Consider the following 68,850-nt stretch of genomic DNA (forward strand, 5'->3'; position numbering starts at 1 on the left):
AGTTAACAGCTTCCAATTCCTCTTAGAATCAAATCCAAAGTCCTCCACATTCAGTACTCCATCACCTGCCCCGTCCCATCCTATGCTAGCCTCCCGCCGCCTTCACTGACCGGGCCCTGCTGCTGTGAGAGCCTTCACGTCTGCGGGCCCCGCCCTTGGCTGGCATGTCACCCAGTGCCAGCAGCAAAGCACCCCAGCACTCAGTGGCTTCCAACAACCCTCCCCCTGCCCCTCGTGATTCTGAGTCAGCTGCCTGGGTGAGCCGGGCTGGGTGAGTGCTGGCGCGGGGCTGGGACACGTTTCCCCAGCAGGTTCCTTCCTTGGGATCCAAGAGTAGAAATACTGCTTGATCAAAGCAAGTTACTCCTGGTCCCCACCTGGCAGTGGGGGGCAGACTCCACCTCTTGACAGAGGGACAACAGAAACCACGTAGCCCTTTACAATCCGCCGCACAGGATGCTTTTCCTGAGCGGCTCCCTGTCTCCCCTCCTCCCGGGGCCTCTCCTCGCCCCCGTCCCCCACCTCACTGGGCCGCCACCTGGTTCCAGGTTCTTCCAGTCCTCACGCTCCCTTCTCACAGAGCAGGAACTTGTTAACTCTCATCTTCATCTTTTCTGCACAACGGGGGAGACAACCAAGTTCAGAAGCCGGGCGGTGCAGAACACTTCACTCGGCAACAAGCACTTGAGCAAAAATGATCTAAATAGAAGTGAGATTTTTTTTTTGTCTTTCCTGTCCAGACAAAAAAGTGAAAGATCTACTTTGTTAAGTTCAAGGGAGACAGTTACTTGAGGCTTTTCCAAGTTAATTAATTCAGAGCTTCAGTCTCCAACAAGAAGATACCATTAAAAAATTAACTTTTTCAAGATCACCCCAAACACAAATAATCCTTCAACCAAATCTGGTCAGTTATTTGTCAGGAAAGCTTACCCAGGATAAGGCTGGGGGGCCCGGGTCTCCCTGTCTGGAAGTGCAGGCGCACTCAGTGAGCAGCCCTGCCCATTAGGACCCGCGTACACGGGGTGGCTCTGGGCACCCACCGCTTCCAGCAGGGGCCAGGTGTGGCTGGACCGCCAGGATCAGGCCTGACCCCAACAACCCAGGTACAGAAGGTGGTGCTATAAAGAATAAATAACACTTTCCATATAGTCTACTCATAAAAAGACATCAAGGCATTAGAGTGTTTTCCATTTTATTTTTTAAGAATGACAGACCTACTCCAGCATTTTACTCATTTTATTTAAATAAGGATAAGGCTACTTGAAAGCCTTTACATACAAAAATGTACATTACAAGGTTAAACTTTCTGTACTGAGTTACAAAACTTGCACAAGCATTTAATAAAAGAGCACACTTGAAAACATTGACCATTTTGGAGCCTCTAAAAATGATGAAGTTCCACAGCAGTACGCAGAGGAAGCTCTGACACACATATGACTTAATCTACTGGCAGTTTTACTTAATGTAAGTTTTTAAAAGGTCGTTGCTATTGAATGAGTCTCTAGATCAGTTTCAGAATCATCCCTCAAAACTGAAGTCAACCAGAACACTGCTGCGAGCAATGATTACAGCTGTGAAGAACTTTAATACTAGCAGAAACGTGATGGGCTTCTAGTCGTGGGAACCAGCCTTGCCCAGTGCCGGCAGCCACCCGGAGCAGCAGGCCGCCCGGGAAGGCGCGGCGCTGCACAGCCCGGGGGCAGGCCAGCGCCCTGGTGCTACGGGGCTTCTGCAGACCCGCCGCGTCTGTGGTTCTGGCTCCAGCCCCAGGGAACCAGCGGGCCAAGGATTACAATCTGCAAACCTAGGCCTGGGGCTGAGGGTCTGCAGAGCAGACAGTGGAGGAAGGAGGGGAGCAGAGAGTGAGACCACAGGAAAGGGGATAGGAAAAGGGGGAACCGGGGACAAGAGGGAGCGGCAGGGAGGAAGGAGAGCACGGGCCACGGGAGGAAGGGACTCGATGGCCCCCCGCGCTCTGCCCCCAGGAGAGTCCAAGCAACCAGATCTGCCCACATCAGCAGGCGAGGAGCCGTCCGGGTGTTTGCTGCTCAGGTCGAGGCCTGGAATCTAAAGCCTGCAAAGCGACACGCGAGATGCCACCGTCTGCGGAGCCGTGTCCACGCCCCTGGCGGGTCGGTGCCCGGGCGCTGGAGTTCGTGACACAGCACTCGACACAGGCTTTTCCCACTCAGAATAGCTCGGGAAGGCGCTGCGTGAGCACTGACTGAGTGTTCATAGGATAAACTTCAATTTGAAGCAACGAGGTTACACAGTACAGCTGTTATTACCAACCTACTCTGTAAGTTAAATACGCAAATTAAAAATTAATTTCACTGAGTAACTAAAAATAATTTTCCACTGACTTAAAACCGTCAAATGGCTAACTCTCTCAACTAAGAGAGAAATGCAGATGGAAGAGAAAACTGAACAGAAAATACAATTCGGCATTCTGCCCTAAAACCTGCGCTTTTACAACCTTCTTCAGTGCACAGTATGTACAGGATGACGGCTGTCCTTCAAAAATGTTACAAACGCCAGCCCCGCAGACAGCCACACGTTTACCACTTCACCATCACATGAACAGTTTACACAGCCTTAGCGCCTGTCAGTTTTGTCTTAGGTGTACAGATTTACAGTCTGGATAAAGGCAGAGAAGCTAAAAACTGCAGGGTTAAAGTTTTAGTACAGTACTTACCTGCAAGGCTGAATTAACTTTTTGTAAGGCTATTCAATAGCTGAACCAAGAAGCTTGTTTTAACAAATCAAAGGCATGAATTGCTGTAAAAAGTACCTAGAAGCCAGACCCCAATGAGAAGAGCAACCACACAGGGAGGCATGCACGCTGCCCCCGCCCTTGGTTACAAACACCGGCAGAAAGGTGGGCACGGAACCCGTGAACACAAAGACCCTACTCCCCCAACTCTCATTGCCCAAGGGGGTGACGGCACATGACACAAACGACACCTCCTCGTGTGACAGTGCCGGAAGCCCGTCTGGCCGCGGGGATCTGACTCAGCACCCCCTCTTCGCCGAGTCCCCTCCCCGCCAGGATTCCTGGACTCTCCCGTCCCAGAATTCTACCCCCGTTCCTCTGCTGTGACCTCCCTGCCATCAGGGACCACCTCTAACGTGACTGCTTCACCTGGAGACTTTAAGGACAGCTTCACTCTGAAAAGGTTACGCTTCCAGGAGCTGAGGGAGCTCCCAGACGCGCAGGGGGCGCGGGCAGGGCAGGACCGTGTGGGGGCCGGTCTACTCTCAACAAGCCACCTCTGTTATGACTGGACAGAAGGAGCAATGGCAGGCACTGATGACCCCTTTGGATTTTTCTGGAAAGAAGGACGGGAGCACTTCGAGGACAGCAGCGCTGCCTGCCAGTCCTGCCTGGGCGACTGGCAGCACTACAAGCACGCTTCCTGTGGTGAGCCTCGAGGATGGGCTTGGCAGGATTTATTAAAATATTGCGATGAACTCTTATTTCTTTTGCATGGGAAACGAAAGAAAGCTTCTAAAAGATTTGATTTTTAAAAAAATCTCAAATTTCCCCAAAGACCAAAACAGACTAATGAAAATAATTCCTAGAATTCACTGAATGCTTTATACCAGACTAGCAGCTAATTATTAGACTGGAGTCAAATAAATGATTTCTACTAAACTGATTGTTTAAAAAGAAATTTTTTCCTAATCAAGGCATGAAAGGCAAGAATTTTTTCTTTTAAAGGAAGGAAGGGAGGGAGAAAGAGAAAGGAAAGGACTTTATTTTTTGAACCTAATTTAAACCTCTTAAGAAAATTCCACAATAATCAAGATCTCTGTAAATACTGTCAATATATGTGAACTTGTGTGAAAAACTACAGTTACAGTTATATTTACATTTTTGGAAACTTCCGCTCATGGCCACGTAACGTGCTGTATCTTCCTCTTTGCTTCTGGGGGCTTCAGGCTATTCTGAAAAGACATGAACAGAAATCAGCTTAGCCTTGCAGAAACGTCAGAGGATGCCCGAAGTGAACATTTTAAGTCACCAAGGCTGGCCACTCTGCACCTGGTGGGGCAGCTCCCGGAGAGAGGAAAAGGGGCCCAGCCCCACTCCCTTTTCCAGCTCTGGTTCCCAGATGTCTACACAGCGGACTCACCCAGGGCTGGGCGCTGATGATCATGCCCTGGCCGGGGCCTTCTCCCAGGGCCAGCCCAGTCAGCACCCACTGCAGGTGGCTGAGGGGCTCTGACCTCTGTTTGGGTTTTCTGGAAGCCCCCCCAGGTGAGCTAAGGTACAATCAGAGTTGAGAACCACTGACCACTCCCTCCCTGCCGAGCTCTCTTCTCCCCCAACTCACAACCTGAGACCTTAATACAAGACTTAAAAGGAAAAAAACCCACACCTCTGAAAGAGTAGTAATTTTCTAAGTAGAAAAATATGTTTTAAAGAGACTGGAAAAGAAAAAAATCATGGAAACTCACTTCCAGCAATACTGGAGGTCTGGCCGGCTCCCGGCCCCCTCCTGCTCCCACAACCGTGACGATGCTGGACCAGTGTCACAATAAGGCTGCGCTCGGGGTCAGACAGGCCCGCACTCAACTGCAGACTGGCTGCTGCTAACCATGGAACCCGCGTGAGTTTATTTCAACAGCTAAGCTGCTGCTCCTGCACCCGTGAGGTGGGAGTGATGACTGTGCCCACTTGTGACGGTGGCGAAAGGAGTCACGGAGCTGCTGAGGGCCCTGGGCGGGCCACACACACAGGGGCTGCTGTTTTGAGTGTCTGAACCACTCTGAGTTGCAATTCCTCTGACACACAACTTGAAGATACTAGAGCGCACGGGCAGAGGGTCCGTGTCCCCTCAGACTCTTACGCTGAAACCTAACCCCTGAAGTGATGGTGTCTGGAGGTGGGGCCCTTGGGAGGCGATCAGGTCGTGAGGGTGGAGCCTCATGACGGGGATTACTGCCCTCATGAGGGACCCCAAGAGCGCCCCGCACCCCCTACCACGCGAGCACACAGTGAGAAGCAGGGGACCGTGACCCAGGAAGTGGGCCTTACCAGACCCTGACTCTGCCGGGGCCTTGGTTTTGGGCTTCTGGCCTCCAGAACTGTAGGAAATAAATGTATACTGTTTGAGCCATCCAGTCAACGGAATTTTCTGTTATACCAGCCTGAACAAACTAAGACAAGGAATAAAAGCTATAAAACTGCCGGGCGTTTAAAAGAGAAACACTTCTCTGAGAAACCCAGGGAAAGATTGAACACATACACACAATCTCATCATCAAAGCGAACCGTGGACCCACACGGGTCTGCGTGAGAGAGCTGAGCGCTGAAGTCTGTGGGCGCACGAGAGGGCCGCACCTGCAGAGCCGCCCCGTCCTCCCAGGTGGTGAGGGGCGCATGCTGAAGACCCCGGTGTGGCTTGGAAGGGAGTGCCAAACAGACAGACTCAAGGTCAAGCTGTAAAACACGACTTAATCCACGGGTGACCCTGGACACCTCAGTTAGCATTCTGAGCCTCACTAACAAAGGAATATTCCTTTCAGCTCCAAGACAGATAAAGGATCTCGATGAGGAAAACTGAGAAAAAGTGCCTAAGAGACTCTCTTTTTACACACTCTAGGCAGAAATAAACCGAGTGCACTTTAAAAAGTATTAGCATATCATCATGGATTTTAAATTCCAGGGCCTCAGTCACATGACAAACGAGAGGTAAAAATAAGAGACAGATTATTGAAGGCTTCGAGAACGGCGTGAGGCAGAGCGGACCGACGGGCCTCCGCCAACACATCTCCCGTTGGCATGGAAACCCGACACTCACCGCGGCCTCAGCATCCTCCCGAGGGGCAGCTGCTCGCTTTAACTTCACCGGGGTCGTTCCAACGGGCGACAAAGGTGGCGACTTCACGGGCCCCGGAGGGCTTTTCCTATGCGTTAAGTCATGGTTCTGCTTAGTGTCATTATTATTGTGTTCCGTCTTATTGTTCGTAGGCAAATTGGAAGACAAAATTAGGGGTGAAACACTTGCAGAGGAATCTGACAATTTCCGAAAGGCACTGCTGGGGGCACGTGCCGGTGGCGGGGGCCTGGGCCGGCCGCTGTCCGTGTCCTCCGTCCTCCTCACCTTGATGCTCGCGCTCGTGGAGCTTCCCTCAAGCATGACAAGGGCTCTCTTTCGTAGACCATCGACGGTGCCACTCCTGAAACTGAAGAGATGTGTTCCTGAAAAATACCGTCTGGGTGGTAAACCAGTCCCCTGGAACTCAAAAGCTAAAACAATGACCAGAACAGACTTCCTGGTGAGACTCAGCCACTGTAAGTAGGACCACTGGAAATAAAATTTTCTGTGTTTACCCTAAATGAAATGATACTTGTCTAGTGCTCTGAAGTTTAAAATATTTATTTACAAGAAATTTAAAATTAGCTTTCATGTATACATAAGATGCAGGTACTTTTAAAACATCAATCCACCAACTAACCCCAAAACTTAAAACATGATTTCCTAGTAATTAAAAAGTTTTAATTTTTAAAAATCACCATTTATTGATAGGGTTATCCTGATGTATCAGTGATTACTTAGAGAAGGTAACAAACTATGAAACTATACCAAACTACTGTAGCAGCAGTCTGCAGACAATGAGACAGGACACTCCATTCCATTCATTAAAGGCCTTTAAAGCCAAGGCATTTTCTAAACTAACTGTAACTGTAACATCTGTGTAATTTTAATTTTGAAATTTCCTGAAATTTAAAACTTTTAAACAGTGTACCGGAAACTGTATGACTTTGTCTTCAATTCTGTTTTGTTCAAAGACCTCAGAGTCTTGCCTGACCCTACTTTTTTTCTCACAATTCAGTAAACTCTGTTGATTCTACCTCCAAAACATGTGCCACCCACTGCTTACCAAGTCCACTACCTCAGTTAGTCACCTCCGTCAACCGCCTGGGTTATAGCTCAGCCTCCCAAGTGGTTTCCCAACCTCAAACCACTTCTCAGTACAGCAGCCACAGTGTCATCACTCTGCTTAAAATCCTCCAGTGGCCTCTTGTCTCAGCACCATGCCAGGGTTCTTACAAGACGGACAATCCTCTGCACTCACTCCAGGCCACATCCTCCCAGACCCTCCCTTGATTCTCTCGCTAGGCCCTGGCGGCCTCTTTGCTGTTCCTGGTGGACCGTGTGGACGCGCTCCTGCCTGGGCGCCCGTGTTCCGCCAGGAGGGCCAGCTCACCCCCTCCTGCCTCAGGTCTGGCTGAAGTGTCCTTTCTCAGGGAGGTGGTCCCGGCCACTTCACCTAAAACTGTAACCCCTCTCCCTGTGTCACTTGTCTCCTTAGCACTGATCATAAGGTAACGTACTATGTAGTTTACTTTTTAATTATGTTTCCCCCAATCAAAACATAAGCAGGGAATTGTCAGTCTTACTCCTGCTGTAAGCACAGTGCCTGGTGCTCAGGAAATTGCGGCTGAGTAAATCAGTATTTTTACCTACATTTACCTGGGAAAAAAGGAAAGCAAAACTGTTCAGTCATGTAACATGATAATCAGAACCACCAAAAAGTACCTTTTAGTCTCATTTTTTGTCTCATGTTGTTCCCTTTTCTTTTCCATCATTTTCCCCCATCTGTTCTTTGGCAGATCTCTCCGAGGCAGTGGTATCGCGTGCTGAACGTAAAGATCAGTAAGGCTGTCTTTGTTTACTCTCACGTCATTTTCAACAGCTATGTTCTTCTGTGGAAAAGGAAACAAAAGTAATTTCAAAACAGCATCCTTCATTTTAGTAACGAACTCACGACCCACCTAACAGGGTAACAAATACTACTACTGAGACAAGCAGCATAGAGCACTCTCAGTGCTGGACACGAGCCTAGGATCCTACAGGAGACGGCAAGGAGCAGCGCTGTGAAGGGGCTGCGCTCTTCACACACTCAGTTCAGCCTCATCTTAAAGACAAGGCCACGTGTCCTCGGTATGACAAGGGCTGCTGTCCATCCTGCTCAGCCCACACACTGCGCACAAAGACTGTCTCCAGTAATGTCATCTTAAGATTTGGAGGGAAATAAAAATGGGGGAGGGTCTGGGGAGACCAGATAAAAGAAAGCGAATGATGACAATTACTACATTCTGTGAAAACCTTGCCTACAGTGCTGCCACCGCGACCAGGTGAATGGGCTGGGGACTCGCCCTGTACACTATTCCCCTTCCTCCCCCAACAGTGCTTCTTAAACTGAAGTTAACCACCCAGACTTCAAATAGCCCTGTGGATGGGAACTGACGACGGTCCTGACAGCAGCACATGGTCAGAACAAGCAGCCCCTCACATCTGTGCCGGCTCTTTCAAGGAACTTCCAGCCCTGCCCAACCACCCCTCTCTGCAACACTTCATTCCTCCTCATCTTCCAATTTGTTCTCAACGTAACAGAAGACATATAGCACAAGGCACAGGAGCAGTCACAGACATAATTTGGATTTGGGAAGGAAAATAAGGCTGGAAATGACATCATGGGCTCAAAAGCAATTCAGGAAGGTTGGAAACATTTACGTTCAGTACAACATAAGCAAATCAAATCCGCGTCCTATGATAAACTTAACCCTGTTCTTTTTATTCTTCAGAATTTAAAAGCACAAACTTGTTTTGTTTCTGATACTGGACCATTCTTTGTTATCAATTTTCACCCTGTACTCACTCAGAGGTATGGGGAAGCCCCGGGGGTCCTCTTGGACAACAATCCTGGAGAATCCACAGGCACGTTAGTTTGGGAAGCACTGCTCCAGGACAGTGGCTCTCAAACTGTGGTTTCCAGGCTAGCAGCAAGAACTTGTTAAAAATGGCAACTTTCAGGCCACACTCCAAAACTTTGGGGATGGAGCCCAGCAGTCTTGTTTTCACAAGCCCTGGGATGATTCTGATTTACTTAAGTTTGAGAACCAGAGGTGAGAAAGGGAACATTCCCTATAATAATCTACTGGAGGGAGGGGTGCTTGAGGAAATCAGAGAAAGAGTACTGAGGCGAAAACACAAGGAAACCAACAAAATATGCCACCTAAAAGCCCCAAAAAGCGTTCAGTAATTCTCTACCACTTTAAACAGCACTTATCGCTGTTCTTGGTCGCATTTTCCGTCTGCTGTCAGAAGCCACATCGGCTGAAAACGAGCAGACGCTGCATGGAGGGCCTGGAACCCCAAGCTGTCCTGCTGCACCCCCCTCGACGGTGAGGCCTCAGGTAGTCACCTCGCCGCTCCGGGGTTCAGCTTCCCCTCCTTGAATGCGGTGAGGGCGGAGGACGGGAGGCTTCTCCGAGGCCTCCCCCTTCATTCCTACCGCACGACCCTCCCTGGCCCCTCTCCTCCGCAGGCCCGTGCTCACAGCCAGGCCGCGGGGGTCGCCAGGGACGCCCCTGCCCGAGCCGTCAGGGCCCCAGCAGCTCCTGACCGTCTAAGGACGCGTCCTTCCTGGCTGATCGGCGGCGTGGGGCGGCCCGGCCGGTCCCCGCGCGCTTGGCAGCGGGCGTGTCCGGCGCCGCCGCCGATCACCCGGGCGAGCTCAAGTCCAAGCACCTCCGCCGAGCAGGCCCGTCGTCCCCGCGCGCCGCACCTGCTCCAGGGTGAGGAGAAGGAACTCCTGGGACAGCAGCTCCGGGTGCAGCAGGAGCTCCGAATCCGCGCAGCCGCGGCCCGCCACATCCCCCGCCATCGTCGTCGCCAGGAGACCCCGGCCAGCTACCCACAAGGCCCCGCGAGGAAGCGTCCCGGAAGTGACGCGCGCCGGGCGGGGTCCCGGGTGTGTCGTCACTCAGGTGCGCCACACGCCGGGGAGCACCCCGGGAGCGAAACAGGTAAAAGGGCTGTGTGCCGAAGACCGGATTGGCGTTTCAAGTCAGGCAGGAAGAGAGGGAAAGGCGACGTCCACCGAGCTGGCCACGATTGGTTGCGCCTGGTCGCGCCTCCTGTGACGTCAGGGGCAGAGACCAATGGGAGTCCCAGGACTGTCTCGCGGGAAGGAGGTGTGGGAGGCCGAGATACGTTACCTCAAATATATCGCTTGTCGCGTCTGGGAGCTTCTTGGTTTTTTCTTTTGAGCGTTTTATGGCTTATTTCCTAATCCTCTGACTCCCTGACGCCCCGGCGCCTCGCACGTAGTAGGCCCTAAGGTGTGTGTTCCCTGAAATAAGACTCCGAGTGAACCTGCTCACGTAGGGAGATAGCGGCCAGCCGAGGAGCCGGCGACACGGCCGCTCTCTCGTTCGGGTTCCGCACCTGCGACAGGAAGATGACAGCGCCCCTCCCAGTGCTTCGAGATGGGAGCCCAAGCAGGGGGCGGCCCCCCTGCTGCCAGTATCTGGGGGTTTGCGGTAGCTGTTGATGGTCCTCCAGGGAGAGAGGTGGCAAGATGGGGGGGCGGGGGGAAGAGCTCATCAGAGCCTGGAAACGTGGCTCCCCGTCCTTGCTGTGTTCCTTCTCCCTGTGGTTTCCAGGACCAGTCACCTAACATGACGCCTCAAGCTCTTCATCACCAAAAATGTTTTGCGGCAGGTAAGATCTGTACTCCCCACCAACTCAGTATTTCCCAGTTTAAAACTAAAATCAGTTCCCTGCTTAAAACTAAATCCATGTAGATAATTCTTGGTGCCGCTGAAGCAAAATCTCAGGGTAGAGGCAGTGTCCCCTGGGCAGAAGAAAAAAATCAAAGAGTCAGAGAGGATGGAATAGAATAAGGTTCTGACAGCCCTCCCCACTCCAGGGGAAGGAGAGACTATGATTTCGGTAACGCCTACCCTCACTCCTTCCCAGGCAGTGCCTTGGAGAGTGGAGCCTCAGAGAATATGCGGTCTGCTGACTGTGTGTGCGGGTTTTTAAAATTTTTATTTTTATTGAAGTGTGGTTGATTTACAACGTTGTGTTTCAGGTGTACAGCAAAGTGATTCAGTTGTACATATGCATATATTTACTTACTCAGTTTCTTTTCCAATATAGATTATTACAAGATATTGACTATAGTTCCCTGTGCTATATAGTAGATCTTTGTTATTTATCTGTTTTATATACAATAGTGTGTATGTTAATCCCAAACTCCTAATGCTGACTATTTTAATCAGAGTTTCCAAGTAGGAAGTAGGGTGGGGGAGAATTTGCATTTCTAACCAGTTCTGAGGTGATCTTTCAAATACGTCTAGGTAGAGAGGCCACCTCACAGAGACTCCTGCAACATGGAAGGACAAGAAAGACACAGACATCCCTGACCCTCAAGCCAGGCAGTAATCGGAGGGGCCAGGCTTGTCAGCACGGAAACCAAAAGACTGAAAACCAAACACCAAAGTGGACAAAGAACATCTCAGATTTTGTGTGGGGGCCAGTAATGTAAGGATCTGATGTCTCCTGCTTCTCCTCATCTTGGGACTTCAGAAGTTCCCTAATCTAAGCACAGCCCTGAGGAAAGGGGCTGGCCTCCACTGGTAAGATTATTGTCACTGTAGCGGAGTGGGGGCTAAAGTAGAATAAAGTTCAGTTACAGAAAAAAATTCTGTTACACATTTGAGTTTGTAGATTAAACTTTTTTCCTGCTACGGTATTACCTGTGAGTGTTATATAGTAACCATAAATGTTTATGTTTAATGATGCGAATTTTCCTTTCACTCAAAGATCATGAGGTTTTTATTAACACTTTGATTTGGTGCCTGTAGTTGACAAGTCAAAGCTGAGGGAAACCAACAAAAACTGCCCTACCTGGCATCATCACCTCACTAGGTTATGAGTTCCTCTAGGACAGGGTCCGTACACTTCCTTTGAACCTCCCAGCTGGTCCCTAGCATGCCCCAAGCTTGCACTTAGTGCCTCAGTCAGTGTCTTGAATGAGAGAATCATGAACAAAATTTATACTGAGAACTTGGGTGTTGATTCTCCTAGTTGGTGGTGTAATGTTTAAGATATTTATGTTCTGAATATTTTATCCGATATATTGTCAACAGTACATCTGAGCATAAATGAAATTAAGGAGCTTCAAAGTGAATATAATAATTTAGAAAACACTTCACATTTTGGACCCGTGTTTTTAGCTATTTAAAACTACAGTTCTGCTTTGAGTTTCAAATAATTACCTTCAGTACCATGATAGTATTTTTTGTTATTGTCATTTCTCATTCTTTTTACAATCAGATCATACTGAAGATGCATTTATGTACTTAAAATACTGGCTTTCTTGTGGAACCCATCTCAGAGCTCAACTCTGTGATGGACTCCTTGAAACAGTGTCTCTTTCATCTTCGGGTTCTCAGCACGTAGCGCCACACCTGGCACATAGTATAAGAATAGGAAGTGTGTGCTCACTGGATGTGAGTAAGCCTTTCCTGATCCTCAGACACGTCTGATAAGGTGGGTATGTTTTCCACATATCTTATTAAATCACTGGTTCTCAAAATTGTGTGAGCATTAGAATTACCTGGAGAGCTTGCAAAAATAGTTTACTGGGCCCCACAACCCAAGTTTCTGACTTAGGAGGTTTGAAGTGGGGACACAGGAATTTGCATTTCGAACAAGTTTTAAGGTGATGTTGACACTGTTGATTTTGGAACATGCTTTCTAAACTACCGCACTAAATTAAGCTGCTTGAAGGCAGGGGCTGTGTTTTCCGCATTTCAGAATCTCAAGCAGCCTCTGCCCTGGTACCTGGTACATGGAGCTGCCCAAGAAGTGGTTGATTTGAATAACAGTTCCAAAAGCTTATTGAACTGACTCTAGATTACAAGTATATGAATATACGTGTATGTATTATTAAATGAGCTAATCTTCATAAAAGCTTTTAAAACATGGCACGTAATAAGATGTGTCTGCTTTAAAAGAAAAAAAAAACCAAATGTAACCTTTCTTTGCTTAACCTTATCTTGTAAAATGGTACCCAGATGTGCCAAATGTGTACTCTAAATAAAAGAGCTTATAAATTCAAGTAACAGAATCTTTGCATTAAAAGCTTCTTTTAAAGATGAGCTAGTTTATTGAGCATCAGAAATTTTAAAAAGTAGTTGAGTGCCTCCTATTTGCAGACAGACAGCAAGAACCTGAGGGACACACTTGTTGCCCTCGGGGGCTTAGAGCCACCAAGGAAGTGAGGAACCCAGTGTAAGTGTGAGGATGTTAAGTTTTAAGGTGGCAACTATTAAAGTGTTCTGTTGTATCTGTTCAGCTCTTAATCCTCATTAGTCTATTAGAACACACTTTTTCCATATTCTGTAAAATACTCTTAACAGGATTAGTATGGGCCCATGGGATATTTTAACAAATATTAATAAATAAAGTTAACTAATAATTCCTTTGAAAAACATGACTGATAATTCCTAAATGCAGCCAATTGAAACAACGAGGAACTTAGAAGCAGCCTGCTGCTGATCTTTGCATGTTTACAGAATAACGTGGAGGGTCCTGCCATGTGTGAAATAGACACCCCAGAAGGGTCAGCAAGAGAAATGTTTGTAGATGGAATAACATGCACAGGTGGGGTTTGCCATTTTAAGAATCTCACGGCAAATCCTTTCAGAAAGGAAATAGTTATTTCTGAATGATCTCCTGTCACTCCCCTTTTTGGTTAACACATTTTCACGCCTAGATTTTTAAAGCAGAACTCAAACGTGGTCATGAACCATGTGATCAATAGAACTTAACGTTATACGTGAAACATTTTACGGAGTTGTTGGGCTCTGGGTTCTTATCACTGCTCTGTTCTTACTACCGTGGAATTTGGCAGAAGTCTTTCCCTTCTTGACTCTGTTCGCCTGGGTACACGTGGGGGAATTAGTGGTGCCTACTTTGTAAGGCTACAGCAAGGTTTAAGTGAGATTACCGCTGTACGGCGCTCAGCCCGGTGTCCAACAGTCACTAGGTGTTAGCTTTGCAGCTAATCTCACGCCGGGGCATGGTAAAAAGTGCAGAGTGGATCCTAGGCCCAGCTGGCCAGTGATGACCTGACGGCCAGTCACGTATTCTCCGGGGCCTGGACAAGTGGGGAGACGGGGCTGAATTTACCCCGAGGTCCTCAGCTCCCTGGCTCCCTTGGCTGCCAGCCTCCTTAGACCTTAGTCGCAGGCCCCTGAAGCACAGGTAGCTCTACACTCAGGAACCCCGTTCCCTGCCCAGAGGCTGGGCAAGGGGCACAGGTCCTACTGGGTCAGAGCTGATGCACCATCTGGGGCTGGGGCACGTGTGTGGCCATGAACTCAGAAGGGAAGTGGGTAAAAGACAGGCCACGAAAGAGTAAATTCCTTCATTCAGCTTTTTTGGGGGGTCATTTCTTTTTCTGTCTTTGAGACAGAAGCCCACAGAGTAGACTCTGGTATCTGCCTCCGGGTGTGGGATGTCATCTTTGTTTTGTAAGCCCCAGGTGCAGGGGGAACCCTGAGGCCACAGGTGGGTTCCAAAGTCAGGGAAAATCATTGGGAAAAATAGGCTTTTTATGTGCTAATAATCGAGCTCTGACAGCTCTGGAGGGAGCTTTTGGGTTTTGACTGTATTGAAGCGAGGCTCATGGATTCACCCTGACTAGGACTTTTCGCTGCGGCTTGATCCAGGGGAATAGCTACCCACGGGTTTTCTTTCCTAGAAGGGGTAAAGCAGTGCCAGGCCTCGGCGCTTCAGAAAGGACCCCCGGATCCTGGGCCGCTGTGGGCCCAGGGGGCGGGGTGGCCGGACATCTCAGCTCCTCAGGGGCCACCAGCTGTCAGCTCCTTGTCCGACTGTGTCAGGCGGCAGCGCGGTCCAGCCCTTCCCAGGCCTGATGGACGCGGGGCCTCGTTTACTCGCTGGTTGGGCCGAGCTTCCCGAGCGCCGGCACTGCCCAGCGCGGCCGCGGTGCTGGAAGCGGGCGGGGAGCAGAAGGCACGGCCCGCGGGGGCCCCCCGGCCGCGTGACCGACCCCAGCGCGCGCCGGGCAGGCTTGCAGCGAGCGCGCGGCCGGATCGCCCCGGGCGGGAGCGCCAGGCCCCCGCAGATCGGGCCGTGCGGCCGGAGGAGCGCCCCGGGCTGGCCAGCCCAGGGCGGGGTCTCTAAACGACGCGGGGCCGCAGGCCGGACGGGGCCCGGCGCTCCCGCCCTCGGCCGCCCACGTGACGGGAAGCGGCGGGGCCGGGCCGGAGCTGGGGCCGGGGCCCAGGAGCGCGCGGCCCGGAGCGCCGGGCCCGGAGCGGCCGGAGCGCGGGCCGGTGAGTGCGGGCTGGGAGCGCGGAAGGGGCCGGAGGGCGGCGGCCTGCGGGCAGGTGCGCGGGCAGGTGCGCGGGCAGGTGCGCGGGGCGACGAGGCAGGGACAGCGCCCGGAGGCCCGGCGGGGGCGCGGCGCGCGTGTGTTTGGGGCAGGGGAGACCGGGGACCTCGTCCCCACTGGGCTGGGCGTTTAGTGTTCTCGGGGAGGAGCTCAGAAGGACGGCACCCCGGGGCCCCTCGCCCCTCCACCCGTGTGCGGACCGGTTTTATCGCTGTGATCGACGTTTCCTAGAGCTCTCGGGATTGAAGAGCCGATTCCGGGTCACTTTCGGGCCTGAATATCTGGCCTGAGCTGGGAGACTGGGCAGGGTGTGACGGAAGCAGGGAAGAGCGCGCCCCTGTCCTCAGCCCAGGGGGCGGCGGACAGCTGTCTCCTCTGGCATGGAGGTGCGGGTGGAAGTTGGGTATTCCACCTGCCTCCCGAGTGTTAAAGGGATGATTTAAAGACCGAGGCTGTAGTCTGCCGTTGTGCGCACCTGTCATTGCTTCTGCCGGGGGCTGTTGGGTGACTCTCCCAAAGCCCCCCAGGCCCTACCTGGCTGCTGGAAGTGGGGGTTCACCCAGTGCTTCTTATTGCAAATGGACTGGGTCGGTGCCTGGGTCAGCACCTGTGGGATCAGGGTTAGTCCTGGCCCAGGTGCTGGCAGAGGGCAGGTAGTGGCACTAGGGCAGGGGAGGGCACTGGGAGCTGTGTGAGGGGCGTCTCTGCAGCGGGAGCTGGTCAGCCCGGGCTCAGAACCCAGGACTGGGGCCCTGCCGTATCTGCCAGCCCCTCCTCTGGCCACCTTTCTCTGTTGCTCAGCGAGAAACTCCAGCCCTGTGGTCCGATAGGAAGGAACATCTGGCCAGCTGCTTCCTTTTCTTTTTTCCTCCATTTCTGCCAGCCACGCAGCTCAACGGTCACTGAAGCGGCATCTGGCGTGTGGCCCTAGAAACAGTGCATTCTGGAACCCCCGAAGGTGTCTATCCTTTGCCTTCCCAGGCCCGGTTCCTCTGTGCTGCTCCGTGCTGGTGGTGTGGGTGAGCATGGAGCTGTGGGTTCAGACCCTGACCCGGCCCCTTTCTAGCTGTGAGCTGTGGGCAGTTTGCTGGACGCTCTGCGTCTCAATTTCCTCAATCAAAAGAGGGGAAAATACGAGAAAAGATAGATGCGTCCCTTTAAGAAAATGTGCACCTGGTGCAGGGCTGGGACTTCACAGGCGCTTGATGAATGATCGTTAATAAATACACTGAGGATGCAGGGCTGGCTGTAGCTCTCTCAGCCGTGAAGGCAGGGGTCTAGTGCTCCGAGTCACTGATAGCCCGGTGAGCGCTGTCCTCTGACGTTAGCCGCCTCGCGGGTTCTGAGCTCCAAGGCTGTGCGCATCTCTGTCTGCATTTTATGGAGACACAGCGGGAGAGGTGTGGTAGTTGCCCTCACCTGCAGGTATGCACTCTGCCTTTTCTCTTCCACTCAGGTGGTGGGCGGCAGTCCCCTGGGCCTGGAGTCGGGGGCTGCCTGTCCACCACTGTGGGCTCCCAGGACACCTCCACCTTTGCCTAGACCTCAAGCAACAGGGATGTGCGGGGGCCCATCTGCCCCCAGGCAGCCCTCGCTGACAGGCTTTGAAAGCTCCTAGCTCACTGTTTAAAAAATGCTCAGTCTGTGGGGTGGGTCTATCTCAGTGGTAGAGCACGTGCTTAGCATCCCTGAGGTCCTGGGTTCAATCCCTGCTACCTCCATTAAAAAAAAAAAAAAAAGCTACATTTTTCAGGCTTGATTTGCAGCTGCATTTCTGTTCAGAAAAAAAAAAAAAGAAAGAAAAGAAAAGTCATTATTTTGGCTTATTCCTTCATGCCGATATTAAAAATTTGTGATCCTTAAAGAAAACTCTAGGAAGTTTTATTTAATGGGTTAAACATCTTCATCTTGGTCCGAATCCAGTCCCCATTAGAAATACATTAAAGTGATTATTTGTGGCAGCCAGGTGTTTGGATACTGCCCAGTAATTTGGCCCAGACTTTACAGCTCATCTCCTCTGTGGCCACCCTGACTTGTCTTTATTTAAAAAAAATACTGTACTACTGAGCCTAGAAGTCACAAGTTAATTTGGGGCGCCCCAGCTGAGCTGGAGTGCTTCGTGCAGGAGAGCAGGAGCGGCCATGAGCGTGCTGTGAACTCCTGCAGGTGATTTGAGATCCAGGTCTTCTGGATAGTCAAGTAGCTGCTGTTGGGTGAATTAAAGATTTGAGAAAAATAACGGATGCAAAAGAGGACAATTGCCTAGCATCGAGTCTGCCCTCAATAATTCTTATGGCTGTTTGAGGGCCCAGTGTTGAGGAAGACGTTACAAAGGAAATGCCCTGGGGATGCATGCGCCCCTCTCCTCCCTGCCCACCTCCCCTGCCCTTCCCGAATCCTGGCTTCTGTTAGAACTGCTAATGTTGTTATTATCGGATGTGTGTAATATGTACAGAGCAACACACATACACCGTGTGCATGTATGTGGTGCATGTATACATGTGCTGTGTGTAAATGTGTGTATGTGTGTACAAGTACATACATGTGTATTTAAATAGTTCTGATTAGTAGCGCCCAAGAAAAGGGTACCAGCTCTGAACAGTTACCCACAGGTGTGTGCTAAGATCCAGATGACAGTATAGCTATGTATCGTTTCCTTCTTTTGTAAGATACTCTTTCAGGTCGTCAAAACAGGTTTGTGTGATGGAACTAGTCTTATGATGTCTGTCACGTGAGTGCAGAAGATGACATGAAATGGTTGTCCAGCAGTGTCTTAACTTGCAAAAGAGGGGAGAGCTGTCCTTGGTACAAGTCAGTGAGTGTGTGGTTGCTTCCTGGCTGAGTTCCAGGTTGAGTTGTCGAGCAGATGGCTGTGAGGACTTGGAGGAGAGCAGGGGTTGCCCGGGCTAGGGGGCCACGGATGTCACATAACTTGCTGCCTGCTTTGGTAAGATGGCCGGGTTAGGGGAGACGCATGTAGACATGTCACTCTCTAGCTGAAGTTCAGCGAGGCAGGGCTGACGCTGTGCTCCGTGAGAAGAAAGCGTTCATTTGTGGCAGAAGTTGTCTGTGGGGCGAGGGGAGGGGTAAGGCATTTTGGCAGCAGAGAAACCTAATGAGGCAGGACGAGTTTGGGTACCAGGCGTCCTTGTCTAGATTCAGGATGGAAAGTGGGGCCCTGCTGGTGACCAGGGCCGCTCGGGAGGAGCTGCAGGAGGACCTCGCCTGTGGGCGTCACACCGCAGGGCTCCCATGTTTGGAGCTGTTTGATTCTCATCAGGGATCTTAAATCACACTTGTCCCCTCATGTCGATGGAGTGGAAAGAACATGGTTCAGAAACAGAAGTTGAGGTCAGGTCCCCATTTCCTCACCTTGCGTCTGCGTAACCCTGAGCAGGCCACCCAAGGTCTCTGCGTGTCCACAATGATATCCACCCCTCAGAGCGAAGCATCCCACCACAGCCAGGGCCCAGGGGCTCTCAGAGAGGCCGTGTCAGGGCCACAGTCAGTTGCATAGGCTCTCAGAGGCGGCCGTGTCAGGGCCACAGTCAGTTGCATCCATCCTTCATCCATACCTGGAGCAGCCTGACCCCTGGGCAGGCAGTGGGCTCCGCAGTTAAGGGCCTGGCTGGACTCGCGCTGTCCATGGTCCTTGAGCCTGTCCAGAGCTCCGTTTCCCCAGAAAATGAGAACCCTTGACAGGGATCCTGGCACGGGAGGAGCCTTCCAGGATCCGTGGTTTCCCTGGGGTTGTGTTAGCACCACCCTGTCCTCCAGAGGAGCCAGAGGATAACAGAGGAAGCGTGTCATCCGCCTGGATTCCTGTTTACAAGGAGCAGACAGGCCCAGAGGCTCTAAATGACTTGCCCGAGATCTTAAGCAGGGGACCAAGCCACCGGAGCTCCGGATGCCAGGTTAACAGGGTGGAGGTATACTCTGCCCTGCACCCACTCTCCCGGGGCTCGCCGAGTGGCCAGGTTCGCTCCGGGCCTGGCCCTTCCAGAGGGCACCGGGGAGGCCTGGGCTCTCCCCCGCTGGCCAGGGCTCCCCTGTCTGCTCCTGGGGCTTCCTGTGTGCGGCGGATCTGGGCCTGGAGGGAGTCAGCTCCTTCTGATCCCAGTGCAGCCTGAACCCATCTATGGGAAATACTTCAAATCGGCAGAAGTCCCCAACTCTCCTCCTTGAAATGCGTTCTCAGGAGGAAAGACTTAATTTGTAGTATTGTTCATGCCTGTAATTTTAAGCTAGGATGCTCAAATTGAGAAAAATCACCTCCAAAAGTAACTCAATGAAGAAGGACCATAAAGTCGCTCCTGGGGCACTGAGTCAGCCAGCTGGGACCTCCCAGGGTCCGTCTTGTACGCCTCGGTGGCTGGGCTGACACTCAGACAGTTCTGAGCATCTCCCTTCCTGCTAGAAAAGGAGGTTCCCAGCTCCGCTTTCTCTTTTTGGTCACCGTAAGCGAGTTAATACAGCAATAAGCTGTGATAACATTTAACTTTTTATTGTAACTTTCTGTCTTGAGGTCAATGGCCTTACTGAAGAGTCATTAATACTGCAGCTCACAAAGGCCCCCACCCAGCCTCCCCTGTGATTAGGTTCCGTGTGACCACAGCACAGTGATCAGAACCATCACGGTAGCATCAGCACCACTGACCAAAGGCCCCGGGTCTCTGCTGGTGGGTTTTTTCACCACGTGCCACTGTCCTGCTTCTCACTCAGTCCCGCATGTGGCATCCAGGGCTGTGCCTGCATGGCCTCTGGTCTGTGACAGTCCTGTCTTCCCTCGATTTTTATGAGCATGACACCCTCAAGGAGAGGCAGGGTTTTATAGATGGTCCTCAGTTCGGGTTGGTCTGGCGTTTTCTCGCCATCAGGTTGTAGGGACAGGTTTTTGTCAAGGATGCCGTAGTGGCAACAGTGACATTTAATTTAATTTAATGTTGGAATGTGTTCCGTGTCCCCCCAGACAGCAGGAGCGCCTCTGAGGAAACTGCGCTGGATCCCAGTGGCTCTCGTGCTGGGGACGGTCGCTGGCCCGTCCACCCTGCGCCTGGGCCAGTGGTCCTCTTGTCCCCTGAGAGGGGTGCTTCCTCTCCCTTCCCCAGGCCCAGCCCCTAATTACCCAGTTATTTTACCTTGAAGAGTTAAGAGGGATTCCTTTTCCACCCTGGAGAGGCCAACTGCAGTTTAAACAACAAAAATTTCAGGGGCAGGGGGTTAATAGCTCCATGGTAGAGCACGTGCTTAGCACGCATGAGGTCCTGGGTTCAGTCCCTGGTACCTCCATTTAAAAAAAAAATTCGTCTTTCAGATGTGAACTAAGTTTGTGAGACACAGATGTTGTTTAAGAGTGTTATTCCTACAGCCCATGAAGGCCACGTCAGAGCGCCCATGGGGTCTCCCATAGGAACTAGAGGAATTGGACGTGGTCAGCAGCTTGCTTTCCGTAGAGGGACTACCATTAGCCTTTTATTTTGCTAGTTTACTACCAAGAAAGCCCCTGAAGGTAGCTTGCAGTGAAAGAACTTTTGCTGGCAAGGTTTGCCTCTTCATAGCCCAGAAAGAATTTTGAGGCTGTGATTTGGCTGTTCATTCATAGGACATAGAGGTTTCTGGGCCAAAGAATAAATGTGTGTCCAGTCACACCTACCTGTCCTCCTCTGTGCCTACTGCAGGGTGGCCAGGGGAGCACGGGCCGGCGTGGGGTAGGGCCTGTGTAAGCCAGGAGATGGGGATGGTCAGAGCTGGTGTGTGGGGCCGAGGGGGTGCAAATACAGTGGCTGGACACTGGGCAGCAGGCCCCTTGGTAACTGGCCACGCTGTTTCTGCTTTATTTAGCAAGCTGACCTGAGTGGAGCTGATGCCAGGATGCACTCTCCATCTGACTGAGTCTATCCCTGACTTTCCCAGACTCCCCTGGTCCAGCACCTGCTCAGCCTTCAACGCTGGGTCTGGGAGAAAACCAGCCCCCGCACTTGCTTCTCAGTTTACCCAGGAAGTAAGGCGAGGTGTCTGCGGTGCTGACAGCACCCCTTTCTGTCCGGCCCCTGCCTCCCAGCCCCATCCTCCGGGCCCAGGCTTTCTCTCCTGACCCCGTGGAACCAACGTAATGCCCTGGTGACATGGAGCCAAAAACAACTGATTGAAGCAGGGGCGGTTCCGCGTCCCCCCAGCCCTGCCCAGGAGGGTGATGACTTCGTTAGTTCCCCTGTAGGCTTGGCTCTTAGAACTCACATTTTCGGTTTTCCCAAAGAGTTCCCCCGTCTTGGGTCCTGCTATCTGTCTGTGGCTTCAGGTCCTCCCTTTTGACTTTATGTCTGGGTGATCTGTTCATTGCTGACAGCAGGGTGTTGCGTCCCCTACTGTTACTGTCTCGTCTGTCTCTGCCTTCAGGTCTGTTTGTATTTACTTGTTGTATTTAGGTGCTCCAGTGTTGGGTGCACGTAGATTTACGGTTGTCACACCTTCTTGCTGTGGCACTTCATCATTCTACAAGGACCTTGTTTGTCTCTTGCTACTGTTTCTGGCATAAAGTGTATTTTGTCTGTTGTAAGTGCAGCTGCGCCCACTTTCTTTTGGTTTCCCTTTGCATGGAGTATCCTCTTCCATCCCTTCCCTTTGAGCTTGTATGTGTCTTTAACGCTGACGTGAGTCTCTTACAGGCAGCATATCGTTGGGTCTTGCTTTTCTAATCTGCGCAGCCATTCTGTGCCTTTTTACTGTGAATTCAGTCCGTTAACGTTTAGAGTCGCTGTTGATTTGGGGAGACTTCCTGATGTCATCTTACTAGTTGTTCTTTGGTGGTTGTGTATTTCCACTGTTTCCCCCTCTGTTTCTCGCTACCTGTGTACCGTGGAGGGGTTCTCTGTATCCCCTGTACCTTCTGTGCGTCTGCGCTTGGGTTTTGCTCTGAGGTTACCCTGTTGCTTACACAAGGCATCTCATAGATAAAACAGTCCATTTTAAGCTGATAGAAACTGAGATCGTCCCCAAAGCCTTACCCTTCACTCCCGCCTTTTTTATTTTTGATGCCTTTTTTTCCTTCTTTTTAATTGTATGTTAACACATTAGGGTAGCTGCATTTTTAATACTCTTTCCCTTCATACTCTAGTTAAGTGATTAACATACCTTCTATTCCGCATTCCCCTTTCTGAGTCTGACCAGCCTTCTTCCCGTCTCCCGCAGACCAGCCGCAGCCATGATGAACACCAAGGCCTTCACCCTGGTCCCCGCTGTGGAGCGGGAGCTGCTGCAGGGCGACAAGGAGCGGGTCTCGCTGGAGTGCGTGGAGTGCTGTGGCAGGAACCTGTACCTGGGCACCAGCGACTGCTTTGTGCACCACTTCCTGCTGGAGGAGAAGGTCTTGCCCGCTGGCACGGCCACCTTCACGGCCACCAAGCAGCTGCACAGACACCTGGGTTTCAAGAAGCCGGTGAACGAGCTGCGGGCGGCGTCGGCGCTGAGCCGGCTGCTGGTGCTGTGCGACAGCTCCATCACCCTGGTCCACATGCTGAGCCTGGAGCCCGTGCCCTCAGGCGCCCGCATCAAGGGCGCCACAGCCTTCGCCTTGAACGAGAACCCGGTGAGCGGGGACCCATTCTGCGTGGAAGTCTGCATCATCTCCGTCAAGCGCAGGACCATCCAGGTGTTCCTGGTGTACGAGGACCGCGTGCAGATCGTCCGGGAGGTGTCCACGCCGGAGCAGCCCCTGGCCGTGGCGGTGGATGGCCACTTCCTGTGCCTGGCGCTCACCACCCAGTACATCATCCTCAACTACAGCACGGGCGCCGCCCAGGACCTGTTTCCCTACTGCGGGGAGGAGCGGCGGCCCATCGTCAAGAGGATAGGGAGACAGGAGTTCCTGCTGGCGGGCCCCGGGGGCCTGGGTGAGCAGGACACCGCGCTGCGAGTGCGAGCGGAGTCGGGGCGGCGGTGGGGGGGGGCTGCTGGCGAAAACTGGGTTCTCGTGGGGGCGGCAGCCAGCGTTGAGGCGGGATGCGGGCGTGTTTCCTTCCTCTTCCTTGGATGGCTTTGAGTGTCGTCTTGTGGAACAAAGGAAGACGAGCATGGAATCACTTCCATGTTGAGCTGAAGAGGGGCCAGGAGATGGGTCCGGGGGAGAATTCCTCCAGGGGGTAACGACCGAAAGCAAGAATCTGTAAGGCTACTGGGTCAGATTCTGCCCGGTGGGCGGGCTTCTCACTGGGCGGCTTTCACTCTTCATTCTAAGAAGGAGCTGAGGCAGCTCACATAGACGTACTTTTCAAACGTGGAGGCGCCAGTGTCGTGTCCCCGATTTTCTCTTACTGGCTGTGACTTCATTCCACCGAGTAGTGCCCCGCGGCCAGCTCCTCGGAGGGGCTTCGGCCGTCTGGTGTGGCCTTCCTGAGGCTCCGCACCGGCTCAGAGCACTCGGAGCCGCTCACTTCCTCGGTGGCCTGTGGTCTGGGCAGTGCGCAGTGTGTGTGTCTGTGAAGTTCGGGGGCTGATGAGAGTGAGGCCCCCCAACACCCGCAGTCTTCAGCCGGGGAGAGTGTGTGTGTGGGCGTCTCATTTCACAGTGATGGCACATACGTATTTCTGAGAGTGACAAAAATTGACGTCATAAACTGGGTCCTGTACGCTTCTTTTTAAAACAAATTTTTTTAATTTACTTTTTGTTTTTTTGGGGGGGGGAATTGGATTTAATTATTATTTTTTATTTAATGGAGGTACTGGGGATCCAACCCTGTGCCTGCTAACCATGCACTCTACCATTGAACTACACCCTCCCTGCCTAGTGTGTACTTCTTGATTTTTATTTTTTAAATAGACTAGTTTCTAAGCGGTTTTAGGGTCACAGCAGAACTGAGCAGAAAGTACAGAGTTCCCATGTCCCCCCCTCCCCAACACATGAGCACCCTTTGCGAGCAGCACACTTGTTACGGCTGTTGAATCCACACTGAGATGTTATGCTCTCCCCAGGTCTGCAGTTTACACCTGGAGTCACTCTTGCAGTGCCCATTCTGTGTGCCCGTTACTGCGATATCGTTCAGGGGGTTTCACTGCCCTGAAGCCCTCTGTTCTCCACCTGCTCACCGAGACCCCAGCCCAATCCCCGGCGACCACTGATGTGTCCGGAGCACACGTAGTGGGAATCACAAGGCGAGGCCTTTTCACGCTGGCTTCTTTCACTTAGTCGCGTGCATTTAAGGTTCCTCCATGTCTTTTCGTGGCTTGATAGCTCTGATTTTTACTTTTTGGGGAAAATAAAATTTATTCCACTTACCTTTTTCTTTAAAAAAAATTCCAGTTTTCATGAACATTTTTTATAATGGGAAACACGTATACATTTTTTAGCCTTGTGTCTAATCAGAAGGAGAGACAGGTCGACATCCTGGGGGAGGTGGTTCTCTTCAAAGAACAGTCACGCAGGGTCCTCACACACGTAGCATGTTATTACCTTGTCTCTCCCACCTTGAAATGCAATGAAGGGGGGTAGTGTTCTGCACCCAGACACATCTACAAAAAGAAACAAAAAGCAACCACGGCTGTGTAAGGCCCGCCTGACTTTCCTGTTTCGGCAGGCATGTTCGCCACGGTGGCCGGGATATCTCAGCGCGCCCCAGTGCACTGGTCGGAGAACGTGATCGGGGCGGCCGTCTGCTTCCCGTACGTCATCGCCCTGGATGACGAGTTCATCACGGTGCACAGCATGTTGGACCAGCAGCAGAAGCAGACCCTGCCCTTTAAGGAAGGACACATTCTACAGGATTTCGAAGGTACCCGTTTACACGGAATGTTAACCACTCTTAGCTGTCCATCTCTTGCGATGGTGTTTCTTTTCTTTTTTAAAAAATCTTTTTCCTTTTTGTTTTTATTTTTTTGAGAGGGAGGTAATTAGGTTTATTTACTTAATGGAGGTACTGGGGATTGAACCCAGGACCTCTTGCATGCTAAGCATGCACTCTATCCCTGAGCTACACCGTCTCCTCTTTTAAAGCTTTATATGGGGCAAATCCTCAATCTTACTGATAATTTTCCATGACTGAGCTCTCCAGCCTCACTGGACTCTACTGTGTATCTACTCAACTGGTTTTCCATTTATCAGCACTTTTGGGTAAAAAGAGGCAGAACATTTTTATATCTTATACTTTGGAAATGTGTGGAGAGTTCACCCTTCCCAGACAGTGGACTTCCTGGGAAGGAGAAGAGGGGAGTGTTAATGACGGCTGCAAGGGCTCTGAGTCGGGAGAGCGGTGCTGAAACTGGTCTGCGCACCAGCCCGTGCTCCCATTTGGGGTTCGCCATGTGTTTTCTCCCCTTTCCAACGGTGTTACATTTCTCCCCAGGAAGAGTGATTGTCGCCACAAGTAAAGGTGTTTACATCTTGGTTCCATTACCTCTGGAAAAACAGATTCAGGACCTTCTAGCCAGCCGCCGAGTGGAAGAGGCTCTGGTCCTGGCGAAAGGCGCCCGGAGGAACATTCCAAAGGAGAAATTTCAGGTGTGTAATCAGCCCGGCCCCAGGAAACGCACCTCCCTGCCACCAGTCAGAAAACGCCAGGGTCTGAGTGCACCAGCCCCTGCAGACTGCTTCGTGCTGGGTGTTCAGTTTCTCTGCCCGTCCACGTGGTTCAGGGAGGGAGGCAGGGGCAGCCCGTCGGTGGCTGGAGGAGTTCCCACTGCAGGCAGAGGTGAAGTCAGGTTTGGAGCCTCTGACATAATCCCGGGCTTAATTCTCCAAGTCGTATCTCTAATCAACGTTCCTCTTCCAGAGAAGAATCAGGGCTGGTTGTTACCAACCACAGGAGGAACCTCAGGTTCATTCATCTTCCAGTTAGGAATTTAGATTTGCTGGAATGCAGGTGAATTTTTAAAGTTCAGATTTGCATTATCTACAGGAAAAGCTTCGTGAACTATACCATCTCATATCGCTGGAATTAACTTCCCAGGGACAAAACTTCTTATGCATTTGAGAAGCACTAACCTGAATGGAGTTGGTATGAGAAATATAACCAATAAAACAACCTCAGAGTATTCTCATGTTTCCCTAAAAATCGCCCCTTGATCAATCACAAGGTTAGTTCAGGTCACGCTTTGTATCTGAGAATAGAAAACATAGTGTTGGTGTGTGCACACTTCAGATGGACATCTGAATTGATCATTAAAAGTTCTCATGAATTCAAAGAAAGAAGGAAAGAAGGAAGAAAAGAGAGAGGGAGGGGGGAAGGAAGGAGGAAGGAAGGGAGGAAGGAAGGATGGAAGGAAGAAAAAGGAAAATAAAGCTCTCATGAGCTCGTAGAGATTCCCTCATTGTTACCCGTTGGTCAGATTTTCACGACGTGTGACAGTTGCAGATGAAACCGTGCTTTCTGGCCTCCATGGGGGTAGATGTGGAAGCTGAGAGGAGTCGGGACGTGTAATTTATGGTCACAGGGTAGAAGCCGGTATCCCGTCTATATTTAAATATTGATAAATTTTGCATCTTTGTTCCTCACTTTTCAAAGTGAGATGATCTGTGAGCGCTCAGCAGAGGGCAGCATGAGCAAAAAGAAGAAACCAGTGGATTGAGAACCCCTTGTCTTCCGAGAGCCCCTCCTCCTGCGTGTTGTCCCTGCAGGGTGGGTGGGGGCCGAGCTGAGAAGGCCCAGGCCCACGAGAGGGGTCCGAGGGTCCCTGCTCTGCCTGGCGGGGGTGCTCCAGCCCCCTTGCCCCTCCTGTGAGTGGGCCCGGGAGCTGGATGTGTGGACCCTCCTTGCGCACCCACAGGCTTCCCTCAGGTGTGTCATATTTTCTTAAAGAAGCTGTCCGAGTTCTTTGCTTTTTTCCCCCCATTTTGCCAAGAGCAGACACGCAGTGGACATCAGATGATGTCAGTGGTCGACATGACCTCTTTAGCTGACATCTCAGTGGGGTTTTTCCTTCTAACACACTCCCTGCCTTCCTTTGTTCCAAACTCCCACATCGGCCCTGGAGACACACCCCCAGTGTGGCCCTCGTTCTGGGTTCAAGGTCACGGGTGGCTGCTGGGGACCCTTCTCCTGTTTTGCCTGAACTGCTTTGACAGCCTCCTTTCGGTGTGTCTGTCGTCCACCCTCCACACTGCCACAGAGTGATCTTTCCAAAGTGTCCCCCGACCCTTAGTGGGCGCCTGGGTGCCTGCCGTCAAGCCTGCACCTGCAGCCTTTGTGGTCTGGCCCTGCCCGCTTCCCCAGCCTCTCCCACCGCCTCCAGTGCCCTGTAACCTGGGCCCGAGCTGCCGGCTGCCTCAGAGGGCGGAGGACCAAGGAAGCCCACAGCTCTGCGGCACTGCACTCTGCCAGGGTCTTAAGACATTTTTAATCCTCAAAACAAGTCAAAAATAACCATGGCCGCAGCCCAAAGACAGGAAGACATACAGCGGGGCTGGTTTGCCTCTGGGCATTCGCTGGGTAGATCCGGGCCAGGCCTCTGATGTGGTGCCCACCCCACCGCCCCCCGACCTCATCCCCACCACCGCCCCCCGACCTCATCCCCACCACCGCCTCGTTTCACCCCCTCCCTGCCCTCCCTGTCTTGTCTACTGTTATTTACGTGCTTTCCCATCACTGGAGGGGACTTCCATCAAACACGGCTGCTCCTCCTCCTTGCTCAGACATGCCCTCTGCTGAGCCCTTCCCGCCCCTCCAGGCAGCCCCGGGCCCTCTGAGCTTCCTCGGTGTGTGTGAGCCCGTGACTCGCTCCGTCTACCCCTCTGCTCCTGTGTTCCCAGCCCGGTTCCTGGTGGTTGCCTCCTGTTTTCCCCCCGGCATCCTGCTCCTGCCTGGGGCTGGACCACGGAGGAGTGATGGATATGCAGTCAGAGCTTTGAACTGGTCTTCAAACGGAGCCGGGCCGTGTGAACCATGAAACAGGAAGGTGCTGTTTAAAATAGATCCGTAAGAGAGAAAGAAAGCAGTATTGACAAAAGAGGTTCAGAGATGACTTCTCATGCATATGTATGAACATGTATGTGATTTTAAGGGTGAGATGTGACTCTTACAACCATCAGGTGCGTGGCTTATTTTACTTTAGGAAGCTTGTGATGAGATGCTAGACCCCAGGCTCAGAAAGACCAGAAAAGCGGAGGAAAGAGACCAGACGTTCGGGAGACGGGCTTTCCACGGTTCGCCTTTCTCTACATTAGAGCAGGTGTTGGCTTTGCTTCACTGAGTTCTGAACTCGGGAGGGATTTGTCAGGAAGCCTCACCGTGGGGCTCGGATTAAAGGAGGGCACCTGTCCGCGTGCATCTGCCACGTCTACATGTAGCGCCCCTAGACCAGAGCACAGAAGGTGACCCCCAGTCATGGAAATCGGGCGTGTTAGCAGAAGGAGTTTCTGTTCCCCTTTCGGAAGGGACGTGTAGGTGGCATCTGAGTCCTCCGGCCTTGAGGGAGTTGTCACCCAGCGGGTCTCTCCCTGCAAGCCTGGGTGTGGATGAGAGTTCTCCTCCCCACCGCGGGGGTCCCTTCCATCCTTCAAGCTGTGAGGTTGGCCTCTTGTCTCTCCTTTCAGACGCGGGACTGGCCTCTCTCCCGACTGATCTTCACCCCGCTCCGGTCTGCTCATTGCTCGCAGCATCAATAGGCCAGTTTTTAGGGGAGGAAAGTGATGAGCAAGCTGTGCCTCCCGAGGCCTCGCAGGGATTTCTTGGGGCCAGGGAGGCCCTGCTGGGCTTTCGAGAATGAGCCCCTTCGAAACTGAAGGGAGGGAGTGGCGTTCAGGTGCCCCCACACTCTCTAGCCCTTTTCTTCCCAGGGGAACAGCACGAGATCTGCCCGGCCCTGGACGGGCCTGTGGGTGGAAAGAATGAGGCTGTGGACTCAGAAAGATCTGGTTTCGATCCTGGCTCAACCACTTACACGTTAGTAACTTAGGGCTAGAAACCTTAGCCTCTCTGAGCAGAGGGTTCCTATCTGTAAAATGGGCGGAGCGAGTGACAGTGGAGGGGGTTTTTGTGAGACGGATCAGGTGTCTGAGAAGGACGGGTGTGAGCCCTTCATGGCACGTTTGGTGGGATCCCCAGTGAGGCCGTGTGGCCCTGGACCTCTGTCTGCAGGGAGGGTTTTTATTGCTGATTGTATTTCACTTCTGGTGACCGGTCTGTTCAAATGATCTATTTCTTCCTGATTCAGTTTTGGTGGACAGGATGTTTCTAGAAACTTGTCCATTTCTTCCAGGTTGTCCAATTTGTTGTCATAGAGTTGTTCATAGTATTCTTTTTAAAAAAAAAAAAAAAAGGCCCAAATGAACTTATTTATAAAACAGAAACAGACTCACAAACATAGAAAACAAACTTATGGTTACCAGGGGGAAAGGGGGTGGGAAGGGATGAATTGGGGGGTTGAGATTTGCAGATACAAACTACTATATATAAAGTAGGTGAACAAGTTTATACTGCATAGCAGAGGGAACTGTATTCAATATCTTACAATCACCTACAATGGAAAAGAATATGAAAAGGAATGTGTGTGTATCATGATGGCTGAAGCACTGTACTGTGCACCAGAAATTGATGAAACATTGTAAACTGACTAGACTTCAATTAAAAATTTTTTTAAAATAATAAAAATAGAAACAAAAAACAAAGCAAAAAAAAAGAAAATAATAAAGGCAGTTCGTTGCTTAAAAGTAAAACCTGACAGGTGGCTATTCAAGTCAGCAGCACTTGGTAAAGGGCAGGTGCCCTGCAGGGTGCGGGGGTCCTGGGGAGCATGCTGAGCTGGATGGTGGGCGTGCCTGGCCTTCAGGGAACTGGCGGCTTATAAAACAGCAGGCTGGGTTGGGAAGGGGAGGAACTGAAGCCTGAGGGTCTTAAACACAATTGGAGTCTTTCATTGTGAGGCGATGAGGGCGTGGGCGGTGGTGATGGGAACCGGTGAGGACGGAGCAGAGACAGGTGCACAAGGCCCCTCAGACAAAGGTGGACCAGGTCAGGCAGAGACAGGGAGCAGGTGGATTTAAAGACACCACAGGCATCTTCTGTAAGTGTGTTGCTATTTCTGGAAGTTCCCGGAGCAGAGGGCTCTGTGGTCAAGGTCATGTGGGTAGGACTGGACCAAACAGAGGCAAAGGGCACTCTCAGTGCCGGGCCTGTCGGATTGTCGGATCGGCGCGGGCTGCGCCTCTCAGGAGGGGTGGGAGGGGCGGCGCAGCTCCGGTGTGGGCAGGAAAGCCCGTTTCTTTTCCTGCTTGTTATTAAATGGGGTCGACCTTGAGCTCTGAGGGACACTCAGAAATGCTGCTGTGAAGATTCAGTTTCACGAGAGTGGCGAAGGGTGGGCAGCTTCTAGACTATACGAAACCGTGATGTTGTTAAAATCGACCTGAGCAGCCGGAGATGGAGGTGGCCCAGGAAGCCACTGGAATTCGAGAGGAGAATACGGATGGGACGTTGGGCGAATGCACACAGAAGCAGGAAGGCTAGTGCACAGGGGGCAGCTGTCTCCCAGGAGTGAGGGGTCGATGGCCATGCAGATGTGTGTACTGAAAACGCTTTCCTGTAAGCCTTGTTTTTGCCTTACCGTGGAACTTCAGGTTTGTGCGTCATCATTAGCACGCAGCCTGGATGGCGATGAGACCCTTAGCTGCTCCGCCATGATGGCTCTAAGGCACGTCCTGTCTTTCCTTGCAGGTGATGTACAGGAGGGTTCTGCAGCAGGCGGGCTTCATACAGTTTGCACAGCTTCAGTTCCTGGAAGCTAAGGAACTCTTCAGGTAATTGGAGGTGTGGGCGGCAAGCCTTCTGTTGTCCCTGTGGTCAGAAATGCGTGGTTCTGCGGCGCCATGGTGGCGCAGCCACAGGTGCTGTGCTCTGGGGAGAAGTGGTTGTGCCATGGGCTGGGGAACAGCACCAGCAGCAATGGCTGAGAGGCAGAAAACGTGCAAACGGACAAGATAATTAGTTAGAGCCGAGTATCTGGTGTGGATGGGGGTTTGACGCTGGGGTCGGAGGGTAGCTTGGGTTTGGTTTAGGAAGCATCTTGGAGGCCATGTTAAGAGGTGTGAAATTTATCCCATGGGTCACGTGGAACCTTTGAAGGTTGGGAAGGGCAAGGGTGTAAAGATGAAACGAAAGACCAGTGGCAGGAATCTGGGCGTGCGGAGGAGAGATGTCAGAGCTTCAAGGGGTGGAAGTGGGAACACCATGGGAAGCACAGATCCCTGTCCTGCCCCAGAGGTTCCCATTCGTGAGTCTGAGGGGCCCTGCCTCTGTTCCTTGAGAGGTTTGGTGCCCGGCTGGGCAGAGAGCTGGAGCTCAGAGATGCCACCACATCTGTGATCATGTCGAGAGGACGTGCAGGCTGGGCAGGAGGGGACAGGAGAGGGGCCAGCAGTGACTTGGAGGACGGACGTCCCTGAGGATGGCTTCCTGGGCCTTCCGAGGTTAGGACACCATGCTGGCCATTTGAGTTGCGTCCTCATGGATTGCCCAGAAACCCTGTCCCACTCGCCCCAGAAGAGACAGCACTGGTGGCTGTGTCTTTTGTAGGGTCACTGATGAGGAAATTGTCAGGTGCTCGAGTCCCTCCTTGCGGACCATTGAACAAATCTATAGATAGTGTCGTGCCAAGAAGAACGTTGGCCTCGGAAGGACCGGGCCTGCCTTTGATCAGACTGGGCTGTGCTTTCCCTGGGTTTCCAGGGAATTGATGTGCCCTGAGCACCGGCTATGCGAGGCTTCCGGCTGCCGTGCCCCCATTCCATCTTGGGGCCGGGTGGTCGGCACCTGGGTCAGTGGTGTTGGCTGTGCGTGCAGCCGTGGACGCGTGTGCAGTGCCCGCTCCCTGTGGGCGTGTGCAGGCATGCATGCCCGTCCAGTGGCGTCTTGTGTGTCTGCGTGCTCTCTCTCCATCTGCCGCATCTAGTCCGACACTGTAATTGCAGAAGCGGCCAGCTCGACGTGCGGGAGCTCATCTCCCTCTGCCCCTTCCTGCTGCCTGCCTCCTCGTCCTTCACCCGCTCCCACCCTCCCCTGCACGAGTTCGCAGACCTAAGCCAGCTGACCCAGGGCGACCAGGAGAAGGTGGCCAAGTGCAAGCGCTTCCTCATGAGCTACTTGAATGAGGTCCGCAGCACGGAGGTGGCCAACGGCTGCAGGGAGGACATCGACACGGCCCTGCTCAAGCTGTACGCGGAGGCCAACCACGAGAGCCTGCTGGACCTCCTGGTCACCGAGAACTTCTGCCTGCTCCCCGACAGCGCCGCCTGGCTGGAGAAGCACAAAAAGTGAGTGTCCTCCCCCCCGACGCCCCCGCCCCTCCTCTCCCTCTGAAGCTGATGTGCAGCTGACAGGCTAGCATGACGCCCGAGTCCCGGGGACCCGTCACGGGACAGCCGTGGCACAGTGACCACCAGGCACCCAGATTCTGCCAGCCTCATCACGGTCTGCAGACCAGCCGAGGGGTCTTGGGGGCACTGATTCTTGTACCAGTGCCTTCGTGATGGGACGTGTTCAGAGGCCTAGAGAGTCACGGGAGCGATCATTATATGTCCTTGTCCCCGTCTGGGTGGGATTCCCTGCGGGAGATGCCACGTGCGTGTTGGGAAAATGAATAGGGCACTTCAGCCACTGGCGACCAGGTCAAGTGGATGGATGGACATCGGATAAACAGACAGAAGGGGAGCCTTCTTGGTCTTGTCGATGAAAGGTTGCAGACTCAGACTCTGCCTTCCTCGCCCGAGTGAGCTGGTCGGCCCCCACCCCCTCGCCCGGGCACGTGGGCCGTCCGTCTGCAGGGATGGCTGGATGATACCCGGCCGCATCCTCCCGGCCAGTGGTCTGATCCTTCTAGGCCTTGGTGGGGGCGGGGGTCTTTAAAAATGAAGGGACTGGGTGCTCCCTGAACTCCACTGAGCAGTAAGACTCTGTCTGTGGTTTCGTTACACATTCGACAGGGAGGAAGTGCCGGTGAAATCCCGCGGAGACCACGGGGGTTGCGGTCCAGACCCCCCTCAGATGCGTGTCGTCAGGGGCTTGTGGCCGGTCTCCATGTGGGAAGTGGCTCCTTGAGCTGTTCCCCTCAGTTTCTCGAATGCACTATGGAGTTACTTATTTAGGAACCAGAAGAGACACTAAAAACGCAGTGACTGGGGTGGGCGGGTCAGTGTCACTGTCTGAGGGCTCCAGGAATAGTTCAGTGTCTGGAGAGTTTGCTCTCCAGGGGAGGAAACCTGACGTCCCCCTGGGGCAGCTTGCTCTTGTCACCTGCTGGGGAGCAGGGGTCTGGGAGAGGACACACCTGTTGCTGCCCAGGCAATGCCCGTGTTACCCTGATCCTTTCCACTTTTAAGTGAGGAATCAGGGCCAGGGAAGGTCATCTGCTTGCTCGAGGTCATACAGTCCGTAAGTAATGAAGCCTGAATTGAACCTCGGGGCCTAGACCTCGGGGTCCCCCCAACTCTGTTCTCTCTGATGCTGCAGACAGTGGCCTTTGTTGCCGTCCAGACTCCAGACTCCTTACCCCTTCTTCCTGCAGGGGCTCAGACAGCATCCCTCCTGAACCGTTCTTTTACTACCTCGTGAGGAGGTAATAATGGTTAACTGGAGAGAGATGAAAGTATACTGATATTTGAAGCAAATTGTAAAGCAATTCCAACTGTGATTTTCCATAGTATAATTACAGTTTTATTTTTTCAGCTGATCTCAGATTTGAAATATGCTCTTTTTTGGAAATCGAGAGAGCCTACATTTTAATACCAGAAGTGAATAAACAGAAACGAGGATCTTTGCGTGGCTTGAGACTTACTGCTGGGCTGAGTGAATAGAACACAGGGGGCCAGGGCTGAGGACGGTGCCGTGGGGGTGCCGCCCACAGTGCGGGTGGGGAGCGGGCACCCTTACCTCGTGCTTTCTTTCAGATACTTTGCCCTGGGACTGCTCTACCACTACAACCACCTGGACGCCGCAGCAGTTCAGGTGAGTTCCAGAGCATTCGATCATTATTTGCAAATCACTGCTACTTAATTCAGTGCCACTTAAAAAGAAATCACAAGTTGATAAGAGACCACTCTTGTCTGAACTACCACCTTTTTTTTACAGAATTTAAAAATAATACTGTTTTACAGAAACAGACTCATAGACATAGAGAACAAACTTACTGTTACCAGGGGGTAAAGGGGGTGGGAAGGGGTAAATTGGGAAGTTGAAAATCGCACGTCTTGGGGAGTGGTGGAAATGTTAGCTGTCTTCATTGTGGTGGTGGTTTCATGAGTGTAGACTTGGAGTCAAAGATAAAGTTTTTATTTCTTTTTTTTTTTTAATGGAGGGACTGGGGATTGAACCCAGGACCCATGCATGCTAAGCATGGGCTCTACCACTGAGCCATACCCTGCCCCCCAAATTTTTATTTCTTAAAACACCATGTTCTAAGAATGATATAAGGGTATTGATAATATTAGCCGAGCTGTAGAGAGAGATGTTTACAGAATTGAAATCATATGGAATAAATCTCTGAACGGGGCAGAATTTTTTTAAAAAAATGACACATTTCAGTGGTTGTGTGAATAGTTTGGGGAGTTCTGTGTTGAAAAACCTAGTACCATAAAAAAACATGCGTGTGCTCATATCAGAAGGCCAGTGTTTACACTGCCCGCCAGCTTCTTGGGCCGCCTGCTGGTGGTGCGGTTCAGAAGTGCCATGTGGATGGGTGGGCGAGGTCTGCAGCTCGGGGGATGATGGCAGACGGGCTCCTGGGCAGCTTCCATTTATTCTGCCCCGTCGTGATGCCGTCTCATCCAGAGGCTCCGAAAGTCAGCCTCGGTGACGCGGCAGGGAAGAGAGAGCAAAGGGCTTCCGCTGCCAGAGTCTGTCCTGAGCCCCTGGGCAGAGGGCAGTGGGGCCACCAGGAGACAGGACCCCAGAGCTTCTGAGAGCACATCAGACCATCAAGGTCCAGAAAGGTCTTCAGAATCAAGACGCCCGGTGCTGTGGGGATGCGGGTGCCTTTCTTCCGTGTCCACATGTTCCCAGTGATTTTTTTTTTAATTTCATGGAGACATTTTTAATACCTCCACGTCTTCCCAAATATTATATTTACTATTTGTATGACTGTGACCTCATTAAGAGGGAAAGAAAGAGAACTTTGTGCTCTATGTTCTTGATTTCCTGAACCATCACCTCCATATTATTTTTTTTTCTCTGAAAAAAATTAAAATAGATTTAAGCATTTAAATTTTGTCTTACTGGGGGGAGGGTACAGCTCAAGTGGTAGAGCACATGCTTAGCATGCATGAGGTCCTGGGTTCAATTAAAATAAGTAAACCTAATGACTTCCCCCGTGCCAAAAAATGGAAAAATAATTTTAGAAAATGTTGTTAATTTAAAAATAAATAATGGAATATTATTTAAAAAAATTTTTTGTTCTACCATGTTTGCATACTAAAAGGCCATAGAAGTAAAGCCGTGTGCCCTTTCTAAGTGAGTTCTCAAAGGTGTGTAGCCCTGCGTTTGTGCTCTGCCCTCGTCTGCAGCTCTGGGTGAACATTGTCAATGGGGACGTTCACGACGCCACCCGCTCAGACTTGTACGAGTACATCGTGGACTTCCTCACCTACAGCCTCGACCCGGAGCTGGTGTGGAAGTACGCCGACTGGGCCTTGCAGAAAAGTCAGGAGGTTTGTGCTGCCTAAACGGGTTCTTTTAGGGGCGGCAGTAAGGGGTGGGGAGTTTGGTAAAAATGGGCAAAAAACTAGATTTTAGTGGGAAAACAAGTTACGTTCAGCCCCTCTCTCTGCCTTTTTGTCCCCGTCTTTCACAAGTGTCCCGAGCTGGCTGGATCCCAGCTCTCTGGGAGGCTCCGTGTCTCCGCGCGGGGCGGCAGCCTTTGAGGGGAGCAGACCGCCTTCCTGTACGCAGCGTCTGCACTGTTTTCTGTGTCCTCATGCTTTGGGCAGTGACGTTCCCGAAAGTGGACAGCACTCGGAGTGAACAGAAGACGGGGACTCTGAAAAGCACGATGACTAAATTGCTAACCCTTCTTCCAGGTTGGAGTTCAGGTTTTCACCAAGAGACCCTTGGACTCACAGCAGAGCAGCTTTAACCCGGCTGATGTTATCGCTTGCCTTAAGAAATACCCTCAGGCTCTGGTTAAGTACCTGGAGCATCTCGTCATGGACAGGAGGCTGCAGGTGAGCCCTCAGAGCGCAGGCTGCCACGTGCCACCATGACCAGAACTTGGCCGCGGGGCCGCCGTGACCTTCCATGTTCCCAGCGCTCTGTCTGCGCTGGGGCTTGTGGGTGGTCCAAGCAGGAGCTGGTGAAGGAGACCCCAGGCCCACGTAGTGACTTTTTCCATCTCTTGTCCCCTCAGCACACGTTCTTCTCTTTTCCTTCCTCATGATTATTCTTAAAGGAAATGAGAAAACGGTCCCTTTTGGGAGAATACCTAAGTTCCTTACTGCTCAAAATGACAAGTGACCCTTTCTGTTTTCCCGTGGATTGTAAATTAAGCTTCTCTGTGAGGTGGTTTCTGGAGCCATCGCTGCAGCCCATGCGTTCTGTCGTCATCCTGGGGTCCCCCCCCAAAACCTCACACATGTGGTCTGGCTGGGGAGATCTCCAGGCTCCCCCGTTGCAAATGCTGAGTGTCCGCTTGGTCCCCGTGTCCTGCAGAAGGAGGAGTACCACACGCACTTAGCTGTCCTCTACCTGGATGAGGTGCTGCAGCAGAAGCCCGGCGCCACCGGCCAGGGCACAGAGGTGACCGAGATGCAGGCGAAGCTGCGACACCTGCTCCAGAAATCCGACCTGTACCGCGTCCACATTCTGCTAGGTGAGCGGTGTCTGCGCAGCTCTGTCTGGATAAATGTCACCGGGGGTGGGAAGCGGGGCGGAGGGCTCGATTTGGGGGGTGGGGAGGGTGGTCCCTGAGCCTCTGCAGCATGAAGTCAGCCTCCTGGCGGGCGGACAGGGCTCCTCATCCGTCCTTCACCCTCTGGAAAAGGTCACGGGCCCTTCAGCTGATAACACAGAGGCCGCCCTGGGACATCTGAGTATCTGCTGGGCAGACCTTTGTCTGAACTTCCCTATTCGACTTCGAAGCACTCGGGTCAGTTCCTCCAGCTCTGATCACAGCTCCGCCCTCGCTTGGCCGTTCCAGACTCAGAGGAAAGCAGGCAGAGACCCGGAGCGGGTTCTGCTTTTCATTTCCCCCTAGGACAAAGACCACAGTTTCTATGTCATGTGAGGCCTGCTGAGCGGCACCCACTGGGGTCCGTGTGTCTCTTGCTCCCTCGGACCCCACAGACTTTCCTGGGGGTCCTTGCTGGGTTAATAACGTATTTCTCCTTAGGAGCATTGAACATTGCTTTCTGACCATTAGCTGCAGTCCATTCTCACTGGTCACAGTAGTTACATCCTGTAAAGTCTCCACAAACCATCCAGGGACCCAGACCCATCACACCCAGAGAAATGCAGGGTCGGGTTCCTGAGAACCTCTGGTCACCACGTTTCTGTCGACTGATCAAAACGTAACCTTGTGGATGTGTTTCTGTTTAAAGACGCCTCATTTAATGTACATTGTTGACTTGCTGACCCCAGGCTCAAGGCCAGCAGCACAGGACTCAGGCCTGAATGACACTTGTGTGACACGTGTACTTTCTCTAAAAGGCACATCACAGCCCTTCCTGTGCTTAGGAACACGGGACGGCATGGCGGCCCCACACTTGGGGCCATCCCAAGTGGTGAAATCACCGCCGAAAAGCACAAATGCAGAAACGGGGCACCAGGGGTCCCACGAAAAGTACACTTGTTTACAGGATGAGCCCCGCCAGGAACACATGGCAGGCAGCTCACATTTCTCGCCACCGAGCACGTGTCCACAGGGACCACAGAAGCACCTGGAGTATGACTTCCAGGTTACAAATGAGCTTTGGCGAATCTGCGGACAGCGACCCTGAATGCTGAGGGTGGTCTGATCGCCAGGCACAGGTCACAGGGCTCAGCTGACATCCTGACACTTCCTTTTGCAACAAGCCTGTGACCAAAGTCCTGTGATTTGTCACCATTTTCACAGGAAGGTGCATTGACGCCTGGGGAGTTGCATCCTGCCCCCGCCCCACAGCTCACGGGCTGTAAGGGGCAGGCTTGGCAGTGTGCCCAGACAGACACCCCCAGGCCACCTGACGGACCCAGGGTCAGCCATGAAATTGAAGTTGTAATCTGGACTAGAGGGGTTCAGCACACCTGGGGGGTAAGGTGCTGCTGTCTGAGTTTAATGAGTAGAGGGCTTTCTGCTTTCGTCAGAAGCTACCAGAATTCCTGGGAAGACAGCAGTAAGGGTGGGCCAGATGGGGGCCTGGAGCTGTGATGCTCAGTGACCCACCGCAGCCTCTGAGGTCGTGGTCATTGGTTTTACTTATTCTCCAAACTCCGTGTCGTGCACTCTGAGTTCTGGCCATGCCTGTGAGTGTTACTCACACCTAGAGGCGAAGCATGAAAATACAAGGAAGCCTCTTAATCGTCTGGGAGGCAGTTTTGGGGTGTTCGGGTGCCTGAGTTTGGGGGAGTCTGGGTACCCAGGAGGCAGAGCTTGGGGGTGTCTGGGTAGCCAGTCTTGCTCTGCTCACACTTAAGCTAAGGGCCCCTGGCAGGACTGACACCGGGTGGCGGGGGCCTGCTATTTCTAACTGGCGACTCCCCCGGCAGACAGGATCCGGGGTGCCGGGCTCCCCATGGAGCGGGCCATCCTGCACGGGAGGCTGGAGCAGCACGAGGAGGCGCTGCGCATCCTCGTGCACGAGCTGGGGGACTTCGCGGCGGCCGAGGACTACTGCCTGTGGCGCTCCGAGGACAGGGACCCGCCCTACCGCCGGCGGCTCTTCCACCTGCTGCTGGGCCTCTGCCTGCGGCCCGGCCCCTCCGCGCACGAGCTGGCCGTGGCCGCCGTGGACCTGCTGAACCGCCACGCCACCGAATTCGATGCCGCCCAGGTTCTGCAGCTGCTGCCCGGCACCTGGTCGGTGCAGCTGCTCCGCCCATTCCTGATGGGGGCGGTGAGGGACAGCGTGCACGCCCGGAGGAGCGCGCAGGTGGCCGTGGGGCTGGCCAGGTCTGAAAACTTGATCTACAAATATGACAAGGTGAGAGCCCGGCCCTCCCAGGAGAGACATTTTGTTTGAGGTTGACTTTTCCCGGGAAAAGATGCTCTGTCTGTTTTTTTCTGTTAAGTTCAGCACATCAGGTACGCGGTTCTGCTCATACAGAAGCAGGTCCAGAGCAGGGGCGGGAGCTGGGCGGCAGGTGTGACGTTGGAGCTGCCTCCCTCCCCTTTCAGACCCTGACGGTCTAGAGCGCGTATGAGAATGGCTGACCCTCACGAGGACGTGCCGGGTGCCAGGCGTTCCTGTGCATCATGACGCCACCGCGTCAGCACAGCAGTTTCCTGCAGAATCCGCTGCCGTTGTCTCCTCTCCCAGAAGAGGAAGCATTGGCACCGGGAGGTCACACAGAACGTGGAAGCACCCAGGTGTGAATCGCGGGCCAATTCAGAAACCATGGAGGGGAGGGGATAGCTCAGGAGTAGAGCGTGTGCTTAGCACGCACGAGGTCCTGGGTTCAGTCCCCAGTACCTCCATTAAAATTAATAATAAAAAGAGATAAATAAAAGTAAACCTAATTGCCCCCCCCCAAATAAAGAACTCCACATTCTTGGCCCCCGTCCCTGTAACAAATCCCGCAGGTCGGCAGGCTCAGACAACGCACGTCCAGTTCTCAGGGGCTGTGGGCTGGGAGCCAAAGGTCAAGGTGCTGGCTGAGTTCCCTACTCCTGGCCTGCAGTCAGCCCTCTTCTCACTGTGCTGGCACAGCCAGGAGTGCGCGCCGGCCTCCTCTGTGAGGGCCGTGATGCCATCACGGGGCCCTGCCTCATGACCTCCCCCAGCCCCACCTCTGGGTACCACCACGTGGGGCAGAGGATTAGGGCTTCCACATAGGAATTTGGGGGAGATACAGGCACTCAGTCTGTGACAGCCCCAGGCTCATCCAGAGGCTTCTCTCTGGTGAGGCCCGAGCTCCCCAAGGCCAGCAGACTGTCCTTCCAGAGCAGGAATCCGATGTGTTCCTCCCGCTCAGCCACCTTCCTTGACTTCCCCGTGGAGGAGTCCAGAGCCCTGGAAGAGCCAGCCTCCCTCCTCGGGCTGCCCCTGCCCCCCTCACTGCTCCCAGGATGTGCGGAACCTCCCAGGGACATGCCGTTTCACACGTACGGCCTTGTACCCACCTCTCCCTCTGCCAGAGACATTCCTACCGCCTCCTCTGTGCCTGGGGGATGCCTGTTCGAAACCCAGCCTGAGTCTCTTTGCCCTGTGAAACCTTCCCGTCCCTCTGAGCAGGCCGGCACCTCACTCACCCACCCACGTGCCGTGCGCACACAGCCGTGGTTGTCACCCTTCACCGTCAGGCTTTGGGATCTTGGAGGGCAGGAATTTCCTGTTTGTCTCAGTGTTCCTGAGCCAAGCCTGGCGTCTTAAGGGCATCGAATAAATGTTTGTTGAATGACTGAAGAAACTAATTAGGTGAATTGACCACACTTTGACCCTGCCCTGCTGATAGGCTGAGCTGCTGCGTTGACCAGGTCAATTGTGCAGAGAGGCTTTTAACTTGCAGAATTTCAGTCCCGTTTATCAGACAAGGAGGAATGGAGTTTGTTAGTTTCATCATTTACCTTTAAAGAAAGATTCTGTTTCCTGGGGCGTCAGGAATGGGCACCAATCGACCCCATGACTTTGACGAAGTCTCTTCTTGGTGCCTTACTTTTCTGGTTTGCAAACGAGGGGAGCAGGGAATGAGATGACCTGAGACGTCTGGTCAGCTCCGACCGGCGTGACTTTGTAACAGGTCGTGCCTGACGGCATCAGGGCTCCGTGAACGTCTGAGAGGGTCTCGGTGAGAAGTGCCGTGGCCAGGCCGCCATGACTTTTGTGAGAGAAGCAGGCAGTTTTGTAGCTGTTTTTTTTCACTTTTCCATTTCCTGAGGATGTTTCTGTTTATTTTCATGTCTCAGGGCCTGTTTCGAGAGGTCGATATCAAAACAGCCCCATCAGAAGTGATAACAGCTCTGAAAACCAGTGTCACTCACGTGACAGGTGTCCCATCTTTCTTTCTTTTCACAGATGAAACTGAAGGGAAGCTTCGTTCGGCTCTCAGACAAAAAGCTTTGCCAGATGTGCCAGAACCCCTTCTGTGAGCCCACGTTTGTCAGGTACCCGAACGGGGGTCTGGTCCACACCCACTGTGCGGCCGGCAGACACACGAACCCCAGCTCCCCCAGCCCTGGGACTCGGACTTGAAAAGACCAGCCGAGGGCTCTGACCCAGCCTGCCGGCTGCAGAGCGCGGGGACCATGGTGCCCACGTCGCTGTGGGAAAGGGACGGCACCTGGCACCAGGGGACCTCAGTCCATGGGGAATGACTCTTGGCGGCTGACCCCCTCCATCAGATGTAAGTGGACAGTCCCCAAAAGAGAGACAGGCCTGATTCAGGTACATCACAACCCGGAACAGAAGTCTACTCTGGAAGGAAACGGGCCTCCCTGTGCCACCCAGACGAAGTGGACCCCCACCCGGCGCCCTAGTCTGTAGGCGCACATTTGCACTGGAAACGTTTGCTTGGGGGGCGCCGGGGACCCTGTCCTAGTGGGTAAGTGGCCAGGGTGCGGGACCTCCTGAGTCCTCTGCCTCCTCCCGCGGAGGCGTTCTCTGACCTCACCACTCGGCCACCGGCCCCTGGGCCTCCGGCCACCCCATCATCTGGCGGGCTCTGCCTTTGTCCTTGGGGACACCGACCTTAGGAAGTATTGTTCCTTCCCACCTCCCGCCTGGCTCTCGACTCCTAAAAGATTCTGCCTTGGGGACCCAAGCACTCCCTTTCGGGTAAATTCATTCACTTCTGGCCACCTCTTGAGTGAAGACCTCGAGAAGCTGAGGTCGCGTGGGGATATGCTTCCGGCGTGTCTGGACATCCATGGCGGGGACAGGGACCCGTGGCGCATGGTCTGTGGGGGTGAAACTGCAACACACATGTTCTCCGTTTTATTTGAAGTTACATCCTCTCAGTGATTTCTCTCTTGGTTGGAGATTCACCTGTCATGTTCCATTCGGGATGCTTCCTCCTGTTCAAACACATCCCCTGCTGAACACTCGGGAAATGAAAAGGGAAACAAACATTCCGGCCACAAGCGGACGTGTTCTCAGGGGCAGCGGGGGGCCACCTGCACCCTGGGCAGGGTGGACGGTGGGTGGCGGCTGCCCCCCACGCGAGGGAGACGGTACCCCTCCCCAGGGCAGGCCCGCGCCCCGCGGGGCGGCCCAGCCGGCGGCCTCACCGCCCGGCACTTGCCGCGCATGCGCCATGGTTTCCCGCGCACACAGGACGGGCGCCGCCCGGCACCCGAGACCCGCATCCCTTCTGCGTTTCTGCCCAGCAGCGCGGAGCAGCTGGCGCTGCTGTTACTTCACTGCCCTCTTCTGAACCTCCTCGTGGGGATTCCTGATTCTGTCAGGATCTAAGAAGAAAGACACTGTACCCCCCCCCCCCCCGTAAGACTTGCACCAGTTTGTGTGTGTGGCGGGAGGACCGGGGGTGCGCCCTGTCGCTCAGCCCGGAGCTCACCCTCCGTTCTGCAGAAACGTTTTCTGTACGAGTAACGGTCAGCGTGCTCCTTCCTCTTGTGATTCCAAGGGGGCCAGAAGCAAAGGCACCCGCACCCTTTCCTGCTGTGTCTCCATTTCTAAAGAATAAACGGTGAAGAGGTTCCCCCCGCTCGGCCGTGTGCTGTCAGCAGCTGAGTCCGAGCCGCGTGGGTGCCCCCTGCGGACGCCTGTGGACGGATGGGCGGTCGTGTTACCGAGTCCCTTCTCGTTACCACTTGGGAGTCTGGGTGCATTCCTCAGAGAACCGGCAACACACAAAACCGCACTTTTAAAAGCACTGTTTCTCTGCCCGAGGTGGGTGCAGTCCTGGAAAAGCCTTCTGACCGCTCCTTCCTAGCTTAGAGGCGCCAGCCTCTCTTTTCTCTAAACATTGTTCAGTATTTTGCAGTATTTGTTATCCTTTAGAAGAACGGGGACTGAAGTTGACCAGTTTTCTATCTCCACTGAATAACGTGGCGGAGTTCCGTGCCTTTGTGCAGGACTGCCTCCTGTGTTAAAAACCAGACCCTTCTCTAACCTTTCTCTAACTCCCTCAAGGCCCTTTTCTCAAATCGTATTTTTAAAAGGCTGTTTTGTGACCGAGCCGTTGAATAGAGCGATTAGAACTGCCGCTCAGCCCTTCCTCTCTCAGGAGGTTCCGTGTAACCGTCTGCGTTAAAACAGCAGGAACCAGACTCAGCTGATGTGACTATTCCAGGGTCAAATCTCAAACTCTCTGAGCTGTTGGTTTCTCCGGTGCCCATGTGGGCGCGTCCTGGGGCTGCGGATCCTCGGGCCTACGCTCAGAGCCCGAGCACCTGTGCCTGGGGCCCGGGAACGTGCTTCCCGGGGCTCTGCGGGCCGGGGCCGCACCCTCGAATTGCCGCCGCCACACAGCTTCCCTCCCTCGGAAACCTCTGTCCTCGTCTTTACCCTCTGCCCCTGGTCAGCTCCCAGATACACAAGATGTACAAATGTAAACTTGTTGATTTGATTAAAATTCTTTGCATTCTTTTTCTTGTAATTGTGTTTTTACATAAAAATTATCCAGGTGAGGTGATGGTTTCTGCTCGCAGGGCACTTCACCTAAGGTGTTCTAGAACTGAGTCGTTCAGACCTGGTGGTGCCTCCCAGCTCCTGCAGGGGCTTGGACCGGCCGCCCCTCGAATCCTTTGCTGTGACTGCACTAAATTTGAAACTATGTGCTTCTGACCCTCTGCTGCATCGCCCTAAGGTGACTCAGGCTACCTTCAGATGAATTCTGCCCTGTGGGGAATCTCCTTTAATGAAGGAGATTTCTGGTCACTTCTCGCATACGTCACCATTTAGCCAAATGTTCGGAAGGAAGACTGCCCCCCTCGGGTGTCTAGCCCCACATATACTCAAGGAACGTGACTTTGTTTACATCTCCCCTTCTCAATTTTAGTTCACCCCTTAGGACCTCGTTCACAGCAGGTCTTTTGAGAAACCCTGCCGAGTGAATCTCCCAGCCTTTTTTGTGTTCTTTCTTTCATTCCTGGGGCTGGACTAGCCGAGGGAGGGGTGCACACAGCTGAGAGCCCCGAACTCTTCTCACCCACTGTGCAAGCCATCGGGCAGGCCAGTCCCAAATATGTGTGGGTGACCCCAGTCTCAGGCTGGTGAGACCGGGGTGCAGATTGTTGGGGTGATTCTCGGGGAGTCTGAGTCTCACCAAGTCAGCTCTCTGGTCCCCATCTGCAGATTTCCCCGCCCATGTTGCGCCGACCATGAACAAAAGAGGAAGCTGGAAACCAGCCAGGGTGGCTGTGTTCAGACAGTCCAGAGCAGCAACTTCACTCTCCTTCTCGGTCCTGCATCGTTGGCCTGGACGGCTCGTCAGCACATTAGAGATTAAAGGGGGGCTTCAGCCGACAGACCCGATGGGAAGGAGAGGCTGTGAGAAGATGACAGGCCAAGGGGCGGAGAGAGACGGACGGGAGACTGATGTAGGATGTGTCGACGGGGGAGGTGAAGGAAGCCTGGCGCCCGACTCCACTAACCCGGCTCTGTATTGTCGCCCCCACGTTGACCATTTGCCCAGAGCAACTGGTGTGCACAGTGGGGTGAGGGTGGTCATTCCAGGCCATCGAAGCCAAGCTCCTGGCTTCAGACGATGCTGCATTCTTGTCAGCCGACCCTGAGCTCTTAAGACCTCACTTGTGGACAGTGAGCTTCTGACACATGTTTCCATCCTTGCCATCGAAGGAAACAGCTGGGTCGTCAGGCAGGCTGACAGCACGACTGAAGGTCGTTGCTGTGTGTGTCCAGCCCTCCCGCGGCCCAGGCACTCACCAGGTCCTCCTGTGCCCCCTTTCATGTGGTCCTCGCGGGGACTCGGGCTGGGGGTTTCCATCATTTAGGGGGCAGGGAGTCAGATGCAGAATCACTTGCTGGAATCCCACAGAGCAGGCGGCTGGGGCTGGGACGGCGCTGCCCGGATGCACGCATCCTTCTGCCCCGCATGGGCATTTCCAGGAGATCGGACACCTGAGCCCTGGGCACTCAGCGACCTCGGGCCCCGCAGGCTGGGCCGCCCATGGTGTGAACCAGCAGAGAAAGGACACCAGGGCTCCAAGTAGCCAGGTAGGGATGAATATAAATTTGTCTGCTAATGTCCTAGAAAACTTTCACTTTTATTTCACCCCACCAGCAGGGACCAAGATTCAACATGACAAGCTCGTAGGTTTTCCATGGTGGTCAGCATTAGGATGGCACTTCTGAGACTTACTGGGTCTCATTTTTCGGAGGCGAGTCTCTTCCCGTGGAGCCCGGGCGCCGGCCTCCAGGTTTGGGTGAACCCCAGGGCAAAAGAGAAGATGGAAACCAAACACGGAGAAGCGGTGGTTGCCTGTAGGCCTGAGTGGGGCGGGAACTTGGTATTTGCACCGTGTCTTGGGACCGAGAAGTTCTCCACGAGGCTGGAGACAATCAGGAAGGTGGCAAAGTGAAAGTCAGAGGTGGAGCTGGAGTCACTTAGCAGGGTCGGGAGGCTTTTAAAATGTGGGCGCCTTCTCCTGACCCCCACCCCTCAGTCTCCCTCTGTTTCACCTGTAACATCCTTCACTCATTGCAGCTCGGCGAGTGACTCAGGTTCTACGCTTCCCGAAGTGGTGGTGTCTTGGGAGGTGTTGGCCCCCAGGTTCTTGCCTTATTAGTCATGGCCTTGGTGCCAGTTTTGGCAAGAACACACTCTTACCCACCAAAAGAGCAATAATACTTTATTTAAAATATATACAAAATTATTACTTTGAAACATATATATTACTGTCCAACAGACATCATAGAACACTGATTGATGTAAATTTTGGTACCTTCATTCGTTCAGCTTTGTGATTTCTCTTCCACTCAAGGCTCCCAAAGAACATTGTCTTAAATGCCCACGGGAGGGGAGGCGCCCAGAGGCCCGCCCCCTTGGTGGCCTGGCTGTGCTCTTGGACACCACCGAGGCGGTGCAGCTCTGCCTCGGGGGAAGTGAAGGCAAACCCTGGCCTTGCTGGGGGCCCCGGGGACACAGGACGAGCGGGACCCACCTCCATCAATCACAGGCCATTCCTCCTCAGTCTGCCCCGGCTTATGGAAGTATATGCTGCCCCGGGCATATAAGGGTCTGGGGTGTCTGGGTCTGGGCATAAAAGGAGGGTGAAGGTGGTGAGAAATGGTGCCAATTATTTTCTGGAGAAGCCCTCCTTTGGGCTTAGATGAACGTAAATGATATTATGTTTCTTTCCTGCCTCTGGCACCGGAGGAGAATGGAGAGCTGGCCTCTTAATACAACCTTGGAAATGAGAGGAGGAACACCGGGGGCTTCTGGGCTCTGAGTTCTGATTACTCGGAGACAGTCAGACACCTGCCCTTGGGCACAGCCATGCCTCATCCTTCCCCCTTGTCCCCCAGCGCCCTGCACCACACAGGCACTTACTAAATGCTCATCTTGCGGATAAGCAAATGGAAACGGGAGATCTGGTGACTGTGAGGCATTCGCATTTTAGCATCGGAGTGTCTGAGAGACGGCAGGGACATCGGACACCATCCAGACCTGCGTCCTCGCTTGGCAAATGGGGAAACTGAGGCCCAGAGAAGTGGGGTGGCACGAGCGAGGTCCCTGACTGGTTCCTGATAGAGTTTAGTCTTAGAATCAGATTTTCTATATCTCCTTAAATTTCTCACTCTTCACATCGGAAACTGTAAAGAGAGCTCCGTGGACTCAGCCACGTGCCCCGAACTCAGGAGAGTCATGCCCAGCCCTGGAAGCTTCTGGGGGGTATGGTGGCCCTGGACACAGGCTGGGTGTCCTCGAGGCTGCTTCCCTCCCAGGGTCCCAGTCCTGCCTGGGCTGGGGGACCGAGGTCCCAGGAGGCAGCCCAGAGAGCAGTGCTCAGACTCACTTGGACCTGAGTGAGGTAGGAACACAGAGGTCAGTGCGGGCTGCCCGGCGGTGAGGGGTCTGTTCGGCCCCCGCTGCAAGGCAGGTCCCATGCTGGAGGGAGGGACGGTGCAGCTCGCTAAGACCCCGGTCTCAGGGCGTTGTGGGAAAAGTGTAAACAGAGCCCCCGACCACTTCTGAGACTGAAAGCAAGTCCTGAAAAGATGTATCACAGAAGGAGGAGTGTGGTTCCCGCCCACGGGGACAGGTGGAAAGAGGACAAGGGGGGCGGGGGACCAGTGGTGGGAAGGAGAGAAGGGGTGGGGGTGTCATAGCAGCCAGTGAGGTGCTAGGCTTCAGGGGAGGGTCCAGGTGGGTGCAGCCAGGGAGGAGGGTCCCGATGAGCACGGGCTGGCACGGGCCGGGGCTTCTGTTTCAGCTGAGCTGACCCAGAACATTCTCTGGGCTTCCAGCCATCAAGGCCTCCCACGTGTCACACAGGGAGCTGAATAGCACAGGGGCCCCTCTGCTTCCCAGTGCCACTTTGGCATCATCAGAAATGCACATCTGACCAACAGCAAGAACTCTGCCTGTGCCCACAATGCACGCCTCAAACAATGCCTCCAAATGCTGGAACCCAGTGCAGGGAACAGCCACCCACGAGATGAACCTACGGGTTTCTCTCCTCGGAATATGGCCAGTGGTGGGAAGAGACAGAGCCTTCCTCCTGCCCCACCTCAGCCCCCCTCTCTCCCTGCTCCCTCTCCTCCCTAACCTTCTGCTCAAATCCTCCATCACCACCCTATTTCCCCTTTTGTCTCGAGTGCCATCCAGTTTCCATCAGACACTGCCCTTCTGCAGCGAGAAACAAGGACAACCTGCCTTGCAAACTTGGGAGCCGCAGCTCACCTGGTAACAAACGAGTCCCTTTGTGCTTAAGAAGCCTGGATAAAGTGCCGCCGCCGCCTCCGGAGGTCCCGGAAGCGCAGCAGGGGGCGTGCGGGCACCTCCCCGCCCCTCCCGCCCGCGCCCTACACCGCAGACTGGTTTTCGGCGCACACGTACACCGTGCTCGGCTGGATTTTCCTCCGGATCCGCTCAGGCACTTTGGGGAGGATCTGGAAGGTCTGTGGCAGCAGCTCCAGGCAGGCCTCGCGGAACTTTTTGATCCTCCAGCAGTAGACGATGGGGTTGAAGACGGACTTGAGGTAGCTGAGCCACAGGACGCAGGAGCTGGTGGCGTAGAACGAGGGGCCGCAGTAGAAGCCGCGGCTGAACACGGACAGCAGGCTGTAGACCGAGTGCGGCAGCCAGCACAGCGAGAAGCCCACGAAGAGGGTGAGGATGGTGGTGAAGGCCTTGGTTTTGAAGCTCAGGTCCAGGCTGACCTGCTGCTGGCGCTGCAGGCGCCGCAGGGCGGCGCGGGGCAGGCGCCGCAGGTCCAGGCTGTCGGACTGGTTGTGCACGCGCACGGCGCTCTTGCGCACCGTGTGCAGGATGCACAGGTAGGAGCCCAGCATGACGCCGAAGGGCGCGAAGAAGGCGGCGGCCAGCAGCGTCAGCACGTAGGCGCGGCCGGCCGGCAGCTCGGTGTAGCCCAGCACGCACTGCGGGGCGCGCGCCGGCACCTCCACCAGCGCCCGGCCGGCCAGCGACGGCGCCGCCACGCAGAAGGACAGCGCCCAGGACGCGGCGATGATCACCTTGGCCCGGCGCGGGTTCAGCCGGTCCTGGCGCTGGACGATGATGAGGAAGCGGTCCACGCTGATGATCAGCAGGACGGCCACGCCCTCCAGGACGAAGAACCAGTAGAGCGCGGCCGAGAGCCGGCAGAAGTGATCCCCGAAGCGCCAGCGGACGGTGATGAGGGTGACGGCGGTAAAGGGCATGCAGCACACGGACAGCATGATGTCGGAGAAGGCCAGCGTGGCCAGCAGCAGGTTGATGGCGGAGCGCATGGCCGGCCGCTGGTACACGATGACGCAGACCACCGCGTTGCCCAGGAAGCCCACCACGACCATCAGAGCCATGATGACGGCCAGGGACATCCTGAGCGGGGCGGGCGGCGTGGGCGCCCCGGGGTCCACCCCGAGGCTCGCGTTCAGCAGCGCGTACCCGTGGGTCTCCAAGGACGTGCCGTTACAGGCCATGGCGGAGGGAGTCTGGGCGGCGGGACAGGTGGGACAGGCGGGGCCTCAGCGCTTGGGTGGCTGCCGCGTTCCGTCGGCGGGCTGCATCTTCCTCCGGGCTGTCTCGGATCTCGAGGGCACTGGGATGGCTGGGAGAAACGTCTTTCCTCGGGAGCCCTAGCCGGGTCCACGGCTGCCTACGTGGATGCTGTCTGTGGCCTGGAGCTAAGAAGGGCGTGAAAGAGAAGCAGTTAGACCTTGCAAGCACCTGTTAAATAGAGCACCTTTTGCCTTTTACAGGTATTTTAAACATCAGAGTGGAGATGACTGGCTTATTTACCATTTGGGACATAGCTTGAAATTCACAGATACAGTGAGCCTTGTCACGCAACCCTGGGAAACCCAGTCAGACCGCCTTGTGGGGGACCAGAAAGTGGAGACACCTCAGGGACACACCGGCTGCTGGGCTCCTCTTTAGAAGCCTTCCTCCTGCTTCCTTATCAATGCCTACGTCTTCCTCTGTGCTGTTCTGAGTTCTTTATAGTCAGTATCGTAGAGATCTCAAGTTGAAAGGATGGGGATGATGTAAAAATTCGGAAGGCCTCAGATCACCTAGTTGAAAGGCTCTGCGGGTGGCAGTGTCTCGGTGACATTACCTCAGCCCTCAGTGTTCCAGGTGACCCTGACTTGGCCACACACGCCCAGGACGGGCTCTGCTGTGGTGAGCAGTTATCCAAGCTCCTGGAGTCGGACTTGTATTATCAGAGATCCGGCGTGTTATTTCACAGCGAGAAATAGCTTTCTGCAGACCACAAATGCTTGTGTCAGCCTGATCCAGTCCTTCTGTGCCTCGATTTCCCATCTGTGAAATGGAGAGAATCACGTATCTGCCCCTGGAGTTGTAGAGACTTGTGCACGGCCTGGTACGAAGAAGGCCATTAACAAATCATTAGTCTATGAGTCGTTGATAAACTCACTTCGCATCCCGTGTTGTTTCAAGTTCCTGGATTTCCGTCTCCTGGATGAAAGGGCAGGAACCGGTACAGGCGTGTGTGAAGGGGACTGAGTTCCTCCTGGAGCAGAGACTAAAGGACCACCTAGTGAAAGTCATTCCCTTGTGGTCCAGATGCCTTTCAGCCCTGGCTGGTGCTCAGTCCTCCCGCGCCTCTCCATGCTGTAAGAGGGCACCTTCCGCACAAGAATTACAGGGACTGATTTCACGCTTAACTGAAGGAACAGATGGTGCGAGGAATTTTTTCTTTTTTAATATGTATCTTGAGGTTAAATCAGATTAAAATTGTTTGGGCTTCTGGGTGACAACTTGTCTCAGTTATTTTAATCGAGCGTTTTGGTCACAGTCTTGCTGTTAATACCCAGATCAACAGCACTTTCCTTGCCGAGAGCTCGGGCACATTGCAGACCAAAGCAGGAAGTGACAGGCGGTCAGGAAGGGTACTAGGGCCTTTCTTTAGTCTGAAGCACCACTCACTGCCTCTGCAGTGGTTTTCACTTAGAGGACTGACACCCGGGGTGGGAGAAGTAAACCGAGGAAGAAGCAAGTTGGGAGCAGAACCATTTCAAGGTATTGACTGTAGTTCCCAACCCAGCAATCCCACCTGGGAACTGGGAGGTCGTGCAGGTGTTAGAAAATGAACCAGCATCCTGAACTGAGGTTTAGTTAATGAGCTAAGGGAGGACAACCAGCCTGCGCACCGGCTGTGCCCTGGTGTGAGCAGAAGCCTGGTGACCCTGTCCTCAATAAGCTGCGTCTACAAAAAGTATACAAGGGGATTCTAACCACGAGCAGGGAGGAAACACCGCCATCCGTACATGAATTTACCACGGCATTTTCTAAAGCTCCTTCAGCCACCCCCTGGCCCTCCCACTCCACTCTGTGCAGGAAGCCGTCCCCTCTCGACATCCAGGTGGGCCTCTGACCTTCACGAAAGGAGTGCACAGTGGACAAGCCCTGAGACCAGGTTTCTGGTGCCGAGGCTCCAAAAGAGGGCCCATCTTTCAGGGGGCCACCCAAGGGGAGAGGTTCCAGTCCTCACTGAGCCCCTCAAGGATCTGAGCAGCCTAAGAAGGATGGTCCTGAAGCCAGAGATGAGTCCCTGAGAGGATGTCACCATCCGTGTTGCAAACTTGCAGATGTAGGTTACAGATCTCCTCCTGAGCTGGTGACATGTAGCTCTGAGTTGATGGGAAGGGACAAAGTCTGAACTGTTTTTTGTCCTATCTCATTTTCAAGGTCAGACATGAGAAAACCAGCCGGCCTGTAAGTTGACACGGAGACCGACAGAACCTGGGCGTTGGTAGGGGCAGGAAGGAAAGCAGTGTGCGGGCAGAGCCCCTGGTCCGAGCAGAGGGTGCCTGGGAGGACAGCTCTGCCGGGCAGCGGGGAGACCTGAGACCTGGAGGAGCAGGGAGGGCGGCGGGCAGTTTACAGGCTTAGAAGGAAGACCTCCTGGTCATCGGGGGCAGTGGGCACCGCTATGGCTTTTCAACGGGGGCTCACGTGTCCTTCCTCGTTGCCCCTACAACAGAGAGTCCGGAGGGCAGGTCTGGTGGAGACGGCCAACTGCCTTACCACGTGTCCAAGGTGGGTCCAGCCCAGAGAGCCTGCATCATGGTGGGTGCTGGGGAAAATAACTGACCCTTCCCACACGATGGCCACAGCAGTGGCTCCCCCATCCTCAGACCCCACTTGCTATCTCCCAGCAGCTCTCCAGCCACCTGCACCAATGGGATGGGCGCTCCCCTGCACCTCTGTGTCCTCTAAGCAAAGTGGGCACTGGCCTTCCTTGTGCCCGTGTCCTGGGTTCATGGAGAGTGTCCCTGGGGTGGGGTCACCACCCACTGCTGAGAACAAACCCTCAAAGCACTGCGCTGGGGAGCAAGCCCATCTTTGGGAACTGTTTTACAGAAACATTAAAAAAAGAGAAGTCAGGTGTTCACTACATCCAGGCACACCTACATTCTAATTCACAGACTGAGAGATACATGCATAAACTCAATAGCAAAAAAACAAAGAACCCAATCAAAAAATGAGCTGAAGAACTACATAGACATTTCTGTAAAGAAGACATCCAGATGGCCAACAGGCACAAGAAAAGATGCTCAGTGTTGCTAATTATTGGAGAAATGCACATCAAAACTACAATGAGGTATCACCTGACACTAGTCTGAATGACCATCATCAAAAAGTCCACAAATAATAAGTGCTGGAGAGGGGGTGGAGGAGAGAACCTTCCTACACTCCTGGTGGGAATGTAGTTTGGTGCAGCCATTATAGGAAACAGTATAGAGGTTCCTCAAAAGAGTGAAAACAGACTTACCCTATGATGCAGCAATCCCACTCCTGGGCATACATCCAGAGGGAACTTCAAACTTTAATTCAAAAAGACACATGCACCCCAGTGTTCACAGCAGCAAGACATGGAAACAACCTAAACATCCATCGACAGATGACTGTATAAAGAAGTTGTGGTATATTTATACAGTGGAATACTACTCAGCCATAAAAAATGCCATTTGCAGCAACATGGATGGACCTGGAGATTGTCATTCTAAGTGAAGTAAGCCAGAAAGAGAAAGAAAAATACCATGTGATATCACTTTTATGTAGAATCTAAAAAAGACACAAGTGAACTTATTTACAAACAGAAACAGACTCACAGACATAAAAAACAAACTTATAGTTACCAGGAGAGGAAGAGGGAAGGGAGGGATAAATTAGGAATCTGGGATTAGCAGATACAAACTACTGTATATAATAAAATAAACAAGGACCTACTGTACTGCACAGGGAACTGCACTCAACACCCTGTAGTAAACTGTAATGAAAAATAATATGTATACATGTATGTATAAATGAATCACTATGCTCTGTGCCAGAGACTAACACAACATTGTAAATCAACTATACTTCAGTTTTAAAAAATGGAGAAAAATAGATGCATATTCTCCAGCAGAATTTGCTGTTTCTGCTGGTTCTTCTCCAGCCAAAAGGTGTGAAACTTGAAGGACTCATTCTCCAAAGCTGTGGATATTGCTTTGGGTACCAATTGGTGTTTGTGATATTGGACTTCCAGTTCTTACGCCAGAAGAACACATGGTTCACAAATGCCAAATCTGAGGCATGAACTCAGTTCGGGCAGATGGAGAAGTTTGCCGTGGAAGCAGCTTGACTCTGTCATTACCCCCAGCCGTGTCACCTGTCTTTGATAAAACTCTCAAACAGATGGGATGTTTCAATTTCAGTAACTCTATTGGCAATGAAAAATATGCAAGGGCTGCCAGGGTTGATCCATCAGAAGCTGTGCCTAGGAGCAGGTGTGGGCCACATGTCTCAACTTCTAAGAAAAGTGAGCTGAGAAAGACCAGGTTGTTTTTTTTTTTTTAATTTCTCTTCTCAGGCAAGAGTCGTGGGGGACATTTTTCAAATAGAACAGAATCGGGAAGGCTTTTAACAAAGCACATCTTGATTGACTATTCTTAGCCATGCCTGCCATGTCCTGTGTGCTCATTACGGCAGGCCTCAGCCCTGTCATAGCTCAGTGGTTCTCTGAGCCTGCCTGGGCATCGCATAGAACTTGTTAAAAATGCAGATTATCCCGGCCACCCAGACCAAGTCAGAACCCTGGGGTAGGCCCAGCAGGCTGTGTTTTAACAAGGGCTCCAGGGGATTTTAAGTTCTCGTCTGTGAGAGCCACTGACATCACCTTTTATCCCACTGAACCCCACTGCTGACTAGTTCTACAGACAGCAGCTCTTTGCCCAGAAAGTCCTAGAAAGAGACACCTGCACTAGGACCCAGGGGGTCTGGTTTGACCCCGGGTTGGGGAGGGTGGAGCTCAGTGGTAGAGCGTGTGCTCAGGATGCACGAGATCCTGGTTCCATCCCCAGGACTTCCACTAAATAAGTAAAAATAAACAAACCCTGGGCTGTGCCACTTCCATAAGAAGTAAGTGGGAGTGCACGCCTGACTTTTATGTTTGCAACAAGTTAGAGTTAGTATTTCAGAGCAAGAGCTACGGTGACTTTCAGCAAGAACGGAGGAGAAACGAGGAAGGTGGCTCAGAGACTCGGTAGGACCAGCGAGGGTCAGAGTGCAGTGGGGCCGCAGGCAGCCGTGGTCAGGCCCCCGGCCCCCAGCTGTCCTCGGGCACGGCTTACACTCACAGATGCTTCTGGAGAGAGGTGGCTGACAACTCCTTGCCCACTCCAAGTTAAAACCTGTCGGCTGCAGAGAAGGTAGGATTCTGTGCGAGATCTGGAGACGCAGGGTAGCTCGAGGGTCCAGCCGCTGTCCAGTGTCTGTTCGAGCCACGGCGCTGCCCCCAGATCACATATGAAGAACATCCCCAGGGCCCAGTGGAGTGACCAGGCTCAGGGCCGGAGAGGGTTAAAGTACCCTGAGCCCATTCACTGCTCTGGGGCCAGGCACCCCTGTCGGGAAACTGGTCTCCGGTGCCAACTTTCAGGATTCTGCATAAGTACAGGATCCAATGCAGAAGACTGTTTTGGCCGGGGGTGGGGTCGGGGGGGAAGGAGGTAATTAGATTTATGTATTTATTTATTTTTAGAGGAGGGACTGGGGATTGAACCCAGCCTCACCCTCCCTCCCAGACGGAAGTTTTGCTCTGACCAAAGAAACAGTAGTAATATGTAGGCTTTCGATGAGACTTTAAAATATACAAAATGTTCCCCAAATGCGCTCTTTTTCCCTTCTCACGGCCGCTGGCCGGCACATCAGTATTCCCACTTACAGCTGGGGTGACGCGGGCGGAAGGGGAGGGACGGCACCCCCACCCTTCTCACCTCTCTCAGGCTCTGACCTCCTTTCTCTGTCCTGGGGGCCTGGTCAGCAGTGCCCACTCCGGGTGCAGGTGGGTTTCGTCGTGTGGACAAATTCCCTTCCACGGAGTCCGATGCTGACTCAGAGCCCCTGACTGCCCACCTCGCTCCAGCTTTGAGGGGGAACGGTGGGTGTTAGAAGCCCTTCTGAAAAGTCCGAGAACGCACCCAGCTTCACCAAAGGCCTGATTTTTGCATCTTCCTGTTAACTCTCTTTCTTTAAAGGAGGCTGACGCATGTGGCTCACTTAGGGACGCTGGGTTTCCAAGTGAATCCTTGGAAATTGTGTTTATGCATTTCACTGTTAAAAGCCAACATTTCCCCTCCTTTCTGAACGAGTTTAGAGGTACTGCAACTAAGGTGGGGTTTTTTAAGTCCCTGAACCAAATATGAAGATTTTGCTAGAGGCACAAAGCATATGGTACTTATTTAAAAATAGGTATAGTTTGATGTTTTAAAGAAATCCGAGACACTGAGCACTTTTTCAAGATGCTAAAAAGCTGAGACCTGCCAATGTCCTGTTTCTCCAGGTAGAATATGTGATGTCGCAAGCAGACGGCCCCTGGGGCTCCCAGTGCAGCTGTGGCCCCTTTAAATCTGAGAAACCCTGATGCCCCTCATTGCATCCCTGCTGCTTTGCGAAACCTTTTTCCTTCTCCAAAATCACATCTGAAGGTGCCCTTCCCTCTGCTCTAACTTGTCTTCCTCAGATACTATTTTTAAACTCCTTTGGTCACCTTTGCAATTTTTCTAACATTTTACGCCCCTAATTTGAAAAAAAAAAAGAAAACCCTAAATCTGGTAAGAATATGCTTTTTCATTTGTAATAAGGAAGTCAGACACAGGTGATGTATTTAATTCAAATGATGTTTGATGATATTTTAATGTTTTTAACAGCTCTACTGATGGCCATCCTGACTGCTGAGAGGTGATACCTTATCGCAGTTTTGATTTGCATTTCTCTGATAATTAGTGATGCTGAGCACCTTTTCATGTGCCTGTTGGCCATCTGGATGTGTTCATTTACTGTGCTGTCTTCCAGAGACTAACACAACATTGTAAGTCGACTATACTTTAATTAAAAAAAACCCACGGCTTTATTGAAACAAAATTTATATATCACAAAGCCTGCCCAGTGTAAGTCTACAATTCACTGATTTTTAGTCAATTTATAATGTTGTACCTCGGTCACCACTTTTAGGATGTTTCCATCACCCCAAAGAGGACTCCTTGTGTCTGTTTGCAGTCAGCTGATTGAATTTTTAATAGTGTTTTAAATTTGTTTTCCAAAAAAGAGTCCCTAACACCACCTAAGAACTTGACAGTTGGATGGAGGGCTGTTCATGCAGCAGCCCCCACCTCCTCACCTTCCTACTTGGGCCCTGAGTGAGGAGGGAAGTGGTACTGAAGAGGCTCCACTTGTAATAAAGATGAAATGTCACTTGAATCATTTTGGCCCTCCAGCCCTGGCCTTGATGTAAGTGACTCCGAATTCATCAGTGTTAGTTGGGCAGGGAACAGGGCAAGCTTAACTCATTGACCCTGTCCTCCACCAAACTACCACCCGACCAACATAAAGTCACGATGGACCTGTGAAATTCAGGAGGCCTGGGAGCCGGAAGGAGATGGTCAGGGAACTCCAAAGATCCAAACCCCAGTCCTGGCCCTGCTTCTCAGCCTTGAAACGTGAACATTTGCAACTTTCCAGCCTCCATTTCCTTTGTGGCACCAACCCCACAGGATGGTGGAGAGCAGCACCTTGCAAATCATGAGGCGTGGTTAGGAAGGGGCCCCGCCAGGGCCGAGGGCAAGGTCAGTTCCAGTCACGCAATTGTGCTGGGCTTGGGGATGGTTGGAGCCAACAGTGGGGACAGGGGTGCTCCGGGGTACTGTCCCAAGCTTTGGCTTCTGAATATGCTAGAGTTTAAATGGGTGGCATCTCGTGCCCTGGGGAACTTTCTTGATCCCGTTGCCAGGGCTGCTCAACTCGCACAGAGCACGCGCAGGGATGCTGGCGCGCCCTGGGCCGGCCTTCTGAACTTCCCGCAAGCTGGACTTTGGGACTCTTCTTAGGAGTGGAGGAGATGCAGGCCTGCAGGGGCAGCTCTTGGGTTAAATGTTGACTCTGCTGTTCATGAGCCCCTGGCCCCGGGTTTCCTCTTCTGAAAATGTGCAGGTTCCTCTCTAACTTGGTGGGACCAGCACAGCCCCTGCCACGGGCACCGGGCACAGCTCCCTCTGCGTCCCTCTGTTTCCCTGTGACGCCCGACAGCAGGGCCGTGTCAGGCAGCAAATCAACCCTGCAGACGGACGTCCGCTGGCTCGCAAAGACGTTCATGAGACACCAGGGGAAAACGAAGGTGAGGGAAGAGCTTACGGAATTTGACCCTCACTAAAAAATGCACATGTTAAAAATGAATGTGGACACGAATGAACTTACTTACAAACCAGAAACAGACTCACAGACACAGAAAACAAACTTGTGGTTACCAGGGGAAACGAGGGTGGGAAGGGATAAATTGGGAGTTTGAGATTTGCAGATACTAACTACTATATATAAAATAGATAAACAGTAAGGTCCTACTGTATAACACAGGGAACTATGTTTAATATCCTATAATAAACCATAATGAAAAAGATAGGAAAAAGAATATATATATGTATGTATAATTGAATCACTTGCTGTACATCTGAAACTAACACAATGCTGTAAATCAACTAGACTTTAAAAAAAAAAAAAGGATTCTCCGATGCGCTGGGCAGGGATGGAAAATGGACAATGAGATGGAGGGAAGGGGAGGGGACAGGCAGAATCTGCTATTTCCGGCCATTTCTTTGGCAGCAAGAAAATCCTTTGCTGAATCAGGGGGCTAGAATTTAATACAATTCCTTATCAAGAAAGGCGACTTCCTAATTTAAACCTAAGGCCAAACTATTTCAACACCAGCTGCTCCGAGTTCTAATAATTCCCAACATACTTTGATTGCGCAGGATTTTAATAACATCAAACATGTCTTCTCCGGCATGAGGAACACATTTAGTTCAAACACAGCCACGATGGAAAACATGTGAAGCACCCAGTCAAGCCACAGGGGCGACCGGCCCGCAGGTCAGCGATTTCCGTGTGGGTTTCCCCCCAGATCAGCCAGGAGAGCTTCGTTGGCCATAATGGAGACTCGGTTCAGGTTTCTTGAGATCGTGTTTAACAATGCACTCAAAGACACAAGCCTGTTCTGTGTTAACCTCGCTGAGTAGCATTATCCAAAGGTCTGGAGTGTGCACAAAACGATGCCTTGGTTCTTTGTTGGAGACAAAGATGGTACAAGAGCAGGGGCGGTGGGTGTCCCGGGCTCTGACTTCGCTGTTCTCACACGTTCTCCCTAAGAGGTCACTTCTTTTCCAAGATTTCAAACACCCCCAAGATGCTGCTCAGACCCAATTCCACAAGCCAAACCCAGCTCCCTTTCTTGAATTCCGAAGTCCACGGACATCAGCTCTTGGTTAGTTTCCACCCAACATGCCCGAATCGAAACTCAGCATCTCCACCCCAGTGAGACCCTCCCCCATTGCCCCATCTCAACAACCGGTCTCACTGCCCCCCTAGTTTCTGAAGCAGCATGCTGGGGTCATCCTTGACCTCTCCCTCCCCTCGCTCCATGCCTCCAGTCTATCCTGTCTTAAGAATCTCCAAAATCAACCCACTTCTCTCTGGTGACTGTTGCATCACACCCCTGTGTGTGTCCTGAGTTGTAAGATGCATTCCTTACTGCGCACTGTTGTGAAGACACGGTTGAAAAATGCTGATGGACAAGACCATTCGTGAGCCGGCCCTGGCTGACCCCCAGGCCCCTCCTCCTCCCCCCTTGCAAGTTTCTCTAGTCACCTGCAGCATCTCCAGCACCCATCTGCCTGCTACCTCCGGCCCTTTGCACATGCTTGCCCCGCCCAGTCTTGCATGCCTCATCCTCACTCTTCAGATCTCAGCTGAACTGTCCCTTCCTCATGGAAGCCTTCCTTGACCCCTAGGCAGGGATAGGCCACCTGCCTTATGTCCCCAAATCGCCCTGTCTGAGCCCTTGTGGCACACATCACAGGGTAGTATGGTGCAGTGGTTTGTGTCTGCTGTCCCGCTGCTGGCTCCACTGGGGAGGGGATTACATCTGTCATTTTCCCTCTGAATCCCTGGCATGTAGCGGAGTGTCCGACCTAGAGCGGGCGCTCAGGGGCCGCGTGCTGAGTGAGTGCACGAGCTCATTCATCAGCTCAAGGCTGCTGAATCAAGGGCTGCTTGAGCCCCTCTGCTGCACAAGACCCTGCAGTCATACGGAGACAAACAAGGAAACATCGCTGCCTGGAATTCAGAGGTGATATTCCCTGACTTCCGCAGCGGGCCTGCTGCTCCCCTGAGGATGGGCAAGTTCAGGACCAGAGCATCCCATGGGATGAGGAAGAGGATGGAGGAAGATTCTTTTGTGCCCAAAATAAATCAAGCAAACCCTTCCCCAGCTCGCACGCTGGACTTCAGCGTGTGACTTCCAGCACGGAAATCTTATGTTTCACATAAAATTGTTATATGAAAATTACATTTATATTTACATTCCATATAAAATTTCATATGGAATAGATATGAAGCCCGTAGTTTACTCAGAACTTTGATATTTGGGGGCAATGACTAGGTGTCATTGCTTATGCCCAAGCTGGACACGGGGACTTTGCCAAGTCCCCACTGCGTCCACCTGGGGGAGAAGGAACACATGATACGTGCCAGCCATTCACACCTCATCGCTTCATTCATTCACATTCACTCCGGATTAATCCTGTCTGAAATAAAATGATGTTGGGCAGACAGGGGAGGAACCCGGGGTCAACCCCTGAGACCAGGGCGGAGGGAGAGGATGAGGTGGGCAGGAGAGATGTCCTCCTGCACCTGCTGGGTCCCACCCTTGCCCCGACCCTGCCTGCCTGAGTCGCCACAGTCAGGGCTCCGAGTCTTCCAGAATCACGTTTATTTACCTACAAAGAGAGGCGGTAACGTCTTCGCCTGAGCTTGTTGGAAGGATGAAGACAAACAGAACTTCGAGGTCAACTCCGCGGGTTCCGGATGCAGGAGCTGCAGTGAGGAGGCTACTGAGGGGACACCCTGAGTGGCCATGAGGGCGGGAGGTGGGGTCACTAAAATAGGGGGTCCTCCCACCCCAGGAGCCTTCACCTGGGGACCCCAGTGGGGGTGGACAGCCAGGACAGGGGAGCCTCACAAACCCGGGGCTGACAGGGGGTTACCAGGGACGCTAGACACCCAGGCCCAGGGGGCTAACAGGACTTGTTAACGTCATGAAGCCACGAGATGCACTTCCTGCCCTGGCTTCATTGTCTTTTTCCCTTCTGTACCTGTGAGCCTCTGTGTCCAGCAGACGTCCCCCCGCCCCCGGCAATACAGTGCCTTCCTTGGTGACCATGTCAGTTTGAGGAACCACTTAAAGGAGGGAGCGACTCCTGCCTGGCTGCTCCCTCTCTGCCTCCGAGTCCCGCTTGTCTGAGTGAATGTGCCGGGAGCACCCCAGGCCTGGGGGGTCCCCGTCTCCCAGGAAGGAAACGAGGCCCCTGGACCCAGGGAAATCCAACACCCCCTCTCTGTTCAGAGTCACGGTGACCAGTGGAGGCTGGAGAAAGCTAATACAGACCACGCGAGGGAGGCTGTGTGTCCTCAGGAGTTTAATAGGGAACATGCACGAGACAGCCGTTGGGCTTTGAAAGAAAGGTGGTTTGTTTTCCTTGAAGAAAGCTGGAGGGCAGATTCTCAGGGAGTTTCTCAAAGACATTTGTGAAAGTGAGGAAAATGAGGGCCCCATCTGGCCTTCCTTCCCACTTTGGGGTGAAGGTGGGTCAGACCATCCTGGGGCGGGGGGGGCAGGTCTTCCTTCCGATTCACCGATGCAGGTGTGAGGGTGGATTTTGTGTCAACCTGGTGTTGACCACACCCCCCCGATGTTGGTCGAACATTGTTCTAGATGTCTGTGAAGGTTTTTGTTTTTTTTTTTTCAATTTTAGTTTTTATTGAAGTGTAGTTGATTTACAAGGTTAGTTTCAGGCGTACAGCAGTGATTCAATTATACACATACGTACATACATACGTGTGTATATATATGTATTTTTCAGATTCTTTTCCATTATAGCTCCCTGTGCTGTATAGTAGGTCCTTGTTGTTTACCTATTTTATATACAGTAGTGTGTGTCTGTTAGCATTAGTAGGAATAATAATAATAGTAATAATAATAATAATATAAAAACAACAAGAATAACTAGAACCCAAAGACCTAAACATAAGACCATAAACCATTCAACTCCTAAAAGGAAGCAGAGAAGGAAGGGTTCCCGACCGTGAGCCAGGCAGTGACTTGCTGGCTATGACACCCGAAGCACAGGCAACGGACATTCGTGCAGCGAAGGAAACAGTCGACGGAGTGACAAGGCAGCCTACGCGATGGGGGAAAATACTTGCAAATCAAACATCTGGTAAGCAGTTAGTATCCAAATACACAAGGACTTTTACAGCTCAGCAGCACCACCAACAAAAACCAGACTGAAAACGGGCAAAGGTCTTGAAGAGACACTTCTCCAAAGAAGACATATAAACGGCCAAGGAGCACACGAAAGGGCGGTCCACACCACTCACCATCAGGGAAATGCAAATCAGAACCACAGTGAGGCATCACCTCATACCCATTAGAATGGCTGTTATCAACAATAAACCAAAGAAAACGAAATAGAAAAGGCCCAGCTTTGGTGAGGATGTGGAGAAACCGGAACTGCGCTGTCGGCGGGATGTGGAATGGTCTCCACGGACAGGAGCACGGAGGCTCCTCAAAAAATTAAAAATACAATTACCGTATGATCCAGCAAGCCTCCTCCTAGGTGTGTACCCACAAGAAATTGAAAGCGAGATCTTGAAGAGATATTTGCACACCCATGTTTATTGCAATATTATTTACAATTGTCAAAAGATAGATGCCACCCAAATGTCTATCGACAAGTGAATGAATAAAGAAAATACGGTATAAACAGACAACGGAATGTAATCAAGCCTTAAAAAAAAAAAAGGAAATCCTGACTGACAGGCTACAACATGGATGAACCTCGAGGACATTATGCTCAGTGACGTAAACCAGTCACAACAAGACAAATGCTACCCATTTACATCAAGTAACTCAAATAATCAAACTCAAGGGAACAGGAAGCAGCCCGGGGGGGCCACGGCTGTGGAGGTGGGGGGTGGGGAGCGGTTTGGTGGGCATGGACCCACGATTCTGCCGGGTGAAGATGGTTCTGGAGACGCGCTGCACAAAGTGTGAGTGTATTTGACACAGTTGGACCATGCACTTTAAAATGCGACTTGATAAATTCTGTGTTCTATGTTTTTTACCACCATTAAAATTAAAACAAAAAAATTTAAACCAAAAAAAAGAAAAGAAAAAAACCCCAAAAGCCTACTATCATTTATGGATCGCTGCGCCAGGCGCTGGGCTAAGCTCCTGACAGCTATTCTTTCATGTGATCTGCCCAGCAAGTCCGGCTGAGATGGGGACAGTGAGTTAACATGTTTTGCAAAGGAAGTAACTAAAGCGGGGTCGCAGGCTTAGAGGGCGGAGCATCGTGCCCTAAGTGGCCCAGCGAGCGAGCGACACAGCGGGGGTGAGGTCTCCCTCCAGGCCCATTCCTGTCACCTCCCCATCGCCTTGCGGGGTGGTGGGGGAAGCTGGGCTGGGGTGACATTCTCCCACCTGCAGGGGGGCTCAGGCCTTGGGCACGGCCGGCAGGTGAGCCGGGTGCTGGGAAGGGGCCGGCTGCAAGACTGGTAGTTTGGTACGAGGGCTGAGGGACGGTTCTGTGGATGGAGGTGGGGGCGTGGTATGTTTCTAAGTCAATGCAAAACGTTTGGGAGAAGTTTGTGGGTCCTGAGGGGCCCAGTTTCCAGAAACAACAAACCAGACGTCGCTTCCCTCGGCCCCATCATCTGAGCGGCCAGTATTGAATCACTAAGAGCAGGGAGGGGAACGCAGCGTTCAAGTCGGGAAACTAAGTCTAGAGCGTGTGCTGGGGGTGTGCCAACCTCACTGAGGCTCCTGGCAAGTCGGGACTCGTCGAGGGGCCGTGGCTGGGAAGGGAAGCCCTGGGACCAGCCCGAGAGTCTGGGATGCGGGGCTCTCACTGCAATTCCTGACCCAGACTCCAGGCGCCCGACCACCTCTTCCCCGTCCACTCAGCTGCCGTCTCTCCTAGAACCAAGTCTGGTCATTTCCTCGCCATCCCTGAGCTGCGTGTCTTGCTTCTTACTTAATGTTAGCAGAAGTGATGGACGAGGGCCTCCCCGGGCAGGCCCCGAGCAGGCCCCGAGCCCACAGTGCTCACTGTGTCTGTTCCCCATGGCTGACCCGTCCGCAGTCCCGAGGCCACCCCTCCCCGTGACAGGACATCATCCAGCAAATCTCCTTTCTGTCTCTTGCACTTCCCTTCACTCCAGCAAAACTGTGGGGGTTGGTGGGGGTTGGTCAGTGACCTCCACAGAGAGGAGTTCCTGACATCACACCTGAGGGGACTGATTTTAACAGTCCCTAATTCAGCATCCGCGCAGGGGGGCGGGGCCTGGTTCCAGGACACATGACCCAGTCCGGGCCAACGTGATGCAAGGAGAGTTGCTCGTGGGAAAGACCTGTGCTCCCGTCTAAACGAAGGGAGGGGCCCAGCCATTCTGTCTTGAGACGGCACAGGACTGAACAACCAGACGGGCCCCTCGGAGCAGAGGGACCACTTGTCCAGCCCGACTGTCTCTACTGCTAAAGCCGCCTTTGGCTCCGTTTCCTCTTCCTTGAAGCCAAGCGTGTAGCAACAGGCAGGCCCACAAAGCAAGAGCTCTTGGTGGTGCTGTCACGGACGTCACCGCCTGCGGGGCCGCTGGTTTCTCCAGCCCGACATCCTTGTTTAACATATGAGGACCTGCGGTCCAGGAGTGGAATGCCCTGCCCGAGTGCCTTGCTGGTTAGCAGAAGAGCTACTTTGATGGTTTACGGTGCAGGGACCGCCCACATCCAATCTTGCAGCCCATCCAGTAAGCTCTGTGCTTCAGCCAAGCCAGCACACCCCAAAGGACAGGAAGTCCTCCTGGTTTGCGCCTGTCTGAACCCACCCTTCCTCCCGGCTCCCTTGGTGCCCTCGCTCCACCCGGTCTTAGAGGTCAGCATGCAAATAAATTAATTCTCCCTGGGGCGGTGGGGACTTCTGAGTTACCACTGATGCTTCAGAAGAGGCAAGTGCAAAGCTCAGGATAAAAGGAGTAACTTTCCTGAAGCAGGATTTCAGGGCATTTGTTCAAACCCCACAACATCAGGTCCTGCTGACTCTGCCTTTGACCTGCCAAGGGCAGCTTCCCCAGCCAGTTCACTTTCTTCCTGGACGTAGAGAAGGCAGGACCATCCTGTGCCTTCCGAGCACAGACTTGGCCGCTGTTACCACAAAGTGCTAAGAGGAGCCCCAGAGATTCAGCCGCCTGGCCGTCTGCTCACACTGGCCACTCAGAGCGGAAACAGTGCTTGGATACGCCAGGACCTGGGCCAGTGTTCTCATAAACCAGCCCATTTGCTCCTGTACTACATGGAAGAAACTCAGACAATCAATGCTTCTTGTAAGGAAGGCTCAGGTTTCCTAAGGAAACAAGGTGAGAGTCATCCTGGGACAACCAGGAGACAGACTCCAGCCTGGAAACGGGTACCAGGCTCAGAATGACACAGATGTGCACCCTTTCCCCCCAGCGTGTTGAACATAAACACAGTCACAGCCAGAGCTGTCCACCTGCTGCTCTGTTCTCCTTCCAGGGGACACTGATGCCACTGGTGGCAAGAGCATGAGCCTGTCCCCTCCCTTAGCTCCTGTGACTCTGTCCTCTGCTCCTCAATCCCAGAAAGCCCACACGGAGGGACTGGGGCCAGGGGCTTCCTCCTTTCTACTCTGTCCAGTAACCACCCAACAAAACACGCACCGCCCCCCACCAACCCAGAGAAACCGAGGAAGATAATCAATGCTTGCCCTTGTTTGAAACCATTAAACTTGAAAGATGGGATATACAAACAGACAGAATTCTGTTCCCCAAACGCTGCCACCACCAACGGGTTTCCAACCAGGAAACAGAGCTGCACCCTTGGCAGCAATCAGCCCAGAACAGTCAGGACTTGGTCAGTAACTGCCAGTTTCCCTATTTTTTGCCTCTGCTTCCAACTCAGGACCAACTAACAGATCCCCCAACCAGTCACATAATAAGATGCACTGCTTGGAGCTGGCCTACCTCCAGCATCGCTAGGCCAAGTACCTCCCATCAGAACAGACCTGGAGCCTTCCTTTCCTTCACTATAAATTTTTGCCACTCCCCTGCCTGCCTCTGAGTCTCTGCCAGACACAAAGTGATGGTGGCTGTACTATTAGTAATTTTAAACAATCTAATGATAACAAGATAAAACATTGTTACGTAAGTGGCATGAAAATTTACAAAATACCGTGGGAGAACTCTTAATGTTCCAAAAAAAAAAAAAAAAAACCAAAAAAACCATGCTCCCCTACCACTGGGAGCTACCCCGACCTCAACAAGATGGACGTGGAGGTGGACATTCTGCCTGTGGCAGGAGCACGTGCCACTCTAGTGAAAGCAGGGCCATCCTGGGTGGTCACCGGGGCCACCTGGCAGGAGGCAGTCGGGCAGCTGGAAATATTTGCTGCAGAAGCAGGTTCATGCCGTCACCTCCACGGAGACACTGACGCCACTGGGAGGCAAATTTCTCACCAAAGATAACGTTCTCTGTGTCTTTTTCACTCCCCTTCATCCCTGCCCAGCTCTGAAATGCAGCCGGGGCTCCAACGTCTTGCTTAACAGAGACACTCAAAGTCAGACTCACAAGATGGGATGAGAGGCTGTTGGAACGGCAGCTGAGATCAGGGGTGGGACACGGGAAGACCCTTTCTGCGGGCATCTGTGCCATCAGGCTGGTGCGGGCAGTGGGCACCACCAGCGGCCCCACTGACATGATGGACCATGGCTGTGTGCGTCTCTGAAGCACTTTCCCAGCAGAAAGTCTCCGTCGAAGCTCTATTCAAACATCCCCACAAGTGGGGTGACCAGTGAGCAGTAGGGTAGGGACCAGCATCTCCACTGACGACGAGGACAGTGAAGCCCAGGGCGGCTGGCACACAGTCAGCGAGAGAAGAGAAAAAACTAGACTGATGTGCGCTGAGTTTACTGAAGGACCACTGTGTTCCGGACCCCTGACAGTGCCGCACCGCCTTGGTTTCCTTGTCTGTAAAATGGGGCTGACAGTGGGGCCTTCTGGCAGCAGAGATTATGACTCGCTGAGGGCTCAGGTGACGATTAGTATGTTTTAGCAATAAGGTATTTTTAAAATAGAAGTATACATATTGTCTCTTTAGACATAACGCTAGTGCACACTGAATTGACTATAGTATCGTGTAACTATAACTGTTATATGCACTGGAAAACCAAAAAATTCATGTGACCCATTTTATTGCAATATTTGCTTTATTGTGGTGGTCTGGACCCCAAGCCGCGGTATCTTGGAGGTGGGCTTGTATCTAAATCAGCTTCTTCTCATTTCAAAATCGACCACAGATTTTCCATGATGATAGCAAAACACAGTAATGTGCTCTATCTAATTCTCCCTGTTAGATGAAATAAAATACTTGGCAGCCTGACAACAGAAACCCCAGGAAAAGACCGAGTCAGTAAGGTCCCCTTCCTCAGAAGCGCATTAGAAGTACAGTGATCAGGGTCGTGTTGTTGGATCACCTTAGATGAAAAGGGTGCACATCCAATTACTTCACGTGATAACAAGTTCAAATCATTAGAAATCTGTCCCTGATAAGAGTCTTTGAACTTTCTGGAAAAGCTAATATAAGCATCTCGGTGTTTTCTCAGGCTGCCATTCAGAGTTGAGACTGACTTCCACCCATGATTGCACTCCGGTATTTTAATTCCTCAATTTCAGAGTCCAGGGCAGTGAACCAGTTATCAGTGAGGTAGGTGGCCTTACATATAAATGGAAGTGTTTCAAAAGAGATAAAAACCAAACCCTTCAAATCAGAGAGGACAGAGGGAAACAAAATATGAAACTGTTACCAGTTCATATACAAAAGGAAAAAACTGGAACATGCAAAAGAAAATAAAATATTTAAAATTTCTAAATAAAAAAAAAAACTTTAACATGCCTATTACAATTTTTAAAATTTGCCGAGACTGTAGCTCCAGTGAAATTACATTCACCTGGTCTCCTAGTCGCCAATGACTGACTTCCTTCCCAATTAGTGCTGTGGTTCTCAAACTTTAGGGAGTATCTGTGTCGCCTGGACGGATGGGTCCCCGTCAGAAGTTCAGACTCGGAGTCAGTTTCAGATTCAGGAGGCCTGGAGTGGAGCACAAGAACCTGCATTTCTAAATCCCCAGGTGCTGCTGCTGGTCTGGGGACCCCACTCTGAGAAACACCACCAGAGACCATCACTAGTCCTCACCTTACCTAACTTCTCATCTCCATGACACTGGGGACCACTGCCTAGACCTCTGAACATGCACTTCTCTTGCTTCCTCTGCTGCGTCTCCTCTTCTCCATTCTAGCATCCTGATGTTCCTCGAGAGGTTTTATCCTCAGCGTCTGCACTTTCACTGAAATCGTACCAGGCGACCTCCCTCACTCTGACGCCTTCAGTCACCACGTACACCTGGGCGGCCCCAGGCTGCAGCTCCACCTGATAAAATGTGGGCTTCACAAGGGCCTGGTTCAGCGTCTTGGCCACAGTAGCACCCCAGGTGGCCAGAGCACGCCTGGCATATAGAATGTGCTGGATAAATATTGGTTACAACTTCCTGGTAGATAGTTCTATCCAAATGTCTCCCAAGCTAACTGGCAAACTGAAATTAACAACAAAATATATGTAAAAAATGATTTTATAAACTAGATTTCCCCCTCCTATTTCCATTGGTACCAGCATCCACCCATTTTGTCAGATCTAAGAAACCTAAGGGTCTTAGGTGTTTGAGGAGTCTTAAACTCCGGGAATGAGAGCAGCTGCTCGGGGGTCCGCAGTATGCTAGCCATGATCACTTCCTTCTTCCGGAACTGGAGGGACAGGACACGGCGAACCAAACCACTGCCCTGGTCAATTGCCCTGCAATCCTGACTTGGGGACAACAGAATTTTCCAAGCATGTCAAGAAATTTAGAATTATCTAGTTGCCTATCTTGGGTGAGAACACAAAAAGTGGACATCCAAGGTTCATTTCTAACCAGTAGGCAAAGATGCAGGGGACCCAGGCGCCTGTTTCCTGGAAGTTACTTTACATAAGGGGAAGGTCCCCTGTGCTGCTCACTTTGGGCTTCCTAGCCGTCCTAACTGAAAGCATCCCTGCCACGTTGGTCTGACTGTGCCCCTTTTCCTGATGGGAAAACGGAGGTCGCTAACTGGCAACGGACAGACGACTGAACGTCCCCTGCAGACGCGTTTATTCCTAATTTGAGGTAATCCACCGCTTTTTCAAAGTATTACCCATGAAAAGGAAATGATCTGA

General features: G+C 52.6%; 3 protein-coding genes across 10 annotated transcripts in view; 1 reads left to right on the forward strand and 2 right to left on the reverse strand.

The window, feature by feature from the left end:
• Window positions 1-1,218: 1,218 nt before the first annotated feature.
• Window positions 1,219-9,847, reverse strand: C28H2orf49 (chromosome 28 C2orf49 homolog). Of its 4 annotated transcripts, none has more exons than XM_074354701.1 (4): window positions 9,582-9,847; window positions 7,550-7,716; window positions 5,807-6,185; window positions 1,219-3,943 (listed from the first exon to the last, which is right to left on the reverse strand). In XM_074354701.1, the coding sequence occupies exons 1-4, from the start codon at window positions 9,678-9,680 to the stop codon at window positions 3,770-3,772; spliced, it is 819 nt and encodes a 272-aa protein (XP_074210802.1). In that variant the 5' UTR covers window positions 9,681-9,847; the 3' UTR covers window positions 1,219-3,769. The 4 variants fall into 4 exon arrangements, with proteins under 4 accessions (XP_074210802.1, XP_074210804.1, XP_074210801.1 ...); XM_074354703.1 differs by having other exon boundaries at window positions 1,219-3,948; XM_074354700.1 differs by having other exon boundaries at window positions 5,807-6,191.
• A 145-nt stretch (window positions 9,848-9,992) lies between these two features.
• Window positions 9,993-43,878, forward strand: TGFBRAP1 (transforming growth factor beta receptor associated protein 1). Of its 4 annotated transcripts, none has more exons than XM_074354697.1 (13): window positions 9,993-10,137; window positions 10,462-10,519; window positions 22,419-23,119; window positions 24,800-24,994; window positions 25,565-25,719; window positions 30,869-30,951; window positions 32,122-32,463; window positions 34,096-34,153; window positions 35,707-35,850; window positions 36,220-36,363; window positions 36,848-37,007; window positions 38,882-39,315; window positions 41,347-43,878. In XM_074354697.1, the coding sequence occupies exons 2-13, from the start codon at window positions 10,506-10,508 to the stop codon at window positions 41,521-41,523; spliced, it is 2,607 nt and encodes an 868-aa protein (XP_074210798.1). In that variant the 5' UTR covers window positions 9,993-10,137; window positions 10,462-10,505; the 3' UTR covers window positions 41,524-43,878. The 4 variants fall into 4 exon arrangements, 3 of the variants coding, with proteins under 3 accessions (XP_074210798.1, XP_074210800.1, XP_074210799.1); XR_012503060.1 differs by adding an exon at window positions 39,510-39,701 and having other exon boundaries at window positions 10,015-10,519; window positions 41,347-41,483; XM_074354699.1 differs by adding an exon at window positions 11,161-11,439 and having other exon boundaries at window positions 10,017-10,519.
• Window positions 43,879-46,069: 2,191 nt separating this feature from the next.
• GPR45 (G protein-coupled receptor 45) overlaps window positions 46,070-68,850 on the reverse strand; it is a 23,427-nt gene continuing 646 nt past the window's right edge. Inside the window, exon 2 of one of the 2 annotated variants that reach the window (XM_074354749.1) lies at window positions 46,070-49,602. In XM_074354749.1, coding sequence (XP_074210850.1) covers window positions 48,280-49,398 — 1,119 coding nt within the window. In that variant the 5' untranslated portion in view covers window positions 49,399-49,602 and the 3' untranslated portion in view covers window positions 46,070-48,279. Of the gene's footprint in view, window positions 49,603-66,792 lie in introns of those variants that run through there. The other variant, XR_012503072.1, reaches the window with a different exon arrangement.

This window comes from Camelus bactrianus, chromosome 28 (assembly GCF_048773025.1).
Source record: "Camelus bactrianus isolate YW-2024 breed Bactrian camel chromosome 28, ASM4877302v1, whole genome shotgun sequence".
NCBI lineage: Eukaryota > Metazoa > Chordata > Mammalia > Artiodactyla > Camelidae > Camelus > Camelus bactrianus.

What these genes read in the sequence shown, in the direction of transcription:
- TGFBRAP1 (XM_074354697.1), top strand. An exon ending in TTCCAAAGGAGAAATTTCAG is followed by an intron (nt 25,720 to 30,868) that starts GTGTGTAATCAG and finishes CTTTCCTTGCAG; the next exon opens with GTGATGTACAGGAGGGTTCT. An exon ending in TCATGGACAGGAGGCTGCAG is followed by an intron (nt 36,364 to 36,847) that starts GTGAGCCCTCAG and finishes CGTGTCCTGCAG; the next exon opens with AAGGAGGAGTACCACACGCA.
- C28H2orf49 (XM_074354700.1), bottom strand. Translation starts at nt 9,680, where the DNA reads ATGGCGGGGGATGTGGCGGGCCGCGGCTGCGCGGATTCGGAGCTCCTG. An exon ending in ACAAAAAATGAGACTAAAAG is followed by an intron (nt 6,192 to 7,549) that starts GTACTTTTTGGT and finishes ACATCTCTTCAG; the next exon opens with TTTCAGGAGTGGCACCGTCG. An exon ending in GGGAGGATGCTGAGGCCGCG is followed by an intron (nt 3,944 to 5,806) that starts GTGAGTGTCGGG and finishes TTTTCAGAATAG; the next exon opens with CCTGAAGCCCCCAGAAGCAA.